Below are 72,089 nucleotides of genomic sequence, written 5' to 3' on the forward strand. Positions count from 1 at the left end.
TAATCCCAGCCGAGATCCGCTCCAACGTCTTCGTCTGTTTAGATGTTCTGCTGATACTGGTTCCAGATATCCAGACACGTCTCTAGTACCTTCGCCGAGTCGCAGAATGCCTGGAAGCAGCGGGATTAAGCATTGGTATGGCTAAGTCGAAGTTTTGCTTCAAGTCATTGACCTTCCTTGGGTGTATCGTTCATGGAGGTCGTCTACGGATGGATCCAGGACGAGTAGCAGCGATCATTCATTCAGTGCGATGCGTCACACATTGGAGTCGGGCGGTGCTTTTCCAGCGAGAAGAATAAACATTAAGTGAACTACACCGTAACCGAGACAACAGCTTCAAGGATTCCACTTCAACATCGAACACCGAAAAGCAAGCGGGAATGTCGTGGCAGACACCCTATCGCGGTGCGTGGAAGTGCTAGTGGTGGAGTGAAGAATGTGGAGCAGAATTTGGCAAGCTTACCGGACTTGAAGATCGAGGATGGTCTATTCTTCAAAAGAGTCTCTCATGACGAATCTTGGCGAGGAGGTGGAAGGGGCCGAGTCAAAACTGTGGATTCCGCAAAGTCTGATCCACACCATAATTGAGTGTGCACATACGGACGCGAAAGCAGCTCATGGCGGACTCATGGTCGCTGGCCAAGCATGGTAATCCATTTCCGCGAGTTCGTGCGGGGATGCGACTGCAAGGAGTCGGTGGCACCTAATTTCAGGATGCAAGCCGGGGTCGGAGAAAGAGTCCAGACGGAACAGCCATTTCAGAAGCTGTATATTGATTTCCTTGGGAAATATCCGAGGTCGAAGAAGGGTTATGACTGGATTATATTCTCCAAATTCACTTTCAGCGAGCTCATCGAACGTGGTAGATTCCCCTTAATTTCAAGTTGAGGTAATACTCTAGATTAGGAGACTCACCCCCCAAAATTTGCGAAAAAATATCATCGGTGGACCGCGATTTCTTAAGAACTTATATGCAAAAAGAACTTGGCGGTCAGCCATGGTTTTCTTTTAATTGCATTTTAAAGCTCCCGGTTTTGCTAAAAAACCAGGGTAATTAAAAAAAAAGGTTTTTGTCTACGGAAAAAGCATATCCAAATAATCATATATTGCAACGAAGCAATACCGACGATGCGAGTTGTTCATCTGTTCTAAATAGTTGCTTTACACAAACCCACTCCCAACACAACACCTACCCATCTCCCCTCCCAAACAACATCTCACTCCGGGCCGAACTACGGTGTAATACGGACCGTGCCAAACGGTGTGCTCAGGGACATGGCGACCCTCTGTTCTAACTATCGCCTTACCCGGTCATCGCGGATCTCTGCCCGGGCGGACTTTTCCCCTTCTCCGCAACTCGTGGGACCAAATTAGGAGCAGAAAACAGAAAACACAAAAACAAAAAACACAGAGACGGGTACTCTTAAAAAACCCATGGATAAGACGAACACTGGTTCCACCATCCGTACCAGCACGGTCCCGAAAGGGCCGCATCCCAAACTGGGGATAACGGGTGGCAGAAAGCCAGCCGCAAACGCCTCCGCCTCGGGCGCATCTGCGCCTAAAGCAGCGGTAGGCACTGCCAAGGCGCTCGGGCCACCCGCTGGAACAAACAAATACACATACGCAGAAAGGCGGACTGCCGCCCAGACTCTGCGCTCTCATACTAGGAGCACCGTTGCCGCACCTTCGCCTGAATGGCTAAAAAAGGTAGAGTGGGCAAGGAAGGTGCTTTCTAACTACGGGCGGGATAAGCCCACTCAAGAAGGGACTCAGGCAAAACAGCAGCGATACCTCGAACTACCCGGACGATCGGCGATGAGATCTAAGATCCAGCCATCGGTCTCGTTCGCCGAAATCACGAAGAACCGTGTCTTACTCGGCATAATTGACAGGGAAAATCCGGAGGGCAGGATCCCCAGAAACAAGTGGAAGGCAGTGAAGTCCCACCTTTCCCTAATTTGCCTGCGCATGGTACGGGAGAAGCCAGGCACCTCGCCCTGCTGCATGGACGCGGGCTGGTACCAGGGCAGTGTCAAGGTGGTGGCCTGCGACAGTCAGCGGTCGGCCGACTTGTACAAGCAGGCGACGAGCAAGCTCGGTGAAAGGGGCGAACATCGTCGCGCTAGACTAGTGTGATGTCCCCACTAGGCCCCGAGCCAGGATTTGGCTTCCAGCAGCAGCATGTTACAAGAATGCAACCCGCACCTCCCCACGAATGACTGGAAAGTCGTAAAGGTGAAGGAGCATGAAGGGGATGTCAACCAGGCGGCGTTGGTCCTAAGCAAGGAGTCAGTTGCTCCAATCGAGACTGCTCAAGGAGTGCTGAACTTCGGGTTTAGTGCGATCCACATTAAGGTGTACAAGGGGGACTCCAACGCCACTGGCAGCTCTGCCGGCAATCCAGCCGAGCAGGTGCTTGCTGAGGAGTGGGAGGCACCTGGTGGGCCGGAGGTCGCCTACGCTACCGATTTGTCGCTGAGCAGAGAGATCCGAGCGCTCGGATCGGCTATCGAGGACGTGAACCTTTGCGACACAGAAGAGGCCGAAGTCACTGTGGTGGAGGTAGCAGCTGTAGATGTCAATAAGGCTTCTACAAATAAACCTACACCACATTAAAGCACTTTTGCTTCGCCTGAACGAAGGCGGAGTCGACCTAGTCCTAGTACAGGAACCTTGGGTAGTAGGAGACAAGGTTGCTGGACTAGTAAAAAGGAATACAAGCTTATGCTTGACCCTAAAGAAGGTTAAATTCGAACCTGCATATTAGCCAAAAGGCATCTAAGTATATTTCTGCTTCGCAATTACAGCAACGGAAAAAGCACGGCAGTAAGCATGGAGCTGTAAAGTGGCTCTATAAGGATACTACCGGCCTACTTGGCCTTTGAAAAGGAAAACTTCCCAAATGCGCTGGTCAGAGGACTGGCAGAGGAATGCGAATAGCTCAGGTTTGGAAATAGGCTGTGACGCCAACGCCCATCACAACAACGACAGAGGTGAGTCTCTATTTGATTTTATTCTAAATTTGAACCTATTCTTATGCAATAGGGGCAACGTCCCTGCATTCATAACTAAAACTTGAAAAAAGATCATATATATAACTTTGGTATCAGACTCACTCGTAGGCGCAGTCAAAAACTGGGCAGTCTCTGACGAGCACTCCTTTTCGGACCAAAGATTCATAGAAACGGTATTGTCCCTTGATTCGCCCTTGCCGGTCAGCTTCGCTAACCCCAGACGAGCCTACTGCCACAGGTACAGGTGACGAATATCCTCCCCATGGAACCGTCAGAAAGCATTACAAACCCCCAGGAGCTGGACAGAACAGTAGATAAATTCACAGAAGCATGCAACACTGCCTTCAAAGTTGGATGCCCCACAGGGAAACCAAGGGGACGGAAAAAACCCCCTGGTGGACCCAAAAAATGTCAATCGTCAGAACCAACTGCAGATGCCTGTTGAACAGAGCAAAGGCGGGAAATGAGGACACTAACTAGTTTTCTTGGAGAATCCTTGGAGTTATCCTGTAGTGTGCTTGGAGAATCCTTGGAGATGTCTTGAAATGTCCTTGGATAATCCCTGGCGTCATCTTGAAGTGTCCTTGGAGCGTCCTTGGAGCGTTCTTGGAGTGTCCTTGGAGTGTCCTTGGCGGCTCTTTAAAGAATCCTTGTAGGGTCCTTGAAGCATCCTTGGAATTTCCCTGGAGTTTCTTTGGAGCCGCCTTGGAGTATCCTTGGAGTTTGTTGTTGTTGTATTGCGTCTGTTGTGTCTGCATATTGTAGTTGCTCGCTTGTGTTTTGTGTGTTAGGGTCCATTGCCTCCTCCTTAGATTATAATGCCTGTTCGTTCCCAAGGGTACCCAACATGACCAGCACCCAACAAATCAAGCAGTAGCCAAGTTGGAAACAGTACCAGGCTCTCAGTAGCACCCACTGCAGGTGAGAATTGCTGATCAGCATATTATATGTCTCACTAACTCACCGTCTCACCGTTACAAAGGTACACTGACCCGCCAATGCAGTCAGCATATTTTGCGGTGTCAGCCGAGCCAACTACGCAAACTGCTACCATAATCAAAACTCCCTGTCCTACCTACCTATTTTAGAATATAGCTAATTTCACTAATCATTACACTAAACTTCCGTGTTCCAAGTAGTATATAAGCATGTATCAAATGAAAATTAAATCAGTTATCAACGCAGTTCAAAACTCCGCGGTTCTACTTCCTCCCTCTGGGAGTAGGGCTCGTAGTACACTATCTCAACTAGCAGCAAACCTACGTTACCTCAACCTCAGCGCAGTTCCCGCATCGCATGTGGTCCGGCATCTGGTCTACTTCGGTTAGGAACAAACATTGGTTCACACTCCAGCAACCCACTTCCCACCAAAAGCTGAACCTCTGACTGGTGAGAAGACCCGTTAAGTTCACTACATCCATCGGCCCTGGAAACCATAGCTCATCCAGCTTCACAGGATATTCTGCTTAATCAAGCTTCACAGGATCGTCAGCTTCATCCAGCTTCACAGGATACTCAGCTTCATCTTGCTTCATAGGATACTCTTCTTCATCCAGCGTAGCAGGATCGTCAGCTTAATCCAGCTTTACAGGATACTCAGCTTCATCCGGCTTCACTGGAAACGCTTCTTCATTCAGCGTCACAGTATCGTCAGCTTAATCCAGCTTCACAGGATACTCAGCTTCATTTCATTCTCGTCAGCATCATCCAGCTGCACAGGATACTTAGCTTTATCCAGCTTCACAGGATACCGAGCTTCATCCAGCTTCACAGGATACTCAGCTTCATCCAGCTTCACAGGATACTCAGCTTCATCCAGCTTCACACGATCGCCAGCTTCATCAAGCTTCACAGAATACTCAGCTTCATCCAGGTTTACAAGACACACAGCTTTATCCGGCTTCACAGGATTCTTTGTTTCCAAGACGCACATTCATTCATAGAGGAAACAAGTCACACAAGAATCGATTTACACAGTCGATTACTAGACAACCGAAATGACCTACAAGTACAGATCCAACAGCTCCTAAAGAACTATGGCAAGGATTCGGTCGAACGTCGCCACCGAGACGGCTATTATTCCGGTAAACTAAATCAGCTAAACGATCTCTGGCAGCAGTTTTGCGACCTAGATGAAAAAGTCCAACAAGCGGCATTACCCACTGGAAGTGATTACTCTTCACGACTAGTAGCACTTAAGGAGCTTGTCGAAAAATATCAGAAAATCTTTCTTGGAAGCGGTCTTCCGAAGGCCCCCAGACGAACTTCGGCCAACTTCAAGATCACAACAGGAGATCAAGTCAAAGGTGACTCCGCAATTGACACAGTGATTCGACAGTTGCAGAGAAGATGCAACGAATTGCAATCATCATATACATTAGCCTTGATTGTCCCAACCGTCACCACAGCCCTACAAAGGCACCTGGTTCTCCATTGGGCGTTACTGAGGCAAGCCCAAGACGAATTGGATATCACACCTGGGGCCACAGCTCTGGCAGAAGCAGAATTAGCCCAATTCCACTCATAATACGAGGAATATGAAATGAACCTGCTTCGAGAAAACGACGCGCCAATGAGCCTAAACTTGGCACTACCGCCAATTAGCATTCCAGAGTTCAACGGCAAGAATCTAGACAGTCCATGATCTCTTTGTGGCATTGGTACATAATAAACAATATTCGGCCAGTCAAAAACTACATATTCTAAAGAGTTGGCTTCGCGGTTAAGCGAGGAACGTCTTGACAGACACAGCCTTCTCACATGGTAGCTATGACGACACCTGGTTGCGATTGACGGCCAGATACCAGAACGGAAAAATACTAGGATTCGCCGCCATAGCAAAAATTATTGACCATAAGCTCCTCGCGCCATGAAACTATAAAAAACTCAATGAGTACTCTTAAAAACCAATTCTGTGTTTTATTATCAAAAGAAAACTAGATCAGCAGTCTCTAGCTGCTTTGGAAAATTCAGAGGATGCAAATTCCAACGTTAAGGAGTGTACTGACGTTTATTGAGTGCGCTTGCGTGCTGGAGACGATAAGCACTCAATCCACAGCAACACTCAGCCATCAGTCAGTTAACAACGAAGAGAGCATGTAGCCGTTTTCAGGAAATGGACCCTAAAACGCAGCGCCAAGCCATTGTTCAAGTAGGAGCATGCACAAATTGTTTGTCTACAGCTCATAAGGTTGAAAACTGTGGATCACCAGCCACTTGTCGAGTCTGCCAGCGACGGCACCATTCACTGTTCGCGCTGTAATAGATGGTGGATCATAGGTGAATCTTATCTTAAGGAGGATGGCAAATCTGCTATTTCTTAAGGAAATGTCACCGATTGAAATATCTGGAATCTGAGAAAAAATATCAACAGCAATTTGAAACACTAATTTAGTTATTTATTTTTCCCACAGTCACTACAGACCAACCATCAGTACCGATTGATACCGATTTTAATATTCCCGAGGGACTGCCGTTAGCAGATCCTGACTTTCGGCAAACTGGTCCCATTGACCTAACCTTAGGGGTTGAAGTATTTTCTCGTGTAATAACCGGTGAACTTCTTGAACTAGAACCTAATAGAGCGTTGGCCCAAGGCACAAGGCTTGGTTATGTAATCACAGGTTTTCTCGATAAAGAAACCTCATCTGATACGGAAATCAACCCTATTCTGGTAGAAGACAGAGGTGATTTTGCAGGACCGAACGCTGATTATGAGCCAACGAAAAATAATAATCCGATTAATAATAATCAATTTTATATAGAAGAAAGCAAACCGCAAAATGAGATTCCACTCGATAAAGAAGGGATTCATTTAACGAACGTAGCATTGATGGATCATAAAATAAAAGAGCCTGAAGATATATGTCGCCAATCAAGAACTAGCGACACTGACTCGTCCTATCGAGGATCAACCGAAAAACCAATTATTATAGAACCGACTTCTCATCAGTTTAAAACCTACAAGAAAGCTGACGTTTGTTCAACATTTCTAAATTTAACCAAGAAATACCTAAGATTTATTGCAGAAAGTCCACATACCATAGACGTGTCAAATGATCAATTTCAGTCACCACGGTAATGTCTTAGCAGCATCAAGAAGATATGAAGGACCTTAATCACAAACATGATCTTCCGCATCTGAAGGAAAGATCCTCCACGGTCAATAAGTTGTTAGGTGCTTTTTATACCATTCGGCCAACGGCTGACCGACATCACCCCTCAACCCCAAATGTTCGTACCCAACGGTGCTCAACATGACCAGCACCCAACAAATAAAGCAGTAGCCAAGTTCATCCACTGCAGATGAGAATTGCTGATCAGCATATTATGCTAACCTACGTTACCTCAACCTCAGCGCAGTTCCCGCACCGCCTGTGGTCCGGAATCGCTGTAACCATCATTACCTTTGCCGCGACGCGATCGTTCTGCAAGTGTCTACTTCGGTTAGGCATAAACAATGCCTATCCTGATCCTGGGAGGCTCTACCCATGTCTCGCCTTACGATCTCGAAGATTTTCCTGAGTTTGTTGGCATTCTAATCCGGGGTCTTCGTTTATCCTCCGATCCGTAAGGTCATTCTGTCGTATATGACGTTTGTTAATCTTGGCTCTCTGCCTTGGGTAATGAACGACGGTGTGCAGCCAGTGGATTCCGAAACGCTCGTATTTACTGCGAAAATGATTTCAGGCCTTATTTCGTCCCAGTTTTTTTGTCCTGCCCTGCAAAGTGAGCTATCATTGTTTTCTTCGTCCTATTTGCTCGCTAAGTCGGGTTCCCTTGCGGGGTGTATGGAGCTGGGAACTGTTGCTTGGTACACATCTCGGCCCAGAAACTCTTGAAAATTCAGCTGGCAAACTGTACTCCGTTGTCCGTTACCTTGCGATTATGCTTTCCCTAAAAGCTTTTTTAAGCGACTCGGCCGATGCGCAGCGCAACGCGCATCGGAAATAACTCAGTCCACTTGGAGAACCGGTATATTAGTACTAGCACCATTTGGTTGCCGTGCTTTGAACGCGGCAGGGGTCCGACGAAGTCGTCACATACCGTATCCCATGGTTCCTCTGGTACCTGCGTCAGCATTTTGCCAGCCGCCTGAGCTTTCGGATCGCCCAGACAATTGCCAAGCACTCCTTCTCCGTTGTTGAATAGTTCTTCTCAGCGCCATTCCGCGTTCGGCTCTAGTAGGAGATTACCCTTATCCCTTTTCGGTGTCCTGAGTCAGTATCGCTCCGACCCTCCGATAGGGTGAATGTTCTGCTAAAGTCCAGGCATGCTAGTACCGGATCTGCCACGAGTCTTGCCTCCACTCCCACTTACTGCCTTTGCGTATTAAATAGTTTGACGACTCTAGAAAAATCTGGTACACATCGGCGATACCACGACGCTACTTCTAGGTATTTTTTTTTTCTATATATGATGGACGTTGATGCACTACGAGCAGTACAAACAAGTGGCCCAACGACACCAAGCACGTGCTTGTTACGCGCGGGGCCCTTTTATCAATTTGGGCAAAAATACGAGTTTGCGAGGAAGATACAAAAAACAAATAGAGACGGGACACAAATGAAAATAAAAGAAGCATCTAAGAATGAAGCAAATGAGTTAAAATATTAGTTTTTAATACCGGGATAGAAGTTGAAGTGCAAATTAAATGATAAAGGTTGTTATAATTATTACATAGAACGCGAAAGTGCTCGTGCAGACAAAAATTAGATGTACATCGTGGCAAATTTAGGGGATAATAATTTCGTGTTAGTCTAACAGGAACATTGAAAGTTAGGCGGTTTACAAGTTCTACAGAATCAATATCACCAGTTATAAGATTTTGCATAAAAATAGTACCAAGCATTGTTCAACGATTTGCAAGGGTAGGTAAATTAAGCAATAGTAATCTACTCTGATAGGAAGGTAGCCTTACGTTTTGATCCCAGTTCAAACTACGAACTCCAAACCGAAGAACAATATTCAAAAATAGGACGGACAAGGGAGGTAAATAATAATTTGGTTGTATAAGGGTCATCAAATTCTTTTGTCCAACGCTTTATAAACCCAAGAACACTCATGGCCTTGCTGACAGTGGACATTATGTGGCAGTCAAATTTAAGTTTTGGGTCCAGAAGAACGCCTAAGTCATTAACTGAATATATACGGTCGAGTGGCGTATTTTGAAGAGAGTAACTAACAAAAGTAGGAGTACCCCTATAAAAAGTCATAACGTTGCATTTAAGGCAGTTCAAATTTAAAAGGTTATACTCACACCATCCCTGAAAACAATCAATATCTGACTGTAAGTTGAAACCCGACGCTATATCATTATGTGATAAACAAAGCTTAACATCATCAGCATACATTAGTACACGAGAGTGTGTAATGATAGAGGTAAGATCGTTAATAAACAAAGTAAACAGCAAAGGGCCCAAATGACTACCCTGAGGCACTCCAGATGTCACATAGATCAGTTTTGAGGCAGCGTTCTTGAATATAACCCTCTGAGTCCTACCATTCAAATAACTTGAAATCCAAGTTAATAGATTACAAGGAAACCCAAGCTGATTTAATTTGAATAAGAGAAGAGAGTGGTTGACAGAGTCAAAGGCCTTACTTAAATCTGTGTATATAACGTCAGTCAGTATTGCCGGAGTCAGTATCGCTACGACACTCCGATAGGGTGAATGTTCTGCTGAAGTCCAGGCATGCTAGTACCGGGTCTGCCACGAGTCTTGCCTTCACTTCCTCAAACGCCATCTGGTGCTAAGGTGTCAACTCCCACTTACTGCCTTTGCGTATTAAAAGGTTTGACGATTCTAGAAAAATCTGGTAACAACCGGCGATACCACGGAGCTCCTCCTAGGTATTGCCGGAGTTCTTTGACGGTCGAGGTTGGATCTGTCCCTTTTCCTTCACTAGTCACTCAATGTCCCAGGTACAGTAGTTCTATCTTATGGAATTGACATTTTTCCGGGATCAGCCTAAGGTTTGCTTCCCTTAGACGTCGGAACACTTACCTTAGGTTTTTCTTGTGTTCTTCTTTCGTTCTTCCTGGTAAGTGAATGCGTGAGGGGACATTTTGGGACCAATAAATTGGTCTAAGACCCACTAAATGGTTGCAGACGCCGAATGGAGTCCAAAATGCATTACCCGCACTTGAATTTTTGTGTTCTTCAGGTAGTATCTGTGCTTGATTGGCTTGTCATCCTTCATTTTGGTCTGGTGTTGAAGTCTGCTAGCTCTGTTTCCAGGAACTTTGTAGTATCGTTCACTTCACTTGTCTGTTGAATGACTGCTACCGATAGCTTCTCGTCGAATCATCCATTGTGTCGGTACCTGGCTGTTATTCTAATTTTGTATACAGCAGACATTATTTCCGTTCCAACTCGTGTAAGGAAGTTCCATCCAAGCACCAACGGATCCACTTCTCCTGGTAAGGTCAATGGCTCATGGTCAGTTCTTTGTTGCCCATTTTTTACCTCCACCTCGAGCTGTGCATCAATTTCGCCGCATCTTCCGTCTGCCAACCTAACTTTCGGTCTTGTCCTTGTAAATCTTCCTAGTTGAATAACACCCCACAAATTGCAGCGGCATCTATACATGGTAGCCAGCCGGCTACCAGATACGCGGAAAATTAGCGCGTAGTATCGGCATGGCGAAGTTTGGAGATTGGAAAGAGAGTTTTGGAGAAAGGGAGTTTGAGGAACAAGAGTTTGGAGAGAAAGAGGGTGGAAAACGGAACGCTCCGGAACGCACCGGACTTTGGACTCTGTCGAGGACTTTGGACCAGGAGAAGAATTGCCACATCTCAGCAGCGGGACGGCGCGCCTGCGTGCCACATGCCACAGGAGGATCACCGGAACAGTGCCTGGAAATATGACTCCAGGTGGTGGCCATGGGTCTAGGACAAAGAGGCCAAACGGAATAAGAGGACTTTGGACCTGTAATGGAGAGTACCAGCGGGCTGTGGAAAAGGAAATAACGGTTCCCGGATGCCCTATATAAGGCCGCAGAGCTCTGGAAGCTGTGTAACGAACTGATTTTTGTGGTCTGCTCGCTACGAGATTGTGTGTTCGTCCCACCAAATGTATATAAACGTGACCGCCCAGTAGCTCAGTGAGAGAGCACAGCATTCACGGGTTCGTAGTGGGCTTATTGCGGGTATATTATTACAAATGTCTTGGTCACTTCTGGCCTTCGGTACTTTCGACGGTCCTGGTTATCTCGACGACCTCTCGCCTTGTTGACTCGGTGCTCCAGTCTTGTAGTGCCCTGAAGATCCTTGCGGCTCCCTGAAGATGCTCGCTCGCTGCTCGTCCCTGACGCGTTGACTCGGTGACTGCTGGTAACGACTCGGACTCGCGAGGGGGATCAGACGTACGGGCTTAGGAAAGCGTCACCGTTCTCAGACTAGGGTGGACAGAAGCTGCGCTCTCCAGGATCACTCCTTTCGACACACCGCCGCCTGTCCCTTGCTCTGTCCGGATGGTCCCACTGGGCTCCGGGACCTCGCTAGTCGATCCCGGATTTCCGGGATAACTCCACTCGAGACCGTACCGATCCACCGCTCTCCCTTCTGGGTTGTTGTACTTAGGATTCGGACACGCCGCTCCGGGACCTCGCAAGTCGAAACCGTAGGATTCTCCTGGACAACTCTACTCGAGACCGTACCGGTCGACCACTCTCCTTTCTGGCTTGTTATACTCGTTATTCTCCAGGCGTAACGCCAGGACCTTGTTGATAGGGTTAAGCCGACCGCCTTGGCCTAGCCGCGTGATGCCCTCTGGACCTCAGCTACCTGCGTCTCAATTCGGAGATTGCTGGTATCCCAATTCCGAACGTCTCGACGTAGCAATCTTGTTCCTCGTAAGCTCTTACGGCGCTGCTTTTCCGACGACTCGACTTGCTGTTGCTCCCTTGTAGATTATCTGGTTGATTAACTGTTCACTTTGGTATCTGATTGATCTTGACGGTTTGACTCCTCCTGACTCTGGATCTTCATCCTTGGTCTCCAAACTCTCTCGATCTCTATCCTTGGTCTCCAAACTCTCTCGCTCTCCATCCTTGGTCTCCAAACTCTCTCGTTCTCCATCCTCTCCTCGCCGAGCCGTTACTACGCGAATTCGCCGCGTATCTGGTGAGCGGCCGGCCATCTGCTGGTGCTGCTGCTTATATTTGTGGGGAGTTATTCAACTCCTCACAGCTGTTTGTTTCCTACTTTGTCACGACCACACCCTGGTACATCGCCCGGCGGATCCGTCACAGTCTAGCAATAGATTCCTGCGACGAGGAACAGTGAGCTCGTGGGGAAAGTTGTCTAAACCCAGTGTGCCTTGCCCGACTGAGCAGGACCTGGCGCCAAGGACGAGCGGTCGATCGATTTGTACTTTCAAGAGACATTGTCCTGGGGAGCCCACCAATTACCGCCGAAGTTCCGGAACAGCAACCGATCGAAGCCCCGAGTGCCAGAGAACCACACTACCAGCCAGAAAAGACATTCAAGTGGCTTTGTCCTGGAGAAGCCCAACGAGCCCAAGAAGTCCCGGAACGGCGATTGTCCAAGACCTCAAAGGACAGTGACCACGATACATCCAGCCTCGCAGCAAGTACGATGAGGACCAGAACAGAGGACATCGGCAGCAACATCAGTGGAGATCGCTGGCACCCACGTCATGACCGCCACGGAGAACTCATTGAGTAGCGCAGGAACGTCACGGACGACAAGCACGTTCGTCTGCGCTAGGCGTAGAGCGAAGTGAACCCTAGTCTAAGAACGGTGACGCACCCTAAGCCCGCAAGGCCGATTTCTTTGCGAGACCAAGGCGCGACAAGCGGCCTCGAGTCAACGCGTCGGCGAGCGAGCAAAGGCGAGGGACATCTCGAGATACTGGAAGAGGTCAATGATCACCGAGTCAACGCGTCGACGAGCCAGGACGAGCACTATTAGCAGCCATTGGAATCAGAGCCAGGCGACACCGAGACCAACCGAGCCACCCACCCGCTATAATAAGTAAATAGAAAATAAACTCACTGTTATCCTTTAAATTCTGTACTTTCAAACTGATGTACGGGGCAGTCACGTCACATAAATACTGAGCTAGCAGCACGAATCTCGTCGCGAGCAGACCAAAAGGAGCAGCAGTTGCTCGCAGCTGTGATGATTGGTGGGAACAGCTACAAAGCCACAATCGACACCGGGGCAACGGCAATCTTCGTAAGCGAAGTACTGGCAGAACTGCTGCTCCTCTTCGATTAGCTTGCCAGTTAGTATGGAAAGGTAGCATTGTGCGACCCCTGCTCGCCTCTCTGCGGCTCAGATCGCTGGCCATTTCCCGCTCGTTGGCAGCACTCGGAGCTCGTGACACCCACGTTGCCGCATATCCAGCAGAAGAACACACCTTGATTTCAACGTTCACGAGCCCAATGTCCGTTCCCACCAGATTTTCGACAGGCTTCCTGAGGGTCTGTGATATGGGTTGTCTCTTGTGGCCTCTGTGTGATGCTTGGCGGCCATAGACTCGGGGTGCAGTTCTCTTTAATGATCCTTAAGGCCTCACTATTGTCTACATATCGATCATGAAGTCCGTGAACGACGCGCTGTAACCCTGCTTCCGTTGCCTGACTTGATCCGCCAGGCTGGTAAAGAAATCACTCGGCCGAAAATAGGTTCTCCATTGCTTCTTGTTGGCAAAAAACCACTTCGAAGCCCTTCCCTTAAGCAATTACGGCATCGCTCTGGGGATCAAGCAATAGTTATTCCGCACCGTCGAGCCTGAATGACCACTCGAGGACTTGTATAGCGACCTTTGCATAGTCTGACTGGCTGGATCTCGAGGTCAGCGCTGCGGTTTTCCTATCCTAGCTTAACCCTCTCCTACGGGCCTCCATTTGCAAGCTGTCGATGCTCAGACTTGATACTAGGTTGTCCCCTTCGGAGTTTGTCAATGTGATGCTTGGGCATCAACGTCCGAAAAACAGAAAAAACAACGCTGAACCTCTTCCGCAGTGCTACCTGAAGTGACAACGCTAACCAATAATCAACGCCCTGGGTGCCTCGGTGTCCGAGTATTTGCCATAATTGTCAAGACGGCGGCCGCGGTCCTACTTCATTTTCCACTAGCGTACGCTAGATATTCTTTCAAGGATAGCCAGGATAGCCGGTGATCAATCATGCACCCAAATAGGTATGAAATTGTGGCATCTTCTGCCCACTGCTGCCGTCCCGCTGATTCCCGTGATGCTTGCGGCACGCCTGTGTGCCGCTCCACTGCCGAGATGTGGCACTTCTTCTCCCGGTCCAAAGTTCACGAGTGATTCCAAAGTACGGTGGAGTTCCGATATCCCCACATGGCACTTGTTACGTGGGCGTATTAGTGCCCGAGTCCTGACAGGGACTTGGGCCGAGGGAGAGGCGTCCGATATTCTGGCACCATTTGCCGGCATAAGCTACGTCGTGTTCGGGTCGTGGGATCTTGGAAAGCCTCTCTCTTCTCCAACATAACGAGAATAAATATTTAAAGTGCCTGGAAAATAATATTAGTCATCAAGTTCGTCAGACATCAGTCGACACTGCCCAACTGTCGCTTGATCGCAATACGATCGTGCTGTGCTTTGGCCATGTTCCCTCCTTTTCACACATCCGTGTGCCAATGGATCGTCGCGGGCTGCGCAATACGATCCCCTATTGTCAAGGTTGTCCGTCGAAAGTTATATCATTGTTCTTGACCTACTCCACTTCTCGCGTCAGCACACCCCTTTAATAAAGCTTTAGCATACCATGATTTCGAATTCTTCTTCACATTACAAATTTATTAAATAATATTTAGGTCGGCGTGCGCCGGTGTTGAGTAACATAATATTGGCTACTTCATATAGGAATTAAATTAATTGACAATAATTGTATTAGCGGAGAGTATCGAATTTATCACCTATGAAGGTGCACACATCAGCAAAATACTGACTATTCACGACTACAAACGTCGCTCAGAGGGCTACTGCAATTATCATATAACTACAAGGCTGATACTCGCCGCTGAAAAAGTTTATAGTAGTCCATAAAACTGTAGGATACTGCACGAATATTTATATATGTATGTTTATAAGAAAGGAACCGTGTCCCGACAAACTTACCCCCTCTTTAAATCCTGGGCGATGAGATCTCGACGCTCCGGATCCTGGGCTTTGGGAAAATATTATATTGGATATATATATATATAAATAAACGTGCACCAAAATACGGCTGTTCTTAAGTATACTGTAATAGTTTAAGCGTGTAGGATTTTCCATAAAGCCCAAATAATATAAGTCCAATTCATTTAGGTTAGATATCCATTTGGAGCAGAGCAGCCGTTGTTTCCGCTCTGAGCTCAAAAAGAGTTTCTTCACAAACTTAATTTACTTAGGAGCTAAGGAGGTCTAAGTCTCATAGCGGCGCTTCCAACAGCGGCAGCGGAGAGACGGCCTATATATTCATAAGTATATAGCTATGCTTACTTTGTCTGGAGCGCGGAGGTATATGTATGTACTTGACTTTGGCTGAGCGGCCGGCGTGTGCAACAGAATGCTGACACTTGCAATTTCTGTGAACGCCGCCGATCGACTCATGTTTCAGCCACTTAGGTTTCCCTCCTTTTGAAAAACATCGTAATATAATGGAGTTATTTTCTTTGAGCAAACTTTGAGAAAATTTATATTATTTATAACAATAAGATTACAAATTTTTGTTTTGTTTTTAATTTGTTTCCTATTTTTTTTTTGTGTATACTTATTTAAGATATGGTTATTCTATTTGCTCTTATATTATGTATGACCATACGTGATATATTTATGGTATAAAAATTGATTATGAAATAAAGAGTTGTAATCTATCTTTATGTACTATTTGTTTTTTATTTTTATTATTTATTATAGTTATGATATCTCTATCTCCTATTTGTTCTACCCTATAAGGACCTGTATATTTCAAATCTAATTTATGTCCTGTTTCATTTTTCAATAAAACCTGATCTCCTTTATTTAAATCGAAATGTAAACTAGTTTTGTCGTAACTAATTTTCTGTTTTAACTTATGAGATTCTAGCATTAGTCTAGCTCTCTTGATTGCCTGTTCTAATCTAAATTTGGATTCCTTAGCATAATCTTCTATATTATAAAGGGGTTTTATTTTATCTATGCTATTAAAATGTTTTGGTAGATTTGAAGTTTTACCAAAAACTAGCTCATATGGACAATAGTCATGTGCCATAGATGGAGTTGTATTAAAACAATAGACGAAGTATCGTAGCCATACATCCCAATCTGTTTTGTCATCTGAGATGTATGAACGAATGAACTCATTGAGTGTTCTGTGGCTTCGCTCCACGGTACCTACAGTCTGGTGGTGGTGTGCAGTTGAAGTTATGTTTTTAATATGTAAGTATTTACATAGATCTTCAATAATTGAATTTTTATATTCTGTTCCCATGTCCGTAATGAACGTCTTCATTGGACCGTACTTTAGAATAAAATCAATTCAAATATAGCTTTTGCTACTGTATTTGCACTTTTATTTGGTATAGGTATAGCTACTAGGTATTTAGTTAAATCCCAGGTGAGTGTTACTGCGTATTCGTTTCCATTATTAGATTTTGGAAGTGGACCAATAGAATCTACAATTACTATATCAAAAGCTCTTTGTGGAGTTTCGGTTATAGTTAGTGGGGTCTTAGTATGTTTAGTCGTTTTCGACTTTTGGCATTTAGGACGTTTCTTTATGTACTCTTTTATGTCTTTGGACATATTTTTCCAGTAATAATAGCGCTACTCTCAATGATTTCAATATATTATTGCCCATCATTTTAAAATTATCAATTGAAACATGTTCAAAGATATTTTCCCACGGTGCCACTTTGAGTTGGCTGACTTTATGAATACCGGCCTGCTTTTCAAGCCTTTGAAAGAATTGACCTAAGTCAATGGTTCCATTAGTATACAAATCGCTAACATCATATCTTGCTGTAATTTTCATTCCGTGCTTAAATAAACACATTTTATTATTTACATGCAAGGTCACTACTTACGTACTTCATCATTATTAATGACTTCATATACGTTGGGCTCTGAAGCTTTTTCTATAGGATGCTTATGCAATTCTATTTGATCTTTTCCTGCGCAGGATTTTTGTCTACTTTGGTTTCTGGTAGTGACTTTCAGAATTGTATTGCTTGTTTGTATATTTTTTTAATTCTGTGATGGTTATTTTAGAGAGCGCATCGGCTACATAGTTATCTTTACCCTTTAGATACTCTACTGCTGCTCGCTGCTCGTCCCTGACGCGTTGACTCGGTGACTGCTGGCAACGACTCGCGAGGGGGATCAGACGTACGGGCTTAGGAAAGCGTCACCGTTCTCAGACTAGGGTGAACAGAAGCTGCGCTCTCCAGGATCACTCCTTTCGACACACCGCCGCCTGTCCCTTGCTCTGTCCGGATGGTCCCACTGGGGTTTTCGTTCAGCCCGCGCGGACAGTCAAAGCGGAACGCCAGGAAGCTGACTCGCGCTTTACTTCGCTTCTACGCATAGTGTAAACAAACGTTCCCCCCTAGCCACACCCTTCTGCGTGGCTCGCTCTGTGATGCGTGGCTGTCGTGATGTGGTGGCTGGCTTGCTGCTGACGCTATCTTGCGCACTGCTCCTGGCGGTGCTGGCTGCGCGGCTGGACGTGGTGTGGCTTTTGGTACTCGGGGTTCGGGCGTAGGGATTTCCGGGACAACTCCACTCGAGACCGTACCGATCGACCGCTCTCCCTTCTGGGTTGTTGTACTTAGGATTCGGACACGCCGCTCCGGGACCTCGCAAGTCGAAACCGTAGGATTCTCCTGGACAACTCTACTCGAGACCGTACCGGTCGACCACTCTCCCTTCTGGCTTGTTATACTCGTTATTCTCCAGGCGTAACGCCAGGACTTTGTTGATAGGGTTATGTCGACCGCCTTGGCCTAGCCGCGTGATGCCCTCTGGACCTCAGCTACCTGCGTCTCAATTCGGAGATTGCTGGTATCCCAATTCCGAACGTCTCGACGTAGCAATCTTGTTCCTCGTAAGCTCTTACGGCGCTGGTTTTCCGACGACTCGACTTGCTGTTGCTCCCTTGTAGATTATCTGGTTGATTAACTGTTCACTTTGGTATCTGATTGATCTTGACGGTTTGACTCCTCCTGACTCTGGATCTTCATCCTTGGTCTCCAAACTCTCTCGATCTCTATCCTTGGTCTCCAAACTCTCTCGCTCTCCATCCTTGGTCTCCAAACTCTCTCGTTCTCCATCCTCTCCCCGCCGAGCCGTTACTACGCGAATTCGCCGCGTATCTGGTGAGCGGCCGGCCATCTGCTGGTGCTGCTGCTTATATTTGTGGGTAGTTATTCAACTCCTCACAGCTGTTTGTTTCCTACTTTGTCACGACCACACCCTGGTACATCGCCCGGCGGATCCGTCACAGTCTAGCAATAGATTCCTGCGACGAGGAACAGTGAGCTCGTGGGGAAAGTTGTCTAAACCCAGTGTGCCTTGCCCGACTGAGCAGGACCTGGCGCCAAGGACGAGCGGTCGATCGATTTGTACTTTCAAGAGACATTGTCCTGGGGAGCCCACCAATTACCGCCGAAGTTCCGGAACAGCAACCGATCGAAGCCCCGAGTGCCAGAGAACCACACTACCAGCCAGAAAAGACATTCAAGTGGCTTTGTCCTGGAGAAGCCCAACGAGCCCAAGAAGTCCCGGAACGGCGATTGTCCAAGACCCCAAAGGACAGTGACCACGATACATCCAGCCTCGCAGCAAGTACGATGAGGACCAGAACAGAGGACATCGGCAGCAACATCAGTGGAGATCGCTGGCACCCACGTCATGACCGCCACGGAGAACTCATTGAGTAGCGCAGGAACGTCACGGACGACAAGCACGTTCGTCTGCGCTAGGCGTAGAGCGAAGTGAACCCTAGTCTAAGAACGGTGACGCACCCTAAGCCCGCAAGGCCGATTTCTTTGCGAGACCAAGACGCGACAAGCGGCCTCGAGTCAACGCGTCGGCGAGCGAGCAAAGGCGAGGGACATCTCGAGATACTGGAAGAGGTCAATGATCACCGAGTCAACGCGTCGACGAGCCAGGACGAGCACTATTAGCAGCCATTGGAATCAGAGCCAGGCGACACCGAGACCAACCGAGCCACCCACCCGCTATAATAAGTAAATAGAAAATAAACCCACTGTTATCCTTTAAATTCTGTACTTTCAAACTGATCTACGGGGCAGTCACGTCACATAAATACTGAGCTAGCAGCACGAATCTCGTCGCGAGCAGACCAAAAGGAGCAGCAGTTGCTCGCAGCTGTGATGATTGGTGGGAACAGCTACAAAGCCACAATCGACACAGGGGCAACGGCAATCTTCGTAAGCGAAGTACTGGCAGAACTGCTGCTCCTCTTCGATTAGCTTGCCAGTTAGTATGGAAAGGTAGCATTGTGCGACCCCTGCTCGCCTCTCTGCGGCTCAGATCGCTGGCCATTTCCCGCTCGTTGGCAGCACTCGGAGCTCGTGACACCCACGTTGCCGCATATCCAGCAGAAGAACACAAATTGATTTCAACGTTCACGAGCCCAATGTCCGTTCCCACCAGATTTTCGACAGGCTTCCTGAGGGTCTGTGATATGGGTTGTCTCTTGTGGCCTCTGTGTGATGCTTGGCGGCCATAGACTCGGGGTGCAGTTCTCTTTAATGATCCTTAAGGCCTCACTATTGTCTACATATCGATCATGTAGTCCGTGAACGACGCGCTGTAACCCTGCTTCCGTTGCCTGACTTGATCCTCCAGGCTGGTAAAGAAATCACTCGGCCGAAAATAGGTTCTCCATTCTTCTTGTTGGCAAAAAACCACTTCGAAGCCCTTCCTTTAAGCAATTACGGCATCGCTCGGGGGATCAAGCAATAGTTATTCCGCACCGTCGAGCCTGAATGACCACTCGAGGACTTGTATAGCGACCTTTGCATAGTCTGACTGGCTGGACCTCGAGGTCAGCGCTGCTGTTTTCCTATCCTAGCTTAACCCTCTCCTACGGGCCTCCATTTGCAAGTTGTCGATGCTCAGACTTGATACTAGGTTGTCCCCTTCGGAGTTTGTCAATGTGATGCTTGGGCATCAACGTCCGAAAAACAGAAAAAACAACGCTGAACCTCTTCCGCAGTGCTACCTGAAGTGACAACGCTAACCAATAATCAACGGCCTGGGTGCCTCGGTGTCCGAGTATTTGCCATAATTGTCAAGACGGCGGCCGCGGCCCTACTTCATTTTCCACTAGCGTACGCTAGATATTCTTTCAAGGATAGCCAGGATAGCCGGTGATCAATCATGCACCCAAATAGGTATGAAATTGTGGCATCTTCTGCCCACTGCTGCCGTCCCGCTGATTCCCGTGATGCTTGCGGCACGCCTGTGTGCCGCTCCACTGCCGAGATGTAGCACTTCTTCTCCCGGTCCAAAGTTTACGAGTGATTCCAAAGTACGGTGGAGTTCCGATATACCCACATGGCACTTGTTACGTGGGCGTATTAGTGCCCGAGTCCTGACAGGGACTTGGGCCGAGGGAGAGGCGTCCGATATTCTGGCACCATTTGCCGGCATAAGCTACGTCGTGTTCGGGTCGTGGGATCTTGGAAAGCCTCTCTCTTCTCCAACATAACGAGAATAAATATTTAAAGTGCCTGGAAAATAATATTAGTCATCAAGTTCGTCAGACATCAGTCGACACTGCCCAACTGTCGCTTGATCGCAATACGATCGGGCTTTGTTTTGGCCATATTCCCTCCTTTTCACACATTCGTGTGCCAATGGATCGTCGCGGGCCGCGCAATACGATCCCCTATTGTCAAGGTTGTCCGTCGAAAGTTATATCATTGTTCTTGACCTACTCCACTTCTCGCGTCAGCACACCCCTTTAATAAAGCTTTAGCATACCATGATTTCGAATTCTTCTTCACATTACAAATTTATTAAACAATATTTAGGTCGGCGTGCGCCGGTGTTGAGTAACATAATATTGGCTACTTCATATAGGAATTAAATTAATTGACAATTATTGTATTAGCGGAGAGTATCGAATTTATCACCTATGAAGGTGCACACATCAGCAAAATACTGACTATTCACGACTACAAACGTCGCTCAGAGGGCTACTGCAATTATCATATAACTACAAGGCTGATACTCGCCGCTGAAAAAGTTTATAGTAGTCCATAAAACTGTAGGATACTGCACGAATATTTATATATGTATGTTTATAAGAAAGGAACCGTGTCCCGACAAACTTACCCACTCTTTAAATCCTGGGCGATGAGATCTCGACGCTCCGGATCCTGGGCTTTGGGAAAATATTATATTGGATATATATATATAAATAAACGTGCACCAAAATACGGCTGTTCTTAAGTATACTGTAATAGTTTAAACGTGTAGGATTTTCCATAAAGCCCAAATAATATAAGTCCAATTCATTTAGGTTAGATATCCATTTGGAGCAGAGCAGCCGTTGTTTCCGCTCTGAGCTCAAAAAGAGTTTCTTCACAAACTTAATTTACTTAGGAGCTAAGGAGGTCTAAGTCTCATAGCGGCGCTTCCAACAGCGGCAGTGGAGAGACGGCCTATATATTCTGAAGTATATAGCTATGCTCACTTTGTCTGGAGCGCGGAGGTATATGTATGTACTTGACTTTGGCTGAGCGGCCGGCGTGTGCAACAGAATGCTGACACTTGCAATTTCTGTGAACGCCGCCGATCGACTCATGTTTCAGCCACTTAGGTTTTTGACCGAGCCTTTGTTTATGTAAACACTGCAACAAAGTGTTACAGTGTGTTTGATTCAAGTACTCTTGGTACAGTAGATATTCAATATAAGTGCATACTACATCTCCCTCCTTTTGAAAAACAACGTAATATAATGGAGTTATTTTCTTTGAGCAAACTTTGAGAAAATTGATATTATTTATAACAATAAGATTACAAATTTTTGTTTTGTTTTTAATTTGTTTCCTATTTTTTTTTTGTGTATACTTATTTAAGATATGGTTATTCTATTTGCTCTTATATTATGTATGGCCATACGTGATATATTTATGGTATAAAAATTGATTATGAAATAAAGAGTTTTAATCTATCTTTATGTACTATTTGTTTTTTATTTTTATTATTTATTATAGTTATGATATCTCTATCTCCTATTTGTTTTACCCTATAAGGACCTGTATATTTCAAATCTAATTTATGTCCTGTTTCATTTTTCAATAAAACCTGATCTTCTTTTTTTAAATCGAAATGTAAACTAGTTTTGTCGTAACTAATTTTCTGTTTTAACTTATGAGATTCTAGCATTAGTCTAGCTCTCTTCATTGCCTGTTCTAATCTAAATTTGGATTCCTTAGCATAATCTTCTATATTATAAAGGGGTTTTATTTTATCTATGCTACTAAAATGTTTTGGTAGATTTGAAGTTTTACCAAAAACTAGCTCATATGGACAATAGTCATGTGCCATAGATGGAGTTGTATTAAAACAATAGACGAAGTATCGTAGCCATACATCCCAATCTGTTTTGTCAACTGAGATGTATGAACGAATGAACTCATTGAGTGTTCTGTGGCTTCGCTCCACGGTACCTACAGTCTGGTGGTGGTGTGCAGTTGAAGTTATGTTTTTAATATGTAAGTATTTACATAGATCTTTAATAATTGAATTTTTATATTCTGTTCCCATGTCCGTAATGAACGTCTTCATTGGACCGTACTTTAGAATAAAATCTTAGAATATAGCTTTTGCTACTGTATTTGCACTTTTATTTGGTATAGGTATAGCTACTAGGTATTTAGTTAAATCGCAGATGAGTGATACTGCGTATTCGTTTCCATTATTAGATTTTGGAAGTGGACCAATAGTATCTACAATTACTTTATCAAAAGCTCTTTGTGGAGTTTCGGTTATAGTTAGTGGGGTCTTAGTATGTTTAGTCGTTTTCGACTTTTGGCATTTAGGACGCTTCTTTATGTACTCTTTTATGTCTTTGGACCTATTTTTCCAGTAATAGTGTCTCTGGACCTTGGCCAAGGTTTTTGTAATGCCTGTATGACCACCTTGCATTGGATCATCATGGAATGTAGACAATATAGCTTCTATTTCTTTATTATTTTTGATTACGGTCACCGGGTTGAGTAGCGCTACTCTCAATGATTTCAATATATTATTGCCCATAATTTTAAAATTATCAATTGAAACATGTTCAAAGATATTTTCCCACGGTGCCACTTTGAGTTGGCTGACTTTGTGAATACCGGCCTGCTTTTCAAGCCTTTGAAAGAATTGACCTAAGTCAATGGTTCCATTAGTATACAAATCGCTAACATCATATCTTGCTGTAATTTTCATTCCGTGCTTAAATAAACACATTTTATTGTTAGTGACTTTCAGAATTGTATTGCTTGTTTGTATATTTTTTTAATTCTGTGATGGTTATTTTAGAGAGCGCATCGGCTACATAGTTATCTTTACCCTTTAGATACTCTACCGTAAAATTATATTCCTCCAATTCAAGTCTCATTCGTGTTAGTTTGGAACTGGGATTTACCATTGAAAATAAGTAGGTAAGTGCTATATGGTCTGTTTTGACAGTGAAGTGTCTACCATAAATATATGGTCTGAAGTGCGTTATTGCCCAATGAATGGATGCTAATTCTTGTTCTGTAGTGCTCTTGTTGCTTTCACCTTTCGTAAAGGATCTTGATGCGTATGCCACTGGAAGTTGTAGTCCATTTTTGTTTTGAGTTAGGACTGCTCCACAAGCGTATTTGCTAGCATCTGTGATTATGCAAAATTCTTTGCTAAAATCTGGGTATTGCAACAGAGTGGGATTTATTAATGCTGATTTAAGATGTTCGAACGCGTTTTGACATTGTGTTGTCCATTCGAATTTTAGATCTTTCTTACATAATCTTGTTATGTGACGGGAGTATTCAGCAAAATTCTTTATAAAACGTCTGTAATAATTGCAAAATTCAATGAATCTTCTAGCGCTGTCCGCATCATGTGGGACTGGATATTTTTGAATTACGTCGTATTTTTTGTCGTCGGGCAAAATTCCTTTATCTGTGCATTTATGTCCTAAGAAAGTGACTTCATGCGAAAAATGAACATTTTTCAGGATGTAACTTAAAGTTGTGTTTCCTACATTTCTCGAAAACATCAGTTAAGGTTTTGATCATATGTTTTTCGGAACAACCTATGACAATTAAGTCATCCATATAAAGAAATGCTTGCGAAGGTTCTAATCCAGAGAAAACTATAGTTATCATTCTCTGAAAAGAGTTATCATCGATTCTAGGGAGTGGAAATTTATCAGACAAGAGTTTTTTAATTAATTTGACGATAGTCAATTATTAATCGCCATTTTTTATTTTCCGAATTTGGAAGTGACTTTTTTGGTACTAACAAAAGTGGGCTATTATAAGGTGATACGGAGGGTTCCACTACTTCATCATTGATGAGTTTTTGGACTTGTTTTTGAATTTCGACTTGTTGACTATGAGGGTTTCTATAATTATACCCGTTACTCGTAGAGTAAAAGGGTAACTATATTCGTCGGAAAGTATGTAAACAGGTAGAAGGAAGCGGTTCCGACCCCACAAAATATATATATTCTTGATCAGGATCACTAGCCACGTCGATCTAGCCATGTCCGTCTGTCTGTCCGTCCGGATGAACGCTGAGATCTCGGAAACTATGCGAGCTAGGCTATTGAGATTTGGCGTGCAGATTCCTGAGCTTCTTACGCAGCGCAAGTTCAGCAGAGTGCCACGCCCACAAACCGCCCAAAACTGTGGCTCCTACAGTTTTCATGCTAGAATAAAAATTTTAACTGAAATGTATTGTTCTTATCAATACCTATCGATTGACCAAAAAAAAATTTGCCAGGCCCACTCTAACGCCCATAACGCTTAAATCTGTATACCGCTCTCTATTTAGCTGAGTAACGGGTATCTGATAGTCGAGGTTCTCGACTATAGCGTTCTTCCTTGTTTTTTATATATACGGGTTCATCATCAATTAATCTCAGCTTTTGTTTATAAAAATTATTGGTAGTGATCGATTCGGTTTCTAGTCCGAATACATCACTATACTGGGTGCATAATGCTGTAAGATGTTCATTGAATTGAGGCGGGAAGTTTTTTGCAGGTTGGGATAATACAATTTGTTGTCTGTCTTCTAAGTACGTTTTTACTATTTCGTAGTTTGAAAATGGTTCATGATGAATGTTTTTGATATAGACTACTTGATCTGTGTTTGTAGTATTTAGTAATCTTATATATGCATTTTGGACTGTTGCTATGGTATTTTCGATGTAGATACCATGCTGAATTTCTTGATTCGGAATTAATACACTGTCTTCTTCTGAATTTATTTCGATTTTTCGGACGACTTGGGATCTTGCTGGCAGAATCAGGGAATTGTTGCCAGAACTGTATGCTATTGGAACAAAAATTGGATGTTTTAGGTTATTTGGTCTTATTATAAGCCAGTCTTCAGACGGCTCGAAGTCTAATTGACAGTTGTATCTTTTGATAAAATCGATTCCTAGTATTCCATCACATGGAATAGCGAATAGCATATTTACGATATGGAAATCGTGTGGAATTATGTACTTAGAAGTTTGAATTTCAATAGAAGCTAAGCCTTTTGATTTGGTAACTTCCTGACTTATACCCTGTATGTTTATGATGTGATTGTCTTGAATGTTTTGAAAATTATCTGAATTTTCCTTCAATAAGGATATTTCCGCACCTGTGTCTAGTAGAAGAACTAATTCTTTTCCTGTTGCTACGTTCATGAAAGTGAAAAATGTATTTTGACTGAGATTTAAAGTGTGAATTTTGATGTTGTTTACTGTCGTGTATCTAAAGGTGGTTGGGAGTTTCCCGAATTTGTTTGTGCTACTCTAACATTGTTATTGTGGTTGTTGTTGTTTCCCCCACGGCTGTTTCCGCCGCTGGTGTTTCCACCACGGTTCTTGTTTCTGTAATAATTGTTATTTTGGTTATTTATATTTCTGTTATAACCATTGTTTTGATTATATCCGTTATTCTGATAATATCTGGTATTGTTATAATTACCTCGATTATTACCTCGTCCGCGGTTTCCGCCGCGCTGCGGGTAATTTTTGTAATATAGGACAGTGTTTGGCTGTCCGGTTGCTTCTGTGCAACTGTTTACAAATTTTGATATGGCCTCATTCATTGTATTGAAGGTACCAGCTTGCATGATAGTTTTTACCTTATCGATTGTGCAATTTTTAGTCATTGCTTTCACTGCATGCCGAGTGGAATAACTTCTGGCTAACTCTATAAATGCACCTTCTAAAGATTTTGTCATCTGCTCAACCTCTTGTGTGTACTGGTTGGCAGTTTTATTGCGTTGCTGTAGGTTCATCAGTTTTGCTGACAACACTTCTACAGTTTCGCCTTTGACGTTGTTTTTTAATCTGGAAATGACTTCAGCTATTGTTGTTTAATTTCCGATTAGATTTCTGGCGACACCTTTTAGCTTTGTTTTTATAATGGAAACTGCTAATTGTTCGTGTTCGCCTTTTATTGATTCTATTATTTCTAATGCATCCATAAAACTTGTTAAGTTTTCAGCTTTACCATCGAAAACTGGTATAAGCTTGGATGCTGTATTAATAAAATCAATATTAGTTTGTGCCATTTTGATTGGATTTATTTCTACAATGCTATTGTGAGAATCCGAGTCGGTCGATTCCTGGTCTGATAATTCAGATTGAATAAGGACTGCTGGGATAGTGAGGTTGTTTATATCTTTTTCTTCTATATCGGGATCTTTAGAGATAGGGTCGTCAGCCTCAGCTTGTACTGGTGGATCTGACATTTCCCACTCTTCTCTAGCTTCTATCTTCAAAGGTGTGCTTAGGATAGTTGGTACTGAAATTGTACCTTTGCTTTGTAACTATTAGGTTATCCCGTAATTTGTTTAGGTACTTGATACTTGAGACCAATGGGCTTTGTTTTGCCTGTCTCTCTGATCGTGTATTAGTATACTCGCTGTATTGAAGCGGGTTACTAATATTTCGGCATGCTTGTTCACAGCGTTTTGCTGTGCTGGCCGGGGTCTTGATAGTGACTTATAAGATCTGTCAAAATCAATTTTTATATTATTTAGTTCTTTATATTATTCGTCCCATCCCATTATTTAATGGAATATTTTCTAGGTTCTTGAAACCATCAATGAAAGATGTCTCCCAAGTAACTTGTTATCGTTAATAACTGATCTAATTTTTAGGGTCGGGACGGTGCTCAATACTATCGCCTTCTGGGTACTTGAGCAATGTGTCAAGGAAGAAAAGTCTAAAATGTACCTATTCATGTACTCATTTTCGAATTCATTGATGAGTAGAGGCTCAGCTCCTTTTTCAATTATTGATAATACCCTGTTCTGAAAGTTGGGTTCCCTATCAAGAGTGATTCTAATACACTCTGTAGTATTCATATTTTATATTTATTATTATTTTTTTTATTTATTTATTTTCATTGTACATTAGATAAGATTATTGGATGAAATAATATCTATATTCAATATATCAATATATGAACATACATATTTATATTAATTGGTTTGCTCTTTTATTTTTATTTTATTTTAAACATCTTTTTATAATTATTGTTGGCGCTCTATGTATTTATATTTTGTCCAGATCATTAGCCTGGCTTTTATTTATGGCTCTCTTTGATATACAGGCGCTCATAATAAAGACAATGATTGATAATAAAATGTTCGTTAAATCTGTATTAATATTTTTGGACTCGATTTTATTTATGACGTTTGTTGTGGAGTTCGTACGTCTACTTAACCCATTTTGGGTGTTTTTCTGTGAGCTGGTATAGCTATAGGTGTGTAGTTTAATTTATAATTTATTTGCCATTTAGTTTGGCTCATGTAGTTAAAAATTTGCCTTGGGCCGTCAAATTTTTTTTTGTATAATTTGATAAAAATTTATTTTTAACAATGGGAAAGCCTGCCTAGTTTTTATATGGTTTTCAGGCCACACGCTAATTGGGAAACTTTAATGTCGCTCAATTTTACATTAGTTTTTTATATAATATAAAAAAAATAAATTGTGCAACGCAGTGCATGGTAAAAAAAAAATATGCGCTCTATGAAGCGCTGTCGGCTCACTTCTCCTTGGTCTCGCTTGATTGGCAAGACGTGGCCGGTGCTGGCTGCACAGGCTGGACTTCCTCGACGGTCATCTTTGTTGGGGCACCGGTACTGGCTGCACAGGTGTACTCGCAATGGGGCGGGCACAGTGGTCCCTCGCAGTCGTTTGGGCCCTTCTTTGTAAATTTTGGTATTTATTTCTTCCGTGGTGGAGGTAATTTTACATTAGTTTTAGCATGCCGAGTTCGGCATGTAATTTGACCGAATCGTTCCAATTTAATTTACTTCCGCTATTTAGTAGCTTCAGTAATTCAGCCCTTCTGGCTTTTAGTCTCTTTACCACACCACTGCGCTTAGCACACATCACACTATACTCACTGCGATATTATTTTTTGTCTGCTGCTAATGAAATTCATCAATTTCTGTCCTCCAGTGGTTCCTTTCTAGGTCCTCCAGGACCAGCGTCACGGTGAAATGCAGTCGTCTTTAATTTCCTGTCCTGCAGTTTTTCTTCCCTAGGTCCTCCAGGACCATCGTCACGGTCGCCATGTAATAGTTTAAACGTGTAGGATTTTCCATAAAGCCCAAATAATATAAGTCCAATTCATTTAGGTTAGATATCCATTTGGATGATTTTTATTTGTATTGTATTCGGAGCACAGCAGCCGTTGTTGCCGCTCTGAGCTCAAAAAGAGTTTTTTCACAAACTTTATTTACTTAGGAGCTAAGGAGGTCTAAGTCTCATAGCGGCGCTGCCAACAGCGGAGAGATGGCCTATATATTCTTAAGTATATAGCTATGCTCACTTTGTCTGGAGCGCGGAGGTATATGTATGTACTTGACTTTGGCTGAGCGGCCGGCGTGTGCAACAGAATGCTGACACTTGCACTTTCTGTGTACGCCGCCGATCGAATCATGTTTCTGCCACTTAGGTTTTTGACCGAGCCATTTTTTATGTAAACACTGCAATAAAGTGTTACAGTGTGTTTGATTCAAGTTCTCTTGGTACAGTAGATATTCAATATAAGTGCATACTACAATACAAATTCACTTAAACACAAAATATATAAATATTTTGCCAGAGGCATGCGACTTCTTCAACGGCTGGTGAAGAGATTCGTCCTCTCTAATTGTTTATCATGATTCTTACTTTGTCTATTGATTCGGTTGGTTTAAATATATATTAATGCATGTTTGAATGCTTGATTTTCACTTGTTATCCAATTGTATTAATTGAGGATATTGGTCCTTGGTTATGCATGAGTTCACTTTAGCTTTGGTTGGCTCGATTAACACATTTATATTGCATCACTACTTTCTCCGACGTATGCTATTGGTCGCTACGCTCTGAACGGATGGTTCCTTCAGCTGAACAAATTTCAGGAGCATGGAGATCACGGATACTGCGTCCACAAACATCGCAGTATGTCGGATGACGTCCTTATTGTTGATCTTCTCCACGTTATTTGATGACAAAAGCGGCGCTGGTTCGACACAAGATTATTTCGAGCTGCAATTGTGTTCTCCTCAAGGACTGCTGGATATGGTGGCTGGTCCTGGTGGCAGAAGACTCCATGGACGACTGCCCCAGGGAAAGTCGCCTTCCCTCGGAGCTGCCGGCTTCCGTCTGCAAGACACCCAAATGGATTCTCCCCCTTTCTCTAATTGTCTAAGGTCTTTTATACCAGACTAGAGCTTTTACTTGGCTGCGGGTATGGATCGGATAAACTAGGTATTCCCACCTAGAATTACTGTTTCTTGATATCTGCTATCTTGGGAGTCAACGGCCGGCTGTTGCCCTTTGCCAGCTACCGGAGTATGGTTACCAATTGGTCGATAGTGGCCGTTGTTCTGGCCACGCGACACCCGAGAACTGCCGGATTGCATTTTCTTCTGCCTTTACCAGTATGAGTCTGGTTAGTCACATGCACCCCTCCCCTGGATAAAGATTCGTCGTTGTTTCTCTATGTGAATCATTTTATGTGGAGGGCGTACGTAACACACTCTTGCTATGCCCGGCAAGTCTCCACTCTCTCCTTATCTTCTCCTTGGTCTCCAAACTCTCTGGATCTCCATTCTTGATCTCCAAACTCTCTCTTGATCTCCATCCTTGGTCTCCAAACTCTCTCGCTCTCCATCCTTGGTCTCCAAACTCTCTCGTTCTCCATCCTCTCCTGCTTGTATTTATGGGGAGTTATTCAACTCCTCAAATTCCCCCCTCAATTCGGGAAACATTTAAAACTCGTTTCTACTCTCCGGCGTTTCCTAGCCTTCGAGTCCTTGTGATGCTCCCTCCGATTCCCGCGGCGCTCCCTCGTTGCTCCCCCGATGCTCCCTCGACGCTCTTAACTTCATTGATTTTCTACAGTGCTGGTCATCCTCCTCGTAGCACTTTTAAAACTCCCGCGCCGATATTTCCCATGTTTCCACTGGGACATCTATACTCATGGGCTATCGATCCCCAGATCGCTGCTCATTGCTGCGTCCCACTCCTTTCCACGGTTCCTCTGCTGGGTCACACCATCCGTGCGTGATCGATGTTTCTGCGACTACCGATACCGACGGTGCGGCGTTGCCACCTGCTCGTTCCGATATTTCCACCTTTTGCCGATATTTCCACTTTCGTGTGCCCATCGATCGCACTACCGTCCAGTGCCAAGGCGCCCCCTTCCATGGAACATGGTGATTTTGCAACTTTCTAGGTAAGTTTTCGCATTTCTTCACTCCTTTCTATTTCATCCTTTCTCTCTCCATTCGTCCTCTCTCGTCTTCTCTCGCCCTTCAGTCGTCCTCAGCCGACTGAGCCTAGCTCCACGCTGGCAACACTCGAGAGAGGGTGCGGAGAGGACTTCGCATTTGCTTCGCAGCAGACCTTTCTTCTGGCCCCTGTTTCAGCCGCGTTCCCCGTCCTATGCCGGTTTCAAATTTTGTTTCGTTTTCCTTTCTTTTTAAACTTTATTTGGCTGCTCCTCAAACACTTTCGTGCCCGCGAGCCCCAACCGGACTCGGAACGCGCGCCCCTCTCTCCATACCCGCACGCTGCGCCTGCCGGCCAGGAAGCGGGCCTCTTTCACCGCAGGTACCTCTGCGATCCCTTCGGGCCACTCGTGCTCCGCGATCTTTCACCATCGCTGAATCTCCGGCGCCGACATCATCCTCACCAACTTTGCCCTGGCCACCAACTCGGAGATTTCGGGTGCGCAGTGCTGCCGTTTTAGCAGCGGACGGCCACTGTACACGGGCTCGGGCCACACCCAGGGCCCCCTTTCCAGCGGCTCGTCCTGTTCCGGTGCTGCCGCCGGGCCGTCTGTTGCTGCTGATGCCGGTGTCGCCGGTCCGGTGCTCGGTGTCGGTGGTGTCCATGGCTGGTCCTAGGGTCCAGCGGGCTCACCCGGGGACCACTCTCCTCCCAGATTCGAGGCTCCTCCGTCGCCGCCGTCTCCTCCGCGGGTTCGGCCACGAACGTCCGGGTACTGTGGTTGTCCCATCGGGTCCCTTGGTTGTTGCTGCGGCGGATCGGGTTGTTGTTCGCGATGTTGTCGTTCGGGCTGGTGCTGCGGTGGTTGCTGCTCGAGATGTTCCGGTTGCTGCCGCGGTGGTGGTTGCTCGCGTTGTGGCCGCCGTCGTTGTTCGGGCTACTGCAGCGGGGGTGACTGCTCGAACCTTGGCGTGGGTTTTCTTGCTGGCGTCCACTGCGGTGGTTCCTCGTACCGCGGTGTGGGTGGAATTTCGGGCAGCCACCGCGGAGGTGAGGGCGCCCAGTCCTCTGCCACTCCTGGTGGCGGGATGCGAGCTCGGGTGCCTATCTCAGTGTGGGTGGGTACCCCGGGTTCTCCCACAGCTGCTACTCCTCCTCCTCGGCCGTCCGCAGTTGGGCCTGCCACTCCGGCGACTCCTTCATCTCCTTCATCTCCTTCAACCGCCGCTCCTCGCTCCGCCGTCGCGCTTCGCACTTCCCGCGATACTCCGACGTAGCCGCTGCCACAGACTCGGCATGGCTACCGGGAGCCTGCTGGTCCTGGGGCGGCTCCTCACTGGCCCATTCGACCTCTGCCGCGCCTGTCGGGATGCGGCCGTCGGCCCGGTTGACGGCTCTGCTAAGCCGCCATCGCCGCTGCACCACCCGCGGGTCTTCCACCAACTCGAAGTCGCTGTCGGAGCTGATGACCGGCTCGGGAACGCCCCGCCCGGAGATCCGCCGCGAGGTTCGGGTAGGCCGGTCTGTCGACCATCCTTTCCCCGGGCTGGATCCTCCGGACGGCTGTTGGGCAGCCATCATCTTGCGCACTTCGTTTCTCGTCACAAGTGTGCTCATGATGCTTGTCGGTTTTGATTGTTAATTTGAAGCCTGGGCTCCCTTCAACGACACCTCTGTTCCGAGCCTTCCTCTTTGCTCAATCCCGCTATTTTCTTTGGCCTCTCCTTCTTCCTATCTGTGCCGTCTTCCCCCTTCCTTCGGCAGACTGTTGATGCGTGTGTTTTTCTTTCCTCCAATCAGTCCAATCGAGTCTTTGTACGCTCTGGTTTGCTCCCTTTGTGTTCTTGACGTTCTCCTGATGTCCTTTATGTATTTCATTGCACCTTTGTAGTTGCCCTGTAGTATCCTTGGAGATTCCTTGGATTTATCTTATCGTGTCCCAGTAACTATTTCTAGTATCCTTGGCGAGTCCCTGGAGTTATCCTTGGAGTCACTTCGTAGTATCCCTTGCGAATCCTTGGAGGTATCCTTGGAGTGTGTTCGTAGTATCCTTTAAGAAACCTTGGAGATATCCTTGGACTCTTTTCTTTGTATCCTTTGAGAATCCTTGGAGATATCCTTGGACTCTTTTCTTAGTATCCTATGATAATCCTTGGAGATATCCTTGGACTTTTTTCGTATTATCCTTTGGGAATCCTTGGAGATGTCCTTGGACTTTTTTTTCCGTAGTAACCTTTGAGTATCCTTGAAGATATCCTTGGACTTTGTTGTTTTGTTGTTGGACTTTCGATGTTGTTTTGCGTCTGTTGTGTCCGCTTGTTGTAGCCGCTCGCTTGTGTTTTCCATTTGTTGGTGTTTCAGCTCGCTTACATGGATGGTCCGCTCTTTCTTTGTGCTAATTTGTGTTACTGGTGACGCAAAACCCGTGACTTGGTTAGGTCCGTCGTATCTTGGGGCCAATTTTGCTGCGAAGCCCTCGGCCGCTTTTGATAAATGGTGTTCCTTGGCCCACACGACGTCACCCACCGTTGGCGTCCATTGCCTCCTCCTTAGCTTATAATGCCTAGCCTGATCCTGGGATGCTTTCTCCAGGTTCCGCCTTACAATCTCGAAGATTTCTCTGAGTTCGTTGGCCTTCTCATCCGAGGTCTCAGTAGGTCGTCCGGTCCCTGCGGTCTCTCTGTCGTATAGGGAGCTCGTTAGTCTTAGTTCTCTGCCTTGGGTAATGAACGACGGTGTGTAACCTGTGGATTCTGAAACGCTCGTGTTTACTGCCTGCATTATTTCCGGCCATTTTTTGTCCCAGTTTCTTTGGTTCTGCCCTGCAAACTGCGCTATCATCACCGTCCTATTTGCTCTCTCAGTCGGGTTCTCCTGTGGGGTATATGGAGCTGTGAACTGTTGCTTGGTTCCCATTTCGGCCAGGAAACTCTTGAAAATGTTGCTGGCAAACTGTACTCCGTTGTCCGTTATGACTATTTTCGGGACCCAATACCTCGTGATTATGCGTTCTCTAAAAGCTTTCTTTAGGGATTCGGCTGTCGCGCTTCGCAGCGGCTCTAACTCAGTCCACTTGGAGAACCGGTCTATCAATACCAGCAGCATTTGGTTGCCGTGCTTCGAACGCGGCAGGGTTCCGACGAAGTCCGCACATACCGTTGCCAATGGTTCCTCTGGCACCTGCGTTAGCATTTTTTCAGCCATTTGCATCTGATTCGGCTTGAATCTCATGCATGTATCGCATCCTCGCACGTGGGCTCGGGCGTCTCTGTGCATTCCTGGCCAGTAATACCGGGCTGCCAGACGCGCTATTGTCTTTCGGCTTCCTACATGGCCAGCCGCCGGTGAGTCGTGGTTCTACTTCAGCACCATTTCCCGTAGAGCTTTCGCGACGCACATCTTCCGTGTTGCGACATCCTTGCTGCCCGCTCTATGAGGTTTATTCCTGTACAGGGAGTTACCCTCCATCACGTAGTCCGAATGCTTTTGCGGCTGGGTCCTTATGTTTTCGCGCATTTCCAGAATCCAGCTGCATGCTGCAGAAGCTTCCGCCGCCGACGTCTTCTTGATCCCTCGAAGCGTTTATGGTAGTGGCTGCCTTGACAAAGCGTCTGCCACCACGTTGAGTTGTCCTCTTCTGTACGCTATTTCGAAGTCGTACTGCTGCAGCTCCAGGGCCCATCTGGCGATCCTTCCTGAAGGGCTCTCTATGCTGTTGAGCCACTTCAGCGCCATGTGGTCGGTTATTACTTTAAGGTGGTAACCATCCAGATACGGCTTGAGCTTCGGATCGCCAAGACGATTGCCAAGCATTCTTTCTCGTTCGTTGAGTAATTCTTCTCAGCGCCGTTAAGCGTTCGGCTGGAGTAAGGGATTACCCTTTCACCTCGTTCAGTTTTCTGGGTCAAAATTGCTCCGATTTCGGCACGCCAGTACGGGGTCTGCGACGAGTCTTGCCTTCATGTTCCTGTGTCCACACCCATTTATTGCCCTTGCGTAGCAGATCGTTGAGAGACTTGACTATTTTTTCGAGGTCAGGTACAAACCAGCTACGCCCAAGTACTATCGGAGCTCTCTTACTGTCGATGGTGGTTCTAGTTCGGCGATTACTTCTACCTTTTCCGGATCCGTGCCTATTCCTTCGCTAATCAATCAATGACCGAGAAACAACAGCTCTTTTTTGAAAAATTGGCACTTCTCCTGGTTTAACCTCAGATTTGGTTCCTTTAGCCGTCGGAACACTTCCGTCAGGTTAGCCTTGTGTTCTTCCAGCGAGCGCCCGATCACTATGATGTCATCCTGGTAAGCAAATGCGTGCGGCGACATTTCGGTCCCGATCACACGGTCCAGCACCCGTTAAAAGGTCGCAGACGCCGAATGAAGTCCAAATGGAATTACTCTCCACTGAAATAAGCCTTTCCCCGGCACTGTAAACGCCGTGTACTGACTGCTGTCATTTTTCAGTGGGAACTGGTTTTTCCGCTCCGTCAAACCTGAACGACCATTCGCGGACCTGTTTGGCGATCCTTGCATAGTCTGACTGAGTGGGTCTCGAGATCAGCGCTGTTATTTTCCTGTCTTGGCTTGACTCTCTCCTGTTTGCCTCGTTTTGTAAGTTGTCAACGCGCAGGCTTGCCACTAGGTTGTCCCCTTCGGCGTTCGTTAACGTGATGCTTGGGCCGGCTTTGGGACAATCACGTTGGGCGCTAGATGTAAGGAACTGATTTTTGTGGTCTGCTCGCTACATGATTCGTGCGGCTAGCTCAGTAGATTGTGTGTTCGTCCCACCAAATTTATATAAACGTGACCGCTTAGTAGCTCAGTGAGAAAGCACAGAATTCACGCGTTCGTAGTGGGTTTATTGCGGGTATATTATTACAAATGTCTTGGTAACTTGGTGGGCCTTGACTCGTCACTTGTGGCTTTCGGTACTTCCGACGGTCCTGGTTGTCTCGACGACCTCTCGCCTTGTTGACTCGGTGCTCCAGTCTTGTAGCGCCCTGAAGATCCTTGCGGCTCCCTGAAGATGCTCGCTCGCTGCTCGTCCCTGACGCGTTGACTCGGTGACTGCTGGTAACGACTCGGACTCGCGAGGGGGATCAGACGTACGGGCTTAGGAAAGCGTCACCGTTCTCAGACTAGGGTGAACAGAAGCTGCGCTCTCCAGGATCACTCCTATCGACACACCGCCGCCTGTCCCTTGCTTTGTCCGTATGGTCCCACTGCGATTTCCGCTCAGCCCGTGCGGACAGTCAAGGCGGAACGCCAGGAAGCTGCCTCGCGCTTTACTTCGTTTCTACGCCTAGTGTAAACGAACGTTCCCCCCTAGCCACACCCTTCTGCGTGGCTCGCTCTGTGATGCGTTGCTGTCGTGATGTGGTGGCTGGCTTGCTGCTGACGCTATCTTGCGCACTGCTCCTAGCGGTGCTGGCTGCGCGGCTGGACGTGGTGTGGCTTTTGGTACTCGGGGTTCGGGCGTACGCCGCTCCGGGACCTCGCACGTCGAAACCGTAGGACTCTCCTGGACAACTCCACTCGAGACCGTACCGATCGACCACTCTCCCTTCTAGCTTGTTATACTCGTTTTTCTCCAGGCGTAACGCCAGGACTTTGTTGATAGGGTTAAGCCGACCGCCTTGGCTTAGCCGCGTGATGCCCTCTGGACCTCAGCTACCTGCGTCTCAATTCAGAGATTCCTGGTATCCCAATTCCAAACGTCTCGACGTAGCAATCTTACTCCTCGTAGGCTCCCACGGCGCTGCTTTTCCGACGACTCGACTTGCTGTTGCTCCCTTGTAGATTATCTGGTAGATTCCTGCGACGACGAATAGTGAGCTCGTGGGGAAAGTTATTTAAACCCAGTGTGCCTTGCCCGACTGAGCGTGATTTGGCGCGAAGGACGAGCGGTCGACCGATTTGTACTTTCAAGAGACATTGTCCTGAAGAGCCCAGAGATTACCGGCGAAGTTCTGGAACAGCAACCGATCGAAGCCCCGAGTGCCAAAGAACATTACTACCAGCCCGAAAAGGCATTCAAGTGGCTTTGTCCTGGAGAAGCTCAACGAGCCCAAGAAGTCCAGGAACGGCGATCGTCCAAGGCCTCAGGGGACAGTGACCACGATAGATCCAGCCTCGCAGCAAGTACGATAAGGACCAGAACAGAGGACTTTGGCAGCAACATCAGTGGACATCACCGGCACCTACGTCATGACCGCCACGGAGAACATTGAGTAGCGCAGGAATGTCACGGACGACAAGCACGTTCGTCTGCGCTAGGCGTAGAGTTAGCCAGCTTCCTGGCGTTAGCTTTGGCCGATTTCTTTGCGAGACCAAGGCGCGACAAGCGGCCTCGAGTCAACGCGTCGGCGAGCGAGCAAGGGCGAGGGAAATCACGAGCATCTCGAGATACTGGAAGAAGTCAACGATCACCGAGTCAACGCGTCGACGAGCCAAGACGAGCATTATTAGCAGCCATTGGAATCAGAGCGAGGCGACACCGAGACCAGACCAGACAACCAAAACGCTGTAATAAGTAAATAGAAAATAAACCCACTGTAATCCTTTGAATTCTGTACTTTCAAACTAATCTACGGGGCAGTCACGTCATATAAATACTGAGCTTGCAGCACGAATCTCTTCGCGAGCAGACCAAAAGGAGCAGCAGTTGCTCTCAGCTGTGATGATTGGTGGGAACAGTTACAAAGCCACAATCGACACCGGGGCAACGGCAATCTTCGTAAGCGATGTACTGGCGGAACTGCTTCTCCTCTTTGATTGGCTTGCCAGTTGATTTGGATAGGTAGCATTGTGCGACCGCCGCTCGCCTCTCTGCGGCTCAGATCGCTGGCCATTTTCCGCTCGTTGGCAGCACTCGGAGCTCGTGACACCCACGTTGCCGCATATCCAGCAGAAGAACACAGCTTGATTTCGACATTCACGAGCCCAATGTCCGTTTCCACCAGATTTCCGACAGGCTTCCTGAAGGTCTGTGATATGGGTTGTCTCTTGTGGCCTCTGTGTGATGCTTGGCGGCCTCCACAAGGTATTGTTTGGCTGTCTCTGTTGGTGTTGGGGCGGTGTGCACGAACCTCCGCGCGGGGTGTCGGTTGACTGCTGCCGTGGGACTTGGTGTTGTGGTGACCATTGGTTATAACCCCGTTTCTTCTAGTTGTCCGTTTTTTCGCATCTTCTGCATGTGACCTGCGTTGGGGATTCCGTTTTGGTCCTCGAGAACTTGTTTTTCTGTGCGAACGCCTCCCACTCTTTTTCAAGTTTCTCGTACTCATTGGCTAAGATTATTAGCGAATCCACGTCCGACACTTTGTAGGCTCTTAGGAAGATCCATAGACTCGGGGTGCAGTTTTCCTTAATGATCCTTAAGGCCTCACTATTGTCTACATATCGATCATGTAGTCCGTGAACGACTCGCCGTAACCCTGTTTCCTTTTCCTGACTTGATCCGCCAGGCTGGTAAAGAAATCACTCGGCAGAAAATAGGTTCTCCATTGCTTATTGTTGGCAAAAAACCACTTCGAAGTCCTTCCTTTAAGCATATACGGCATCGCTCGGGGGATCAAGCAATAGTTATTCCGCACCGTCGAGCCTGAATGACCACTCGAGGACTTGTATAGCGACCTTTGCATAGTCTGACTGGCTGGACCTCGAGGTCAGCGCTGCTGTTTTCCTATCCTAGCTTAACCCTCTCCTACGGGCCTCCTTTTGCAAGTTGTCGATGCTCAGACTTGATACTAGGGGGCCGTCCATAAACCACGTGGACAAATTTTAATCACTTTTTTGACCCCCCTCCCCCCCTCGTGGACAATCGTGGACTTTTAACTAACCCGCCCCCCCTCCCCATTTTGTCCACGTGGTCTTTTTCATTGAAAATTTTTTTTTTCTTATTAAAAATGATATCTATAGAGATTTTTAAAAATGGTAAATAAATAGAAGTTTAATAGTAAAATTAAAAGTCGAATAAATAACATAAAGGTTAAAATTAAATTTTTACTATGTCCACGTGGACATTTACCTCGACCCCCCCTCCCCCCTCGTGGAAAATCGTGGACTTTTGACGAACCCCCCCTCGCCACAAAACTGTCCACGTGGCTTATGGACGGCCCCTAGGTTGTCCCCTTCGGAGCTTGTCAACGTGATGCTTGGGCATCAACGTCCGAAAAACAGAAAAAAAAACGCTGAACCTCTTCCGCTGTGCTACTTGCGCGAAAATCTGCTGATTCCACTGCTAGAAGGTCGATTGATACAATTCCTGATATAACCAACAGCATACCCGCAGAGCGCATAGTCTCTGTACAGATTCGCATTTCTTCATGAAACTTACATGTTTAGTGACTCTGGCCCATATAGGATCACAGTCTATGTGACAACGCTAACCAATAATCAATGCCCTGGGTGCCTCGGTCCCCGAGTATTTGCCATAATTGCCAAGATTGCGGCCGCGGTTTTTCTTCATTTTCCACTAGCGTACGCTAGATGTTCTTTCAAGGATAGCCAGGATAGCCGGAGATCAATCATGACACCCAAATATGTATGTAATTGTGACATCTTCTGCCCACTGCTGCCGTCCCGCTGATTCCCGTGATGCTTGTGGCACGCCTCTGTGCCGCTCCACTGCCGCGATATGGCGCTGTCTCTCCCGGTCCAAAGTTCACAGGAGAGTCCAAAGTATGGTGGAGTCCCGTTATCCCCAAATGGCACTCTTGCTCTGCCCGGCAAGTCTCCACTCTCTCCTTATCCGCTCCTTGGTCTCCAAACTCTCTGGATCTCCAACCTTGGTCTCTCGATCTCCATCCTTTCTCCAAGCTCTTTCCTTCTCCATCCTCTCTTCGCCGCGCCGTTACTACGCGAATTCGCCGCGTATCTGGTAAGCGGCCGGTCATGTGCTGCTGCTGCTGCTTATATTTGTGGGGAGTTATTCAACTCCTCACAGCTGTTTGTTTCCTACTTTGTCACGACCACACCCAGGCACATCGCCCGGCGGATCCGTCACAGTCTAGCAATAGATTCCTGCGACGAGGAACAGTGAGCTCGTGGGGAAAGTTGTCGAAACCCAGTGTGCCTTGCGCGACTGCAACCGATCGAAGCTTCGAGTACCAGAGAACCACACTGTCAGCCAGAAAACGCATTCAAGTGGCTTTGTCCTGGAGAAGGCCAACGAGACCAAGAAGTCCCGGAACGGCGATCGTCCAAGACCTCAAGGGGCAGTGACCACGATACATCCAGCCTCGCAGCAAGTACGATAAGGACTAGAACAGAGGACATCGGCAGCAACATCCACGGAGAACTCATTGAGTAGCGCGTTGCCCTGGAGAGCAAGGCACCAGTTCACCCTAGTCTAAGAACGGTGACGCACCCTAAGTCCGCAATTCCGATTTCTTTGCGAGACCAAGGCGCGACAAGTGGCCTCGAGTCAACGCGTCGGCGAGCGAGCAAAGGCGAGGGACATCACGAGCATCTTGAGATAATGCAAGAATTCAACGATCACCGAGTCATCACCCAGACCAAAAGGAGCAGCAGTTGCTCGCAGCTGTGATGATTGATGATCGACACAGGGGCACCGGCAATCTTCGTAAGCGAAGTACTGGCGGAACTGCTGCTCCTCTTTGATTAGCTTGCCAGTCAGTTTGAATAGGTAGCATTGTGCGACCCCCGCTCGCCTCTCTGCGGCTCAGAGCGCTGGCTATTTTCCGCTCGTTGGCAGCACTCGGCGCTCGTGACACCCACGTTGCCGCATATCCAGCAGAATAACACACCTTGATTTCGACATTCACTGAGGGTCTGTGATATGGGTTGCTTCTTTTGGCCTCTGTGTGATGCTTGGCGGCCTCCACAAGGTATTGTTTGGCTGCCTCTGTTGGTGTTGGGGCGGTGTGCACGAACATCCGCGAGGTGCGTCGGTTGCCTGCTGCCGTGGGACTCGTTGTTGTGGTGACCATTGCTTATATCCCCGTTTCTTCTGGTTGTCTGTTTTTTCTCATTTTCTGCATGTGTCCTGCGTTGGGGATGTCGTTTTGGTCCTCGAGAACTTTTTTTCTGTGCGAACGCCTCCCACTCATTTTCAAGTTTCTCGTACTCATCGGCTAAGATTATTAGCGTATCCAGGTCCGACACTTTGTAGGCTCTAGGAAGATCCTTAGACTCGGGGTGCAGTTCTCCTTAATGATCCTTAAGGCCTCACTATTGTCTACATATCGATCATGTAGTCCGTGAACGACGAGCCGTAACCCTGCTTCTGTTGCCTGACTCGATCCACCAGGCTGGTAAAGAAATGACTCGGCAGAAAATAGGTTCTTCATTGCTTATTGTTGGCAAAAAACTACTTCGAAGCCCTTCCCTTAAGCAATTACGGCATCGCTCGGGGGATCAAGCAATGGTTATTCCGTACCGTCGAGCCTGAATGACCACTTGTCACGTGATGCTTGGGCATCAACGTCCAAAAAACAGAAAAAAAAGCTGAACCTCTTCCGCTGTGCTACTTGCGCGAAAATCTGCCGATTCCGCTGCTAGAAGGTCAATTGATACAATTCCTGATATTACCAACAGCATACCCGCAAAGCACATTGTGTTTGTACGAACTCGCATTTCTGCATGAAACTTACATGTTTAGTGACTCTGGCCCATATGGGAACAGCGTCGATGTGACAACGCTAACCAATAACCAACGCCCTGGGTGCCTCGGTCTCCGAGTATTTTCCAAAATTGTTAAGATGGCGGCCGGGGTCCTACTTCGTTTTCCACTAGCGTACGCTAGATGTCCTTTAAGGATAGCCAGGATAGCCGGTGATCAGTCATGACACCCAAGGCATGTGCGAGATGTAAATGTGGCATCTCCAATTTTGATAGAAGCAGCCCGCTTTTTCTTGCTGCTACTAATCTGAACAGCTTCACGCTCATTCCCGTTTCCCTGCTTTGTTGCAGATTAAAGGTGTTTGGCAACCACGACTATGGCTACGTCGTCCTGATTCAAGCATAATGTCCACCAGGTAACAAGCGGCTGACGTCCTCCCAACCCTTATGCTTAGATCTCTTCGTTCATTTACAAATCTCGGATAGACAAAAAACATGTGTTCTGTCTCTTCCTTATCCGACTCGCAGAGTGGACAGTGCGGAGAACGTTCATGCTTAAGGCTGTTCATATAGTATTTAAAGCATCCATATCCTGACAACAGTTGCGTTAAGTAAATGTCCACATGTCTATGCTCCCGTCTTAGCCATCTCTGCAGTTCTGGGATAAGCTTATATGTCCATCGTTCTTTGCTACTATTTACCCACCTCTCTTGCCTTTTAGCAATGGAAAGTTCTCTCCACCTTTTCCTTAGGGATTCAAAAGTGCGACCCCTGTGCTGCCTGCGCGGATATCAGCTGCACACAATCTCTGTACGGAGTCGCCATCTTGCATGTAACTTTCATTTTTTGTGACTTGAGCCCATATGGGAGCAGCGTACATCAGCTCCGACGTGACAACGCTAACCAGTAATCTACGTCCTGGTTGCCTCGGTCCCCGAGTGTTTGCCATAATTCGCGAATTTTCGGCCGCCGTCCTACCCGCCTTGCCACCTGCGTACGCTAGATTTTCTTCAAAACAAAGCCGGTGGTCGAGCATGACACCCAAGTATTTTATGCTTGGACGGGATTTAAATGTGGCTTTTGCAATTTTGATAATAGCCGTCTCCACTTTCTGCCTGCTACTTACGAGTACAGCTTCAGTCTTGTGCGCTGCCAAGGCGAGTCCCTTGGAGTCGACTCATGCCCGTTTCCCAGCTTCGTTGCAGATTCTTTCCGCATCTGGAAGTTTCTTATCCGTAACTACTATGGCTACGTCATCCGCGAAGCCAATGAGTCGTGCCCCTTTGGGAATCGTGATCCTAAGAAAGGGCTTAGGACTGATTTAAATGTGGCTTTTGCAATTTTGACAATAGCCGTCTCCACTTTCTGCCTGCTACTTACGAGTACAGCTTCAGTCTTGTGCGCTGCCAAGGCGAGTCCCTTGGAGTCGACTCATGCCCGTTTCCCAGCTTCGTTGCAGATTCTTTCCGCATCTGGAAGTTTCTTATCCGTAACTACTATGGCTACGTCATCCGCGAAGCCAATGAGTCGTGCCCCTTTGGGAATCGTGATCCTTAGAAAGGGCTTAGGACTGATCCTTGGGGGACTCCCCCGCTGACCCTGTGGGTCCATTGCCAGGAATCAATTTGGTACAGGAGCAGGCGGCCTTCGAAGTAGCTTGCTATTACTCTCTGTATTTATCTCAATGCATTTATCGTGCTGTACCAGCTAGCGGAGTTGAATGCGTTTTTAACATCTAACGTTGCTGCTATGCAGTACTGCTTCGTGCCGTACAAAAACCTTTTCCCCTCAATGACTTTGTCTGCGATTTCGTACAGTTTACCGACGGCGCCGATGGTGGATAGCACCTTCCGAAGACATTACTGCATCTCAGATAGGCCATTGGATTCGACAAGGGCACCTTCTGGCCGGGAGTGGCTTACTCCTTCAAGAATTTTACCCACCGTATCCAGCATGAAGAGTGGCGTATACGAAGAAGGCTCCTCCGCCGGATTGTCCTCCTTTGGTATGAGTACCAGCCGCTGTGCTTTCCAGCGACTAGGGAACACACCTTCTGTAAGGCATGCGTTATACATGTCAACATATTCTATCGTGTTTGCTTTTATGGCAATTTTAAGAACTTTTTTCGGGATTCTATCTGGTACCGATGCCTTGTCGTCCAGTATTGTCTTCAGTACCCGGAGGACTTCTTCGGCACTTGTGAGCTTTATGCTCACCGTGTTCACGATCTTTGAAGTTCGCGCCATACTCTCTTGCTCTGAAAATAGTGTTTCCACTATTTTTTTAGGCTGACTGAGCATGTCGGTGATGGCCTACTAAATACCCGAAGCCGTTTTGTGACGAGTTTTTATGCGAAGCCCCATGGGTTGGAGTCTATTTCTTCGCAAATATTATTAAAGCACCTGCCTGTGCTCTCTTGTATGGATTTTTCCAGGGCTCGTCTTCTTTCCCTGAAATGTATCTCAAGTGCCTCAAATTCGGTCCTTCCTCTTGAGCGTTGGTATGCGCGTCTTGCCCTGAGTCAGTCTTTCCTGGCTTCCGCAATGGACTGGTTCCACCAGTATGCAGGTCTATGCATCACAGGCTACCTTGGTGTAATCTGCGATGTGGTTTGCCCTTTCTTCTGCTGAACCGGTTGTAGAGAGGTCCTCGAACAACATCTGTACCATCTCCACCTCTGTTGTTTCAATTTTGTACCCTGACACGCTCTTAGGAACTCGTGGTGGGCCATTTCCAGACCTTATCGCTCAGAATATTGCTGCATGGTCAGTAACCATGTAGGTGCCCCTAACCTCCCAGCTGCAGCCCGAGGCCAGTTCAGCGCTCACAAATGTGAGGTAAATTATAGAATAAAAGCAATTTCCTCTTTTTCCTCTAATCTGACGCCTTGGATTTCCGCAGCTCCATATTGCCGATTTTTTGCTATTATTTGCTAGCCATTCTCCGAAATTTTTATTCTTGTATTGCTCGGTTATGAGTGCCATGTCTACGATTTTCTCGATGACATTTTGCTCCAGCAACGATTGGGCAACCTCGCAATGGTTTAGGTTAATCTGAAGGAACTGCATTTACCCCTAAGCCCTTGCATAGCCCTCCTGAAGTACGGGCATTTCTTGGGTTTGCATAGCATGCAGCAGGCCTTTGCTTTGCAGCCTCTGGCTTGGTGCTCCTTTGCGCCACAGTATTAGCAGCATTTTTAGCAGTCCTGCAATTCCCTGCTATATGGTTAAACTCCATACATTTAAAACACCTTTTAGGTGTTAGCTTTGGGCGGACTCTACACCAGGTCCATCCCAGCCTAATTTTGCCCTTCTCCAAGAGTCGCCTTCCTATGTCGGGCATAACCCTTACGTTTACCACCGCGGATTCTGGCAGTTCCACATCGAACTGTGACTGAACCGCACATAAGATGTCCGCTTTGTCGGTGGTTTCATCGATGTCTTTTACCTCGATCAGCATTGTCTCAGTAAGCGCTCTGACGTCGACATTGTTGCCCAGGACAGCCTTCATTGTGGTCTGAAGCTCTACGGTTTTAGGGTCAGAGACCTTGTTTAGAATAACTAGGAGTTCCCCCTTTGCTGTTCGCCTAACGGCCTGCACTGCTTGTCCTAGCTGCTTAAGCTGTGGTTCAGCCATAACCTTTTTAAGGATGTCGGCATAGGACCCTCCAGCGGAGGCTGCGATGACTATCGCGTCGTTCCGTGGCGGTCGCACCTTGGGCTTCCTAGCCTTCTGCTTCACCTGTGTCCACTCCTCTGGCTTCTTCCCAGGTTTTTGGGGCTTGCTGGTGCTCACTGTCCCAGCATGTTTCCCTTTACTTGCACCTTGACTGGCCTCACTTGCCGGTGCCTTATGCATCGCCTTTTTCGCTGGTACCGCTAACGTCATCCCAGTTTCTTGACCCCTGGGTCGCTTTCTGGTGCCGCTCGCGAGCACTTCTGAGCAGGTTTTTTTAACTATCTCCTTAGCTTTTTCTTGTTCTTCGACTATGCATTGCACAGCCGACAGGACTTGCCTCTGGAGATAGTAAATTTCGTCGACTATGTCCCTCATGGGGTTTGTTATGGAACGCTTTCCTTCCATTAGCTTCTTCAGCTCCCTGGCCTTTGATCCCAGGCCAGTCAGCTGTTTCAGCATATCCCCCTGCTCCTCATCAGCAGCTTTTTGGCTGTTTTTTTCTCCTGCTGGGGGGGTGCCAGGCTGCCTGCCACTGCACTCCACCCTTTTTTCTGGCGATCTCGCCATTACACTGCTTTTTTTAAACGGCTCAGCTACCCCTAGGCTAGCGCCAAGGTGTTGTGCCCCCGATCCCCTGCCCGCCATTTCCCCGCCTGGGGATTTCGATGGTACTGCAGGAAACTTGGATCTTTACCCGCAGTATCGTGCTGTTCTTCGATAGGACTTTGATATTTTTATAAATTATTTAATAAAAAGATAAATCTTAGTACTAAGGTTTATGGATTTTATTTTCTAATTTTTTTAAAATAGCCGCCCAAAATTCCCTACGTGCAACGGCACGCACTTATGTGCTTGGCCTGCACCCTGTCCGAAGCTTGCTGCTATAGCACCCGCAGCCCCTTTCGCACACTACGATCAGCTGGTCGCGCAAGCGCTTTCCACCACTGATTCAGTGTTTGCGAAAAAAAGAAAGCGCGAGTGAAAAAATTTGGCAACTGCTAAATAAACAACGAGTGGAAAGTAATAAGAGGCAGAGATGCCTCCCCTCCCTCACCTACGACCGGCCCCTGCCTGGCCGCCAAATTTGTTGGGGATAGAGTCCCGAGCTGCTCCTGGATGTCGTCCACGGCCTCCCGTCCACCAGCTGATGTCCAGGTGCGTGTCGCAAGTGCTCCACGCCGGATGGCCGGCTGCACTTCTGGCTTTATGCTGAAAACTTTAAGGAATAAACGGAGCGATTTTAGAACGCGTCCGCACTCTCTGCTTTCACAACTCTCTCTCGAATGTCTGAGTGTCTGTCTGTCTGAATGTCTGAATGTCTGTCCGTCTGTCTGTCTGTCTTGATGTTTATACATCAATCGATTTAGCGTCGCTTGTGACCGGTTGTGTTTATCTTGTGCTCTGTGATTTTTGTCAATTTGTCATTAATATCTGTGTTACTGGTGCCTTGCTTTGTGTCTTAGTCCAACATAACCAGCCGTGCTTGTGTTTTAAATCGTCTGTTTATGTTTAATTGTATATTTTATTGTAGCAATTTTAACTGTTGGGGCGTTGCGGCTTGATCGATGAAATAGTTGAAGCCCCAATATCGCGTGGTACGCATAAAAATACGCGGGTACTTTTGGGTTTTTACGCGACGTGCGTAGGTGTTTATTAGTACACTTTGAAACATGAACTGCTTAAGCCTAACTTCACTTAAGCGCTCCAGAGCAGAGCGGAGACTTAGGGGAGAGATGGAGAGGGAGAGCGAACGGCAGTGCGAGCGCGCGAGATGTAGAAATCTGGATAAAACTGCCACTCGACATTGCCTCCTGAAATTAAACGCCCTTTTGGCGTGAACATTTTCCTCCCCGACCCCCCCCCCCCCCCACTTCCGTAGAGGATGGATCTTTTGGCAGACTCGGCGTTGGTAGGATTTAATACCTCGAGTACGTCTGCCATCCAAGGCGGGATATGGAACCCAATATTCGGATGGAGTATTCTTAGGAGGGACTTTTTGTACGGAAACTTGCGCTGAATAGGTCGAAATGATGTGTGGAACTGAGACGGATACTGGCCTTGGAGGGTCGGATGGAATCGTCGGCGTAGTAGGGCCGCTGTTTCGATGCAGCAATGTGTGATGCCGATCTTGGCAAGTGAGACAGTTGTGAGCGCTTGTGCAATCCCGGAATTGATGGCTGCTTGCAAAGCAATTGGAGCACAACTGCTTTCTTTGAATATAGGCTAGGCGATCGTCTACCGTCATTTGTAGGAAGCGTGGACATATACGCACGGGGTGGTTCTTCTTCGAACACAGATCACAGCCTTTGGGTATCGGAACTAGCCTTGTGTTGAAGGAATTTATTTTTGGAAATTCTGCCACTCGATTTATGTCTTTGGACTGGACGTGGTGGAAATTGGCAGATCGGAAGCTATCGACGGCCTCAAGAGTTAGATGGCGCTCCGTCAAATAGGAATCAAGCTCAAGCCACGTAGGAATTTCGGCTTTATTTTGGATGGATTGCTCCCATAATGAGAGAGTGAGCTTTGGTAGTTTTGTCGAGCACATATAAACCACGATAGGGTCCCAATTCTCAATATTAACACCGGAAAATTTTAAGGAAGTTAAGCAACCTTGAAAAGTGCGTTGAAGTTCCTTTAAGGCTGCTCCCGACTCCTGTGCTATGGATTGCACATTGAAAAGTGTTTTCAGGTGACTGTTCACCTGCAATCGCTTATTTTCGAAACGCTCAGTTAGGTTATTCCAGGCTGAGCGAAAGCCATCATTGGTGAGTGGGGATCTTGAAACTATGGAATGAGCTTCGCCACTTGTTTTTGAGTTTAAATGAAATTATTTTTCAACGGGCGTTAGACTTGGATTGTCTATGTATATTGCCGTGAAAAGGTCCCGGAAAGTCGGCCAGCGAAGATAATCGCCAGAGAAAACCTCTGTGTCGATAGAAGGGAGCCGACAGCCATAAGACGTGGAGTTTTGGGACGAAGTTACTGGAGCTTGAGGTATTCCCGAGGAGCCCTTTTGGATTTGTTCCATCAGCTGCGCGGCAAATATTTCGCAAGTGGAGTACGTTTGGTAATACTTGGACTTTAGTATGGATTTTGTGTCTGCGGCGCTCTCGCCTGCAGCTATAATGCAGTCGGAGCATATGTCGTATGCTGCCATTACCATTTGCCACAAGGAATTGAGGTGATCGCGACGGATTTTATAGGCGGATAACGATGGGGTAGGAGCACCTGGAGCGTTCACAGTGGCCTCAAAGTGGATCAGACAGTCAACTGTGGCCATAAATCGGGTTAAAGCGGATCTTACTGAAGTATGGGCTTTACCCACTCATTGTTGGTTGGTCAATATTTCTCCTTTTTGCGCTTGCAGAGCAATCAGCAGGCCTTTGCTTTGCAGCCGCTGGCTTGGTGCTCCTTTGCGCCACAGGTGTAGCAGCATTTTGAGCAATCCTCCGGGATCCAGTAATCCCTTGCTATATGGGTAAACTCTATACATTTAAAACACTTTTTAGGTGTTATCTTTGGGCGGATTCTACACCAAGTCCATCACAGCCTAATCTTACCCTTCTCCATGAGCATATGTCGGGCATGACCCTTAGTGTGGCGGCTTGGGTTATATATTGTTGAACGTTGATGCACTAAGAGCAGTACAAACAAGTGGCCCAAACGACACCAAGCACGTGCTTGTTACACGCGGGCCCATTTTTATTTCGGGCAAATACGGGTCGCGAGGAAGGTACATAGAACAAATAAAGACAGGACAAAACATAGATCAACAAGATTAAAGCAAATGAGCTAAGATTTTAGTTTTTAGTACAGGGATAGAAGTTGAGGAACAAATTAAATGATACAGGTTGTTATAATTATTAGAAAGAACGCGAAAGGGCTCATGCTGACTAAAATTAGATGAACATCGTGCAAGTTAATAGGATGGTAGTTTCGCATTAGTCTAACAGGAACATTGAAACTTAGGCGGCTTACCAAATCTACAGAATCAATATCGCCTCTGATAAGATTATTCATAAAAATAGTACCAAGCATAATTCTACGGCTTACTAGAGTAGGCAAATTAATTAATAGCAATCTACTCGAGTAAGAAGGCAACCTGACGTTTTGATCCCAGTTCAAACCACGTAAGGCAAAAAGAAGAAGTTGTTTCTGTACGGACTCTATACGGCCAATGTGCACTTGATACTGAGGACTCCAAACGGAAGAACAGTATTCTAAATTAGGTCGGACAATTGAGGTAAATAATAATTTGGTAGTGTATGGATCATCAAATTCTTTAGACCAACGCTTTATAAACCCAAGAACACTCATAGCTTTATTTACAGTAGAGGTTATGTGGGAGTCAAATTTAAGTTTAGGATCTAGGAGAACACTTAAATCGTTTACTGAGTGTATTCGGTCCAAGGACATGTTCTGAAGAGAGTAACTCATGAACGTTGGCGTAGCCCTATAAAAAGTCATAACGTTGCATTTAAGATAGTTTTAATTCAAAAGGTTGTACTGACACCATTCCTGGAATCTATTTATGTCTGACTGCAAGCAGAAACCAGATTCAATATTATTATATGAAAAACAAAGCTTAACATCATCAGCATACATTAGTACACGAGGAAGGAAGATCATTTATAAACAGAGTAAACAGCAAAGGGCCTAAATGACTGCCCTGAGGCACTCCAGATGTCACGTTGATCATCTTGGAAACAATAAAACCCTCTGAGATCTACCATTCAAATAACTTGAAATCCAAGTTAACAGATTATTCGGAAACCCAAGCAGATCTAATTTGAATAAAAGAAGAGAGTGGTTAACAGAGTCAAAGGCTTTACTAAAATCTGTATATATAACGTCCGTCTGTAATTTTTTGATAAATCCATCTAGTACAAAAGATGTCAATTCGAGCAGGTTAGTGGTGGTCGATCTACGCTTAACAAAACCATGTTGACACGGCGATATTAAAGAGGAGCACAAATGTTGCAACTGAGAGGTAATAATGCGTTCAAATGTTTTAGGAATTGCAGACAATTTGGAGATTCCTCTATAGTTCTGAGCATTAACCTTCGCACCCTTTTTGTGGAGTGGAATAATAAAAGAATCTTTCCAGATAGTAGGAAAAACAGATGATGAGATAGACAAATTAAAAAGTTTAAGAATGGGTTTACAAATAGTTCGGGCACAAAACTTAAGAACACACCCAGGGAGTCCATCTGGCCCCGGAGAATAGGTTGGCGTTATAGTTTCTAAGTCCCTTAAGAGAGAACTCTCGGTGATTACAGGAGAAAAAATACAATTTGCCCTGTTTAAGTGATTAGGGTAGCTAGAATTAGACCATGAAACAGAACTATAAGTAGATTGGAAGAATTCAGCAAATAAATCTGCAATTTCGGGATCCGTAGATGCCTCAATAGAGTTTAATCGTACGGATGATGGCAATGCTGAAGACTTTCGCTTAGCATTGACAAAGTTATAAAATTGCCTCGGATCCTTTGAAAATTCAAATTTACATCGGTTCAAATACATGGAATAGCAATGACTGTTAAGTACATTAAAATTAGTACGAGCCACCACATATCTTGAAAAATCGGATGGCCTACCCGACTTTTTGTACTTTTTATAGAAGTTTGTTTTTAGGTTTCTAAGTCCTTGCAACTGATTGGTAAACCAAGGTGGCCTGTCTAACTTAGGAGGAAAACTGTCAGGAACACATTTACTGAAAAAAGAGTTTAGGACACTATAAAATAGTTCCGTAGCACTTTCAATATCCAAGCAATTATATTGTGAAATCAAGTTGTTGAGTTTACTAAAGTCACATTTACGAAAGCATCTACATTTATTTGGAGAAAGTGAAGGAGAGAGGGTATCAACGCTGGGAAGACAAATTGTAAGTTCTAATGTGGGATGATACTGGTCTTCAGGCACAACTAGTGGGTCAATTCTAGATACCGTGACTTCAGACGGATCTAAAACAAATACAAGGAAGAACGCTTTAGTCGAGTACCTCGACTATCAGATACCCGTTACTCAGCTAAATGGAGATATGCAAGCAGCAAAGCGAGATTAAAATGCGCCACCTACCGGCGGTATACAGATTTAAGCGTTATGGGCGTTAGAGTGGGCGTGGCAAATTTTTTTTGGACCAATCGATAGGTATCGACGAGACCAATACATTTCAGTTGAAATTTTTTATCTAGCATGAAAATTGTGGGCGTCACAGGTTTTCGCGGTTTGTGGGCGTTAAAGTGGGCGTGGCAAACTTTTTTTGGGTCAATCGATAGGTATTGATGAGAACAATACATTTCAGACGGACAGACGGACATGGCTAGATCGACTCGGCTAGTGATCCTGATCAAGAATATATATACTTTGTGGGGTCGGAAACGCTTCCTTCTGCCTGTTACATACTTTCCGACGAATCTAGTATACCCTTTTACTCTACGAGTAACGGGTATAACTAGATCTAATTGTCTGTTTAGTGAATTACGTATAAAGCTAACTTGCTGTAATGATAATTCTAACAGAACGTCCAAAACATCTGCAGATGTGGTTTCAGGTGTTAAACGAGACACAAATAATTGCTTCCTATATGGAACCGAGAGGCTCTTTCTTCCACCATTAGCAATCTGAACATCGTTCGTCTGATTATCAAGACTAGGGACTCCTATAGAGCTAACTTCACCAGTAGGCACAGAAAGCTGCATAGGGTTTGACCCCTTAGGCTGACTAGCAGAAACAGGGACTCCTCCAGAGCTTTTGGTACCTATGGGTACTGCTGTCAGAGAAACTTTAGGTCCCCCAGACCCAGTAGATGCCGACATAGCTGCCGTTACCGATCGGGTAAAAATATTTGGAGCTAAGTTGGGATTTGGAACTGATGCCTTTACGGGAGCAGATTTTGAAGGAGCGGTCTTTTTGCGTTTAGGTGACCCTACTGACATTTTTTTATTATCAAGGTCCGCCTTAAACTCTTTAAAATCAGCAACTACGCTCATAAGCTTATCAAAAAGTTTCATAAAACGATCACGGTCTATTTCAACGCAAGAGGCACAAGTCCACGAAAAACCAACACGCAGATCAATAAAATCTTTTACTCTGCCAACAAGTCCAGTACATTTTGGATGAATGACTGTATTGCAGAGACGACAGTAAATAAAAACATCATTAGGTGACGATCCAAACTCACAATCTTTCTTGGAACAAAAAAGAGCCATTTTTACGTATTTAAATTTAAGAAAAAAAGTTGTTTATAAAACCAAAGAATCAAAAGAATTATAAATACCTCACTTAATTTGACACTGGGATCAAACAATAAAAATGTAGACACACAAAAACACAAAAGTATAAGAGCGCGAAGAGACTGCGAAAGCGAGAGAGCGCGACAGAGTGGCTGTCGACTGAGCGTGGCTTGCGAAACACAAACAAAATATACACGACAACAGTTGCGACGACAAGAAACGGGAGAGAGATTACAAGAGAGAGAGATTACAGATTATGGGAAACAACAACAAAAGCTATTGAAACAAATGCACCGCAGCTTACAGAAGTTACAATGCACAGGTTAAAAACAGAGTTAGGTTTTGTTAAAATTGCTACAATAAAATAGACAATTAAACATAAACAGACGATTTAAAACACAAACACGGCTGGTTATGTTGGACTAAGACACAAAGCAAGGCACCAGTAACACAAATATTAATGACAAATTGACAAAAATCACAGAGCACAAGATAAACACAACCGGTCACAAGCGACGCTAAATCCTCCGTATCCTCGGTGATCTCGTCGATGTCTTTTACCTTGATCAGCATTGTCTCAGTCAGCGCTCTGACGTCAACATTGCTGCCCGGGACCGCTTTCATTGTGGTCTGGTGCTCTGCGGTTTTAGGGTCAGAGAGGTTAATTTAAAGAATTGGGAGTTCCCCCTTAGCTGTGCGCATAACAGCCTGTACGGCTTGTTCTAGCTCCTTCAACTGCGGTTCAGTCTTTACCTTTTTATGGATATCAGCATAGGAGCCTTCAGTGGAGGTTGCGATGACTATCGCGTCGTTCCGTGGCGGTCGCCTTTTGGGCTTCCTTACCTTCTGTTTCACCAGTGTTCACTCCTCTGGCTTCTTCCCAGGTTATTGGGGCTTGCTAGTGCTCTCTGTCCCAGCATGTTTCCCCTTATTTCCACCTTAGCTGGCATCGCTTGCCGGTGACTTATGCAACGCCTTTTTTGCTGGTACAGCTAGTTCTCCCAGTTTCTTGGCCCCTGAGTCGTTTGCTGTTGCCGCTCGCGAGCAATTCTGCGCAGGTTTTTCTAGCTGTCCCCTTAGCTTTTTCCTGTTCTTCGATTATGCATTGCACAGCCGTCTTGACTTCTCTCTGAAGATAGTCAATTTTATTCATCATAATTTTTCCGCCTGGAGAGTTCAGTACGTGTGCAGTGGTACTGCAGGAAGTTTGGACCTTTAACCGCAGTATCCTGCTGTTCCTCGATCGGACTTTACTATTTTTAATCAATTATTTAATAAAAAAGAATAAATAATATAATGTGTGCGTAAATACTAATAGGGGTTGCTTAGGGCTGCTACAATATACCATTTTACTTCACGAGTATGGCGTATAACTAGTCAAGTGTGTTCTGATTCAGCAGGTGTATACAGGAAGGCATATAGAGTAAGAAAACTATAGATTTACACGTCGTCACAGGCGGGTAAGAATTTTATTTGACCACGTGCAGGTAGGTAGGTGAAGTGATAAGCCCTAGGTGTCCTTGGAATCTATTTGAAATTTACGAAGTTAATTGTTCAAATGAAATTTATACATCAGAACAGAACAGATGCGAAGAGATATTTCCAAACACAATTCACTGCGACATGACGGTCGTGTGATAGTTCGGCTTCCATTCAATGTCGATTGCAGTCTGTTATCCATTTCTCTTATGCAAGAGTTTCAAGATCAACCCAAACTCGTCGAAGCTCTCTTCTGCATACATTCTACATCATTTCGTATTTAAGCAAACCAGCACGTCAACAAAAATTCCAATTTGCAAATATCATAAAATGATTTATTATTTGTCGATCCAATTATAAAACCAGAGCTTTATTGACTTCTTACATTTCACACACATCGTTACGCTACTACTGCCCACGAGTAAAAATGATTGGCTAAGAAGGATAGAAGGCTTCTCTGGAGAAAATCACTTCTCAACATTGAACCTAACACTTAAACTTATGGGTTTGTATGGCAGACCAATACTCTAATGAGTACAAGGTTGGTGCCCAAGTCATCTTCATTTTATGTATACGACTTTTAATACTGTGCCGATACAGTGGAAAAAATTTCATTCTAGTAGAAATATATGGTGCTAATGACAATTTTCCATTACAAATTATAATGGTAATGAAAAATTGTATAATTAAATATATAAATATAATAGTAGAAATCTCTTCACCTTTAAAGATTAAACTTGCGTAAAGGGTATTGGGTTTTTTGAATCTTAATTTCATTACTCTTACCATAGAATTTGGTGCATGAACATCGCCTTCTCCCTTGCAGTCCTTTAAGGTGAGTAGCGGAAATGTTATAGTCGAGGCCGTTGAATATAGTGTTCTTCTTGTAATTATACCCGACGCAATGTGTACCAATTGATTTTAAATTATATACGTTTATTATGCTACATTCCTGTTATTTTGATGATTGTGGGAGTAGGGGTCTCATATGCTCTTACCTTTTGAAAATGTAGGATTTATTTTTAAGCGAAATGTTCAATGTCGATGTTTGATATGCTTCCTGTTATTTTGATGATTGTGGGAGTAGGGGTCTCATATGCTCTTACCTTTTGAAAATGTAGGATTTATTTTTAAGCGAAATGTTCAATGTCGATGTTTGATATGCTCTATTGAGTAGCAGACAAATTTGTTTTTATGCATCTTAATTTCATTACCCTTACCATAGGATTTCTGATAGAATACATAAACCTTTGAGATACTATATCTCTCTCACACCAACACTTCTAATTTTATTTTAGTGACGTTTTTTTCTCCTCCATATCTTTTTTGGCCACTATTGCATTGTTAATGGTTTTTGCACTACCACTAGCTAAACTACGAAGAAGGTTGTTTACAACTTATCTTGCAGACTTTTGATCGTGACCTGTGAATATCAATTGCTTTATACGTCATAAGTATAAAAACAATTGATATAATGGAAGAGTCATCTGCTCACTCGCAGCCTAGCATTAGGAGCGATAAATTTGATAAGATGAGAAATATAGCTGGTGCAGACATTGAAGAAATAAGATCCCAAATCCGCGCCCGCCATCCAGGCCTATCTGTCCACCTTACAGGTGTGCCCGATCAAGCAACGACACTATCTCCATGGTGACAATTAGCAGTAACTCTACTACTACTACCATTTTAAACGTTCAAACAATTTTGGACAGTACTTCTACATACACCGTGGCTGCAACTGGGGCCAGCAGCATTTGCTCGACCATGACTCCGCTGACAAATGTATTGACTTCGTTGGCGAATAAAACAAGTAATGCCTGTTCCAAACTCCTGACCGAAACGTCAGCCCAAAACGTAAAGGCGCTGCTCAGCCCTCTCTACCTGTTCTCACTCCGCCCCCGATCCTCAAAACTAAGTTGCTGGCCACAATGCCGCTCAACAAGCTGGCCGATTCTTCTTCTGAAAGGCATTGGGTAACAATCGATTAGCGAATCTGGCTGCTGAAGCAGAACAAATGCAACAGGATCTGGGGGATGCTGACTCTATCAATGGCGGTACAGTTTACTTGGTGGACATGATCAATCTACAAAATCTAACAAGATCCCTGTTACTTGTGTACCGAACGTAAGCGATCCGGTCTTACTGGGAAAATCTCTTGATTTTAGCATTTGCTCCTCAAACTACAACATTCGCTCTTCCAAATTTGGTGTTTCCAGAATATATACATCAAACTCAAACGCATATCGGGTAGCTGCAAAAACATTGACAACGGCCAATTTTGGCACCATCAGCTAAAAGAAGGCAATGCCTACAGAGTAGTGCTCAAAGGACCCTATACAAACTTACCGAAATCACAGATAAAACAGGGGTCTACTGTCAACGGCTTTGAGGTCCTTAACATATACTGCCCGAAAAAGACTGATTGGAAGAACATTCAGGTTAACGAGGGTAATAACGATGCTTCAATAAATTATAGAACTAGGCAAAATTTTTCTTATGTCAACCTTGAGCAGGGTTCAAACGTAGCAAAGTCCCTAAAAATAATCCAACTTAGGAGATACAGAGTCACTGTCGAGCGTGCTTCCCGCAAAAAGGAATTACTCCAATGTCAAAGATGCCAAATTTTTGGGAACTCTAAAAATTACGGTGTCCTGGACCCGGTTTGTGGTAAATGTAGTGGCCCTCATGTTACTGGTTCCATGCTCTGTGTAAGCTGAGGCATTAAGAACGAACATATCGTATGTTGATATAGCTCGACCCTAGAACATGCAAGCAAGGACTGGCTCAACCCTGCAAAGTGACGCAAGTTCTCCTTCCGACCCTAGAATAAGCCAAAAGTTCATAGCGATAGATAATGCCATCCGCGACATCAATACCAAACTAGACACTATACTTAAGCTGATGCAGGAAAATGCAGAGTCCAACAAGGCTTTCAGAGAGCTGGTCCAGGTTCTCATTGCGCGATTGCCGAAATGACTCAGCCAGCATTAAATATCCGATTGTGGAATGCTCGTGGACTAGTCAGAGTATCTGAAGAGCTTCCATTATTTCTCAGCGCTCATAACATAGCTCACATGCGCGATAGTCAGCGCATCTACTTGCCAGGCTATCTTATCTACCATGCTTATCACACCAGTGGCAACAGCAGGGGTGGCTCTGCAACGAGAGACAGATGGTGAGCGTTCAGTTATAGACTTCAGAAGGAAATTTCACTTTAGCGGCGATATGTCTACCTCCATCAGAAAGATCAGAATTTGAATCCTTGCTTACCGGACTTGGAAGCAAATTTATTGCTGGCGGTGTCTATAATGCTAAACATGCATGGTGGGGGTACTCACGAGCCTGTAGCAGGGGTAAGCAGTTGCAGGAAGTCATTGCAATTGCGCATTACCAAGTACTTGCCACGGGTGAAACCACTTTTTACTCATATAACCCCCTGATAACACCGACAGCGCTTGATTTTTTCATAATCAATGGATACGCTATAGACAGGCTACAAGTAAGAACTCTCCATGCCACCACTGCATGCCACCACAGTGCTTGCGACTACTTGCCAGAGGTGCTAATATAAACGCTTTCAAAGCCTACCTAGAACAGTTGAGCGAGGTTAACATACAAATCCAGGAACCTTCTAACATTGACAATGCCATCAACCTTTTAATGCGCACGATAAACCAGGTTACTGAGATGCACCCAGGAATCGCCAAAGTACAGAGACCTCTAAGCATCTCCAGCTACCGCCCAGAATTGGGGCACTTCTCAACCTAAAGCGAAGAGTAAGAAGAGAATATGCAAGAAAGGGGGACTTCCGAATACATCAGATAAATAATCGGCTGGCTAACAGTCAAAGCAAGGCGCTCTCCCGAAGAAAATAAGAATCTAAAGACAGAATTTTGAAAAATCTGGACACAGACGCTAGTTCTAACTACTCGCTGTGGCGTATCACAAGACGGTACAAGGTTCAGCCCACCCCAAAATCAGCAATTAGAAACACCTCAGGTGGTTGGTGCCATACGAGCCTAAAGAAAGCTGAAGCGTTCGCTTACAACCTCGAGCAACGTTTCAAGCCTTACGACTATTTTCCTGAAAGCATACGTCGACAAGTTGAAAAGTTTCTGGAATCTCCATTTCAAATGAGCCTGCCTGCTAACCCAGTCTCATTGACAGAGGTGAAAGACCTTGTAGGTAAACTTTTACCGAAGCAAAACTCCCGGAGAAGACCTTCTGAACAACAGGACGATTCGACTTTTACCGGATCAAGCCTTGCAATTTCTGGTGTTGTTATTCAACAGCGTACTAACTCTTGGATACTTCCCGAAGTTTGGATATCGCCGAATATAATCATGATCCTAAAACGAGGAAAATCGCCGACTTACGTGGACTCACTAGGCCCATTAGTCCACTACCATCCCTGGGAAAAATCATGAAAAGGCTGATCCTACACAGGCTACTCACTTACGAGAATGACACCAGTGCGATTCCGGAATTCCAGTTCGGCTTTCGTCTTCAACATGGAACTCCTGAGCAATTGCACAGAGTTGTCCACTTTGCTTTAGAAGCCTTACAGAAGAAGGAGTATGAAGTTGCTGCCTTCCTTGACATCCAACAGGCTTTTGACAAAGTGTGGCACCCGGGGCTTCACTTACGAGAATGACACCAGTGCGATTCCGGAATTCCAGTTCGGCTTTCGTCTTCAACATGGAACTCCTGAGCAATTGCACAGAGTTGTCAACTTTGCTTTAGAAGCCTTACAGAAGAAGGAGTATGAAGTTGCTGCCTTCCTTGACATCCAGCAGGCTTTTGACAAAGTGTGGCACCCGGGGCTTCTGTACAAAGCCGAAAGTCTTCTTACGCCACAGCTGTTCCAGCTCGTGAAAAGCTTCCTGCTGATGGGTACAAGTCGTCCACCAAACCGATCTCTGCCGGAGTGCCCAAGGTAGCGTCCTCGGCCCTACTCTATACTCCAATAACTGAAGTTGAGGAACAAGACGTGCTAATTTCGATGTACTCCGATGACACTACTGTCCTGACAAAAAGCAAAAATATCTTGGCTGCCACATTTGCATTGCAAGAGTATCTGGACGCATCTCACCAATGGGCCATAAACTGGAACATTCGAGTAAACGCAAACAAATGAGCCAATGTAAAGTTCACCAACCGCCGAAGGAGCTGCCCTGGAGTCAGCCTCAACGAAAGTCCAATCAGAGGCCTTCCTGCATACAAGTACCTCGGTGTCACATTGGACAAAAACTCCTTCAGGACCAAAGTTGCTCGGATGGCTTGGCTTTTCGCACCACGCAACAAGCTCGCACTTTGCTGTAAGGTCCAAATTTATAAGTTCATACAAGCGCCAAGTCTTTTGTATGGACTCCAAGTTTACGGCATCGCTGCAAAAACGAACCTCAACAAAATACGGGTTTTGCAAGCGAAATCACTTCAAAGGATCTGTGGAGCTCCGTGGTTTACACGAACCAGAGACATGAAACGTGATCTCAATGTGCCCAAACTTGGAGACAAGCTGCATGAACTTTCTCAAAAATACATGGAAAGGCTAAATGAGCACCCCAACAGCCTCACCAGAAAACTTGGTACCTCTGAACCAAGTAACCGAGTCAAAAGAAGACTGAAAAGACACCACCCTCCAGACCTAACGGACCGGATTTTGACCTAGCAACATCACCACCCTCAATATTATTATATAAAAATAAAAATAACGAAATTACTTCTTGCCTTAAGCAACGCATAGCCTAATTATTGTACTATTTTTGTAAAATTTCATTAGATTAAGCTGCCAGTTGCTAATCTTAAGATTAAAATTTTCACATTAATAAAAGTTAAAAAAAAGGTAAATTGATTCATAATGTAAAAACTTTTTGTAATGTCTCAGTAGCAACATTAATAAAGGTGGAAAGGCTTGTCTTCTTTATTTTTTTCATCGTGATCTTGCTCCTCCCATTATTTACCCCTTTCACCAATTCCAATTCAAATATTTTCTTTGCATCTATTGTATTTGTAAAAAAATATGCTGCTGTTTTTTTTACCGAGATTGCTATCTGGTGCCTTCACACGCGACCAGGCGTTATCTGCACAGTACTTTTTTTTTTTTTAATAAGAAATAGCATGTTCCATGCAATGGATTTATTTCCATATCAACGCGTTCCAACCGCTTCAATTACTTTGTACCCGAACCACAAAAATTATATCCAGGAATCTGTCATTAAATCTGTAATGTATTGATTGGCTTTTCGATCAGACCACCACCGTGATTACAATAAAATATACAACTGAAGCTATTATAAAAACGTTCCCCCATTTATATAATGGTTTAGCAATAAAGACTTCTCATGGAAGTAGGTCATTAGATAGAAGGATGAGTTTAATAACTAAAAAGAACGAACAAAAAAAAAAAAGAAAACGATATAGTGGATGGCCTCTTTTACCAGATACCCGTTACTCAGCTAAGAAAACAGCGCCACCTATCGTTCATTCCAATCGGTTGTTTTTGAGATTTCACTAACATGCCAGAGTGATGTGAAATTTTGCACTCTGTTGAATTTGCTAATTGTATGTTTCTTTTGGATATAATCTTATAATACTTTATATTTTCCGAAAAATCTAGTTTTATAAGATTGAAAAATCAATGATGAAAACGAGAAAAAACTAAAATTACACTAAGCTTGATCGATGTCCAAACGGATTAAAATGTGATTTTTTAAATATATTTTCAAAAAGTTTATATCATTAACTAATTAAGCCCATTTTAGGATTGGGATATGAAACATTCTCCCATAATGATAATGTACTTGTTGTGACGATTAGCACCCGATCGTCAAAGTTGAGCAGAAGTCTACTCTGGGGGTCTTTCACACACTTTGTAATAAAAACTCAGAAATATGTTGAACTTCACCAGTTGTATTCATTTGTATACTTTCAATCTTTGACTTATTGCTAACTTTGATTTACAAATTCGGAAATATGAAAGCTCGGTTATAAACGCGACCAGCTTCTCCTTATGTCTTCTTCGTAGTGTAGTGCTGCTAACATTAGCAGCAGAAATCTAACATTCGCTGTTAAAACTGCTGTTGTCCACTGCTTCTCAGAGTCGCCAGAAAACAGCTGTCCAGCTTCTCCTAATCGACAGAAACACCCGTTCATGCCGCCCCCAATACTGGACCCAGTGTTCAAAGCCTTAGACCATGCTTAAACTCTGAAAAGGTTGAAGTGTGTTATGGAGTGAATGCGGGTATATTCAAAGGTGCATGGGTTGTGTACTTGGGCTAGACTCTTCAGTAAATCTTGGCAAGGGCAAACGACAAATCTTCGACACAGACCTCTTGTAAATACCCGTTGAGGTCTTAATTGTAGCTACTCGAACGAGCCCATCGGCCCCAGGATGTAAGTCGATGATTCGCCCTAATTTCCAGTCAGAAGGACGAGTTCGATCATCCTTGATGATGATCATGTCGTTACGCTGAAGATTGTCAGTTTCGTGGCGCCACTTGGGGCGCGCCTGCAGATGAGATAGCCAATCTGCACTCCATTTTCTCCAAAAGAGGCGAAACATCCCATGACCATTCAGGAACTCTGTGTTTAATGAAGAATCCTTAAGACTAGGCTCAGGGAGTGACATCATCGATTCCCCGATTAAAAAATGTGCAGGGGTGAGAGCTTGCAAATCATCTAAGTCAGACGTTAAGGGGCATAATGGCCGAGAGTTCAAGCACGCTTCTATCTGGACAAGAATGGTAGACAGCTGCTCGTACGTCATTCGAATCCCATTAAACGATCGATAAAGATGGGTTTTAACAGCTTTTACGTTGGATTCCCAGAGTCCTCCAAAGTTTGGACTATGTGGAGGATTGAAATGCCACTGAATGTTTCGACGAGTAAGTTCAGGAACTACTGTCTCTTCAATTCCTTTATAGAATTCATTGGTCCACAGCTTTAGAGACTTGTCGGATGAGATAAAGTTGGTTCCACAGTCGCTGTATAGATGTTGACAAAAACCCCTACGTCCGATAAACGCTGCAGCGCCCACAGAAAATGCTGTGCCGACATTCCCGTGACTGCTTCCAAATGAATCGCTTTGCTCGCTAAGCAAATGAAAACTGCAATGTATGCTTTATAGCAAGTGTGACCTCTGAATCTGGATGACTTTATCTCAATCGCACCAGTGTAATCAACTCCAGTTGCTTCGAACGCCCGTTTGGGCGGATTGACACGGTGCGCTGGTAAATCTCCCATCAGCTGGCTTGATGGTGACGGCCGGTGTTTGAAACAGGTTACGCACTGTCGCAGAATCCTTTTTACTGCCTGTTTACCGTTGACGATCCAGAAAACTTGATGAATTGTAGATAAAGTTAGTTTCACACCGCCATGTAAGGTGTTGTGATGAGCGTTCCTTATAACCAAAATCGTCAGGTGGTGGGCCTTTGGAAGGATTATTGGTGTGCGTTGAGACATGGAGAGCTGCAAAGCATTCTTAAGTCTGCCTTTAACTCTCATGAGCCCCTCATCGTCGAGAAACGGTGATAGCTGGCTGAGTTTGTTGTGTTTGGATAGAAATTTGTTGGATCGTAGTCTTGATAATTCTTCCGAATAGACTTCTTGTTGAACCATCCGCACCAGTGCGAACAAAGCCTGTTGAAATTCAGATACCTGAATAGGGCCGGTGAGTCTATCCGCTTTTTTGTGACGAGTATTATAAATGAATCGTTTGACGTAGGCTGTAACGAATAAGAGTTTATTATAGGAGGAATATGATTCGATAAATGGTTGCACTTCTATACAAATGTGGGCTCCGATGTGTTTTAAGGATTGCTCTCCTGAAATAAGTTCTGATTTTGGGGACTGAACTGGATTGACTGGCCAATGCTCCTCTGAAAGATGCAGCCAATGTGGTCCGTTCCACCAAAGCGTGTGGTGTTTCAGCTGGGAAGGGGTGAGTCCGCGTGTAGCACAATCTGCTGGGTTTTCTTGCGTCTCCACTGCATGTCTCCACTGCAATGGTGAGCTTGCCTCCAGGATTGCTCCAATTCTATTCGACACAAATGTCTTCCAACGCCTAGGGTCACCGCTGATCCAATACAGCACTATCATTGCATCCGACCAGTAGTGTACGGATATGGTGTGATGTGATGCTTGAAGTTGATTGACAATCCAATCGGCTAATTGTGTACACAGCAGGGCTCCGGATAACTCAACTCTCGGAATTGTTAGCGGCTTAACAGGTGTGACTCGACTGCGGGCGGCTAATAAGTTAACCTGCACGGAACCATCCGTACAACTAGCTCGAAGATAAGCGCATGCTGCATACGCCATGGATGATCCATCACAAAACATGTGTAGTTGCAACGTCGAGACATGCCTTAAATCGAAGCCTAACCACCGAGGGATGTGTATCTCTTCAATGTCGGGGAGCTCTTGAATGAGCTGTCGCCACCGCTCGGCGAGTTGATCTGGCAATGGGTCGTCCCAATCTAATGATGCGGGGGGCTCATCCTTGCGCTCGATACGAAAACTCCAAACTTCCTTCAACAGAATCTTCGCAGCGATGATCACTGGTGCCAGGTATCCCAACGGATCGAATAAGCGTGCTACTGTGGATAGTATAGAACGTTTGGTGAATATAGGATTGAGAGAAAACTTAAGATTAAAACCAAAACCATCTTTGTTTGGATGCCAATACAACCCTAAAGTTTTAATGGAGTCCTTATTGTCTATCTCAAAAATGCTACTGTTAGAGAGATCTGTAGTTGGGATGCTTTCTAAGATATCTGGATGGTTGGATGCTCACTTCTTGAGCTCCATGCCTGCTGATTGCAGAGCTGCGATGACATCATTGCGAATTTTTAGAGCTTCGTCGATGGTCTCGTGTCCTGTTTGAACATCGTCCACATAGATTTCTTTTTTAAGGACATGCTCGGCCAGAGGATAGCGTTCGCGCTCGTCGGACGCAATCTGATGTAGGACTCGAATCGCCGTGAAGGGTGCCGAGGCAGTGCCAAACGTTACTGTAGTCAAAAAATATTACTTGATGAGTCCCTTTTCATCGCGCCAGAAAATTCGCTGATACTGGGCATCTTCTTCATGCATATCTATGCAGCGATACATTTTCGTTATATCGGCCACGAAGACATACCGATGGAGACGCCAGTTGAGTATAACTCCTCCAAGATCGTTTTGTAGGGCGGGACCCGTGCATAAAATATCATTCAAAGACCTCCCGTTAGACGTTTTGCACGAAGCGTCGTATACGACGCGCATCTTTGTAGTTAAACTGTCGTCTTTGATCACAGCATGATGTGGAACGGTGCACGCAGAGATTGAGAGTTGCCTTTGAGCGTTGATCCTAGTGTGTTCTTCCTCACTACCTTTTACCTCTTTTATCTGTTTGAGATCAAAGTACTCTTGAATAGTGCTGACGTACTGTTGACTGAAATCTGGCCGATGATTAAGTTTCCTTTCCAGGGCGTGGAAACGGTTTAATGCAACTTGCCTTGACCGGCCGATCACCTGTGTGGGGTCAAACAACGTTTTTAAAGGCAAACGAACCAGATATTTCCCATTCGGCTGACGGATATGAGTTTGTTGAAAATGGTCTTCACACCATTTTTCCTCTGCGTTGAGTTGTCTTGTTGTGGAGACCTGATCCAATTCGAAAAACCTTTGTACCATGTTGTTTAGGTTTGCCAAATTACAACGGATGGAGATTGATGTCGTCTGGGCTGCTTCAGCTGGTCCAAAAACTATCCAGCCCAGCTGTGTGTTTTGTGCAATTGGTTCTGCAACCGTCCCTTTGCGTATGTCCGGAAGCATTAATTGCGGGATTATGTCGACACCGATAAGTAGGTCAATGCGACCCGACTTGATGAAATTAGGATCTGCAAAGGATAACCCTTGGTGATGTTTACAGGACTTAATGTTTACATTTTGTTTTGGTAAATGACCTGTTAGTGACCGAAGGATGAAGGCTGAGGATACGTAGGCATTAAGATCCGATCCTGAACATGAGATTATGGTGAAGTCGGTGCTGTGCCTGCACTGATTATGCGACGTATTACCAATTCCCGTGATCTCAGCTCGAACAGGATGCCGTTTGATTCTAAGCGCTTGAACGATGTTTTCCGTGATGAGGGTGCCTTCCGAGCCATGGTCGATGAGAGCTCGAACTAAAGCTGACTGCCCAGTGGAGTTATTTACGATCCGAACCAGTGCAGTAGCAAGAAGGGTCGTTGAGTTCAGATGGGAGGCAACTGCGTTGAAGAGTTGCGTTGATGGTGCATTTTGTACAGCGGCTGCGCTCCGACCAGAGTCTGAAGCATGCTGTCGGGATACTTCAGGAGTCAATGAAGAACTTTGTTGAGCATTCGGGAAATGTAACAAAGTGTGGTGCCGTCGACCACATTGCGAGCAGTTTCGGTTGCTGCTGCATTGACTGAGAGAATGGGAAGCACTAAGGCAGTTGATGCATGCCTTCGAGCGGTCGACTATAACCTTTCGCGCGAAACAATCCTTGGCAAGGAAGTCCGGGCACCGTCTTAGAACGTGATTCTGTTGGCAGAGCGAGCACCTGATGGATCCAGACTCAAGAGTACTGTGGAAGCTGTGTCCCCTAACAGTGGAGTTTCCCGATGGTCTGGTTGTCTGGCGATGGTTGGTCGATTGTATAGATGATCTAACTGGAACGGCTGGTTTCCTACTCTCGATTAGGTCGATGCTGACCAATCGATTGTGAAGAAACACCTCCAGCTTTGTGAAGGTGGGGATTTCCACGTTGTTGCCCAGGGAATGTTCCCAGGCCTGTGTTGTGCTGATAGGCAGCTTTGTGAGTAAGTGATGTACCAACCAATGATCACAGGAATCAATGGCAATGTGTAGTCGTCGGAATTCACTAATACATACATTTGCCAAGTTTAACAAATTCCTAAGGTCCAACGCGATCTCCTTGGACAGTGGCTCGATTCCGTACAGCGCATTCATATTGTACATGAACTGCAGTCGAGGGTTGTTGTATCGTTTTACCACAAGGTTCCATGCCACTGAATAGTTGGTTTCTGTTAATGCCATATGGTTTATATCCTGGTCTCGTCCGTGCGGTAGTGCTTGCTTCAAGAAATGAAATTTTTGAATGTTTGAAAGAGATTGATTTTCATGTATAAGCTGCGTAAAGCTGTCATAAAAAGATGGCCAATCTGCAAAATTTCCTGAAAAGTGTGGTACGGGCAATTTGGGCAGCTGAATTGTGGAAACAGGAATGGGCACAAGGGTGTTGTTTACGGATTGATCACCTGATAGCTGTATTGGGACTGGAAACTTGGTTTCGTATTCATCGGCGAAAGAACAATAAATGTGGCTGTATGCTTGCTCAAAATTGTCTTCAACAGCATCCGCAAAGTATGGATGCGATCGTGGACATTGCTGTAAAATAAGCGCTTGATGATTGTAAAATCATAAAATTGTTTTGAAAGCTCGTTGAGCTTGTTGAGGCGAAACTCATAGTAGGATTTAGTTTTCTTTATTTGACCGTCCTTTTTAGCATTTTTAATTAGTTGGGTCAACCTGGAAGATAAGTCCATCTGCATTGCGTACATGTCTGCAAAAGGCTCGACCACAGCCAAAGGTGCCGAGTTCTGTTGTGCCAAATCACTACCATTACTTTCATTTTTACCCATTTTAATGTTTTCCTATTGCACTCTGCTTTGAAATACCACGCACAAATACTCTACAAACACACTCACCTGTTTCAGTCGCTCCGCTCGTGTTGCGATCAAACTTTGAAGGAAGGGGACGGCAAACTTCACGAGACTAGTGTGTCGCATGAGATGGCAATAGGCATGGGTTGAATCCGCTATTCTCCTCGACTTCTTGATTCCTCCGTTATTCGACGCTCCGTTATGGCGATGTACGTGGCAAAGGTTGCGTAACTTTGCTGGTTTCAATTAATAGTAGATTTGCAAACAAGTAAGCACAGAGATTGAAGTATGTTTACAAATATTGGAAGCTGATGAAGTTATGAGTGTATGTTCCCCTCATGGGCCACCAAAATGTTGTGACGATTCGCACCCGATCGTCAAAGTTGAGCAGAAGTCTACTCTGGGGGTCTTTCACACACTTTGTAATAAAAACTCAGAAATATGTTGAACTTCACCAGTTGTATTCATTTGTATACTTTCAATCTTTGACTTATTGCTAACTTTGATTTACAAATTCGGAAATATGAAAGCTCGGTTATAAACGCGACCAGCTTCTCCTTATGTCTTCTTCGTAGTGTAGTGCTGCTAACATTAGCAGCAGAAATCTAACATTCGCTGTTAAAACTGCTGTTGTCCACTGCTTCTCAGAGTCGCCAGAAAACAGCTGTCCAGCTTCTCCTAATCGACAGAAACACCCGTTCATGCCGCCCCCAATACTGGACCCAGTGTTCAAAGCCTTAGACCATGCTTAAACTCTGAAAAGGTTGAAGTGTGTTATGGAGTGAATGCGGGTATATTCAAAGGTGCATGGGTTGTGTACTTGGGCTAGACTCTTCAGTAAATCTTGGCAAGGGCAAACGACAAATCTTTGACACAGACCTCTTGTAAATACCCGTTGAGGTCTTAATTGTAGCTACTCGAACGAGCCCATCGGCCCCAGGATGTAAGTCGATGATTCGCCCTAATTTCCAGTCAGAAGGACGAGTTCGATCATCCTTGATGATGATCATGTCGTTACGCTGAAGATTGTCAGTTTCGTGGCGCCACTTGGGGCGCGCCTGCAGATGAGATAGCCAATCTGCACTCCATTTTCTCCAAAAGAGGCGAAACATCCCATGACCATTCAGGAACTCTGTGTTTAATGAAGAATCCTTAAGACTAGGCTCAGGGAGTGACATCATCGAATCCCCGATTAAAAAATGTGCAGGGGTGAGAGCTTGCAAATCATCTAAGTCAGACGTTAAGGGGCATAATGGCCGAGAGTTCAAGCACGCTTCTATCTGGACAAGAATGGTAGACAGCTGCTCGTACGTCATTCGAATCCCATTAAACGATCGATAAAGATGGGTTTTAACAGCTTTTACGTTGGATTCCCAGAGTCCTCCAAAGTTTGGACTATGTGGAGGATTGAAATGCCACTGAATGTTTCGACGAGTAAGTTCAGGAACTACTGTCTCTTCAATTCCTTTATAGAATTCATTGGTCCACAGCTTTAGAGACTTGTCGGATGAGATAAAGTTGGTTCCACAGTCGCTGTATAGATGTTGACAAAAACCCCTACGTCCGATAAACGCTGCAGCGCCCACAGAAAATGCTGTGCCGACATTCCCGTGACTGCTTCCAAATGAATCGCTTTGCTCGCTAAGCAAATGAAAACTGCAATGTATGCTTTATAGCAAGTGTGACCTCTGAATCTGGATGACTTTATCTCAATCGCACCAGTGTAATCAACTCCAGTTGCTTCGAACGCCCGTTTGGGCGGATTGACACGGTGCGCTGGTAAATCTCCCATCAGCTGGCTTGATGGTGACGGCCGGTGTTTGAAACAGGTTACGCACTGTCGCAGAATCCTTTTTACTGCCTGTTTACCGTTGACGATCCAGAAAACTTGATGAATTGTAGATAAAGTTAGTTTCACACCGCCATGTAAGGTGTTGTGATGAGCGTTCCTTATAACCAAAATCGTCAGGTGGTGGGCCTTTGGAAGGATTATTGGTGTGCGTTGAGACATGGAGAGCTGCAAAGCATTCTTAAGTCTGCCTTTAACTCTCATGAGCCCCTCATCGTCGAGAAACGGTGATAGCTGGCTGAGTTTGTTGTGTTTGGATAGAAATTTGTTGGATCGTAGTCTTGATAATTCTTCCGAATAGACTTCTTGTTGAACCATCCGCACCAGTGCGAACAAAGCCTGTTGAAATTCAGATACCTGAATAGGGCCGGTGAGTCTATCCGCTTTTTTGTGACGAGTATTATAAATGAATCGTTTGACGTAGGCTGTAACGAATAAGAGTTTATTATAGGAGGAATATGATTCGATAAATGGTTGCACTTCTATACAAATGTGGGCTCCGATGTGTTTTAAGGATTGCTCTCCTGAAATAAGTTCTGATTTTGGGGACTGAACTGGATTGACTGGCCAATGCTCCTCTGAAAGATGCAGCCAATGTGGTCCGTTCCACCAAAGCGTGTGGTGTTTCAGCTGGGAAGGGGTGAGTCCGCGTGTAGCACAATCTGCTGGGTTTTCTTGCGTCTCCACTGCATGTCTCCACTGCAATGGTGAGCTTGCCTCCAGGATTGCTCCAATTCTATTCGACACAAATGTCTTCCAACGCCTAGGGTCACCGCTGATCCAATACAGCACTATCATTGCATCCGACCAGTAGTGTACGGATATGGTGTGATGTGATGCTTGAAGTTGATTGACAATCCAATCGGCTAATTGTGTACACAGCAGGGCTCCGGATAACTCAACTCTCGGAATTGTTAGCGGCTTAACAGGTGTGACTCGACTGCGGGCGGCTAATAAGTTAACCTGCACGGAACCATCCGTACAACTAGCTCGAAGATAAGCGCATGCTGCATACGCCATGGATGATCCATCACAAAACATGTGTAGTTGCAACGTCGAGACATGCCTTAAATCGAAGCCTAACCACCGAGGGATGTGTATCTCTTCAATGTCGGGGAGCTCTTGAATGAGCTGTCGCCACCGCTCGGCGAGTTGATCTGGCAATGGGTCGTCCCAATCTAATGATGCGGGGGGCTCATCCTTGCGCTCGATACGAAAACTCCAAACTTCCTTCAACAGAATCTTCGCAGCGATGATCACTGGTGCCAGGTATCCCAACGGATCGAATAAGCGTGCTACTGTGGATAGTATAGAACGTTTGGTGAATATAGGATTGAGAGAAAACTTAAGATTAAAACCAAAACCATCTTTGTTTGGATGCCAATACAACCCTAAAGTTTTAATGGAGTCCTTATTGTCTATCTCAAAAATGCTACTGTTAGAGAGATCTGTAGTTGGGATGCTTTCTAAGATATCTGGATGGTTGGATGCTCACTTCTTGAGCTCCATGCCTGCTGATTGCAGAGATGCGATGACATCATTGCGAATTTTTAGAGCTTCGTCGATGGTCTCGTGTCCTGTTTGAACATCGTCCACATAGATTTCTTTTTTAAGGACATGCTCGGCCAGAGGATAGCGTTCGCGCTCGTCGGACGCAATCTGATGTAGGACTCGAATCGCCGTGAAGGGTGCCGAGGCAGTGCCAAACGTTACTGTAGTCAAAAAATATTACTTGATGAGTCCCTTTTCATCGCGCCAGAAAATTCGCTGATACTGGGCATCTTCTTCATGCATATCTATGCAGCGATACATTTTCGTTATATCGGCCACGAAGACATACCGATGGAGACGCCAGTTGAGTATAACTCCTCCAAGATCGTTTTGTAGGGCGGGACCCGTGCATAAAATATCATTCAAAGACCTCCCGTTAGACGTTTTGCACGAAGCGTCGTATACGACGCGCATCTTTGTAGTTAAACTGTCGTCTTTGATCACAGCATGATGTGGAACGGTGCACGCAGAGATTGAGAGTTGCCTTTGAGCGTTGATCCTAGTGTGTTCTTCCTCACTACCTTTTACCTCTTTTATCTGTTTGAGATCAAAGTACTCTTGAATAGTGCTGACGTACTGTTGACTGAAATCTGGCCGATGATTAAGTTTCCTTTCCAGGGCGTGGAAACGGTTTAATGCAACTTGCCTTGACCGGCCGATCACCTGTGTGGGGTCAAACAACGTTTTTAAAGGCAAACGAACCAGATATTTCCCATTCGGCTGACGGATATGAGTTTGTTGAAAATGGTCTTCACACCATTTTTCCTCTGCGTTGAGTTGTCTTGTTGTGGAGACCTGATCCAATTCGAAAAACCTTTGTACCATGTTGTTTAGGTTTGCCAAATTACAACGGATGGAGATTGATGTCGTCTGGGCTGCTTCAGCTGGTCCAAAAACTATCCAGCCCAGCTGTGTGTTTTGTGCAATTGGTTCTGCAACCGTCCCTTTGCGTATGTCCGGAAGCATTAATTGCGGGATTATGTCGACACCGATAAGTAGGTCAATGCGACCCGACTTGATGAAATTAGGATCTGCAAAGGATAACCCTTGGTGATGTTTACAGGACTTAATGTTTACATTTTGTTTTGGTAAATGACCTGTTAGTGACCGAAGGATGAAGGCTGAGGATACGTAGGCATTAAAATCCGATCCTGAACATGAGATTATGGTGAAGTCGGTGCTGTGCCTGCACTGATTATGCGACGTATTACCAATTCCCGTGATCTCAGCTCGAACAGGATGCCGTTTGATTCTAAGCGCTTGAACGATGTTTTCCGTGATGAGGGTGCCTTCCGAGCCATGGTCGATGAGAGCTCGAACTAAAGCTGACTGCCCAGTGGAGTTATTTACGATCCGAACCAGTGCAGTAGCAAGAAGGGTCGTTGAGTTCAGATGGGAGGCAACTGCGTTGAAGAGTTGCGTTGATGGTGCATTTTGTACAGCGGCTGCGCTCCGACCAGAGTCTGAAGCATGCTGTCGGGATACTTCAGGAGTCAATGAAGAACTTTGTTGAGCATTCGGGAAATGTAACAAAGTGTGGTGCCGTCGACCACATTGCGAGCAGTTTCGGTTGCTGCTGCATTGACTGAGAGAATGGGAAGCACTAAGGCAGTTGATGCATGCCTTCGAGCGGTCGACTATAACCTTTCGCGCGAAACAATCCTTGGCAAGGAAGTCCGGGCACCGTCTTAGAACGTGATTCTGTTGGCAGAGCGAGCACCTGATGGATCCAGACTCAAGAGTACTGTGGAAGCTGTGTCCCCTAACAGTGGAGTTTCCCGATGGTCTGGTTGTCTGGCGATGGTTGGTCGATTGTATAGATGATCTAACTGGAACGGCTGGTTTCCTACTCTCGATTAGGTCGATGCTGACCAATCGATTGTGAAGAAACACCTCCAGCTTTGTGAAGGTGGGGATTTCCACGTTGTTGCCCAGGGAATGTTCCCAGGCCTGTGTTGTGCTGATAGGCAGCTTTGTGAGTAAGTGATGTACCAACCAATGATCACAGGAATCAATGGCAATGTGTAGTCGTCGGAATTCACTAATACATACATTTGCCAAGTTTAACAA

Source organism: Drosophila suzukii, chromosome 3 (genome assembly GCF_043229965.1).
Source record: "Drosophila suzukii chromosome 3, CBGP_Dsuzu_IsoJpt1.0, whole genome shotgun sequence".
NCBI classification, from domain to species: domain Eukaryota; kingdom Metazoa; phylum Arthropoda; class Insecta; order Diptera; family Drosophilidae; genus Drosophila; species Drosophila suzukii.